We start from the raw sequence: 72,089 nt of genomic DNA, 5'->3' as shown, positions 1-72,089 counted from the left end.
AAATTAATGCTTAAGGATGGCTTAAAGACATTTCAAAAAGGGGCTTTAGCTTAGCACCAAGTGAACTAGATATGAGAGGTGTCCCTTTCCAATGAGAGAAGGTAGGTTCACAATGGTTATTATGAAATGGATGGAAACTACAATAAAAATGTGCATAAAGAAGGTTTCTAATACTAATATCCTAGTTTCTTAACTATGTACCACATAGGAACACTAGCTAGTTGATCCACCTAGAATGTTATGTTCATGTTTGGTTCTACCTTGGCAAGTAGAGCACCTTCTTTTGGTGTAGGGTTTCTATGATACTGAATTTCATGTTTAGCTCACATGGTCTATTGTTGGTTAAGGCTATTTTTCCTGAAAGTAAAAAGAATGAATGAACGTAATAAAGATGGACACTAACTGGGGTGACTTAAGGGATTCTGCTTAGTGTAGGTAAGGGTATGGGACTTTACCTATGCATTGAACAAGTGAACCTTGAGAGGAGTCCTAGAAGGATGTTCTTATGCACTTATGTTATGAATGAAATGCATATGTTGACTTTACATGATGTTGATCTTATATGATGTTGACTTCATTTGATGAACATGATATTGGTGCAAGTTGCTATGTATGATGATGAAATTCATGATATGATGTTATGTGAAGTGTAGTCATTGCTTATAGTTTCTTTACTAGTTGACTTAGTTTATGTGGGGTTATAGGGCTTCACATGAGCATTGCACTAGTTGACTTGGATTGGGATTGTAGGTAAGGTTATTATATGCTTTGATGATATGAACTCTAAGATATGCGATGTTGATATGGCTTTATGATGATGTTGGTCTTGTGTTGGATATGAACATGTGCTAATGTTATTGTGATAATTGGCTTGTATATGCTCTTATATGTGAATAAAGGATTTCCAAGTGACTTAGCATGGTTTTGAATAAAATGTCCCTTTATGCGTGATTTCAATGGTTTTACTTGCATATGTTTCCAAACATAGTACATGTGGTTTTTACTAACCCATATTCTTTATATATCTATAACTATGTTGGTTTGGGCCATTGACGGTTTCAAGGACACTTTGAAGGAAGACTTGATTTTTTCCCAAGTTATTGGTGAGTCCTCAAGTCCGAGGATGATGCCACTTTTCTATTATAGCTATGATATTGATTATGTCTAAGAGAATTGTTCATTCCTTATTTTTTGAGACTTTGTTGTAAGCCTATATGTGGTATATTGTAATAGTGTAAGGACTATGACCAAACCTTATACATTTATGATAGATGGAGACACTATAAGAAAAGTACTGATTACCTGGGGATTTTCCTAGGGATAACATAGTAAAATCCGCATGTAACTTGATGACCTGCAAATTTTCTTGCAAATTGAAAAATGATGGAAAAACCTTCGTAGGTAATTCTCACCTGTGGATTTATACTGGCCCTAGGTAATTTACCTGGGTATTTAAAATCCTCAGGTAACACCTGCGGATTTATATGCAATAAATACAAAAATTCTTACGAATATTTTACCAAAATTTCTTGGGGATTTTCATGGAAATATTTCACAAGCAAATTGCTACGAAGATTCCTAAGTAAATCTGTAGGTGTTTTGAGATAAAATTTTGTGAAACAAATGGAAATTTCCTATAGATATATATGAAAATATTTCTCAAGATAATTCCTATGAAAATAAACCCACAAGAACTAACAAAAAATATAACTCATGTTATATCACTTTCATTCAACAAAAAACTTTATTCATAATTTATAATTTGTATGAAAAGAAACCCGCAGGATCAATAGTTTATGATTCAAATGGACAAAAACAAAAACAACTAAAATTTGAATCCTAAATAGCACTATCAACTATCTCAATCCTCACTTTCATTCACGCTATCAGAGTCATGGGCAGAACCACTATCATTCACGCTATCAGAGTCATCACCACTTTCATCCTCATAAGCTTGATTGTCTTCTTGAGATTATTGCTCATTTGAAGATGATGTGTTGTATATGTGCTTCTTAAATAAGTCCAATTCCCTCCTCATCCTCTTATTTTGTGACTCTCTTTCTGCAATTGAGCATATTAGTCAACAATGGAAGCATTTACCTGAGCTTTAATCATCTCATCAATTTCCCTTGATAAAGATGATGTTGATTGTTTTGGAAGATGCCTTTACAGATCGACCCAGCGAGCCAAGACCTTTAACTCTTCTTTTTTTCCTTCCACCAACAGATTGAACCCAGATTATCATTTGTGTTAATTGAGAAGGTTGACCAGCTATGTTAGTTTCTCCTTCAGCAGCTGATGCACTTTGAGAAGCTAATAATTCTTGTTTCTTTGTTTCAAACGTATTCTGCATCAAAACAAGTTATATGAGACAATTTTATATCTAGATATCACTATTAACTAGAAACCATCAAAAGCAATATACTTCTCAACATTGATATTAATAAATAATATATGACTACATAAGATCTTAGGATGACAACTCGCTATTGATCATGTCATTTGTTTGACTTGGTTTTATCTCTGGATAAGGGGCATGGTTATGTTTAACAACTGCTAATGTGTGCCAGAGAATTGGCAGGAGCTAGTCATTTATTTAGTTGTGTGTCTCTTGACAAAGTTATCAAATATTCCTTTATATACACAAAGTTTATGTAACGAAGGATTACTAGCAAGCAGCACCAAAATGTTGGACCATGATTCCAGCTTGATACACCACACAGATTCAAGGACCACAAAAAAACCTGTAAAGACGTTCAAACCTGGCCAGAATTATGAATGAATAAAGTTGATACAACACACAGATTCCGGGAACAACCTTAGTCACGTCTCACTTTGTGAGGTTTCATTGAATATATCATAAGGGATTCTAAGCTGAATTCAGCATTTTGTAAAATCTTGTAGCACCCAAATTCAGAGACTCTTCTACATTGAGTTCAACTAGATGTTTAAATTCTATACCAGCAGCTCATAAACCATATCTTCATATCTATTTACGTGTTCAACATTGTTTTCTTGAATTTTACATTGACTGCTTGAGGCCATGTCAAAGTCACATCCTTGATTACTACCTGAAGCACCTGAATAGATATGTTTATTCAAATTAACTGAAGAAACCTCCTCTCCATGTGACGTCCAATACTAATATCCTACTGTGAACCCTTTTGAAAAACATGCAAATTAACTTCATCGGGTGTCAGGAACTTCATATTTTTACAACGCTTACAAGAACACCTTATAACTTTTCAAGACAAATACTTCTGTTGACAACAAGAAAATTTAACAAACTCATCCATGCCACTTATAAATTCATCAGTATACCCTGCTCGATCGGGATTAAGTCTACTTACCATCAATTTTATATGCTAGGGAATTTTCATTCTCTAAACCAAAAAATAGATTTATTTTTAAACACATAAATAAGAAAAATTAGAGAATGTATGGGTCAACAATGGTTGGCGAAATTTGCTGATCAGCCACATGAACCTAAAAATATACACATAGCAATACAAGAACAAGGACAAAAGAAAGAAACACAACAATTTCCTGAAAAAAATGAACTACCTGAGAAATAGAACTTAAATATAACGTACATGCTCCCAATTTGAATACTATTATATAGCTGGATTGACTCAATCGGTGAATCTGCATCCAGGATTTTTATTGCTATTATGTGTAAACTATGATCTTGCTTTTCTAGGATGTATATTAATAAAAGTTATATGCGAATTAAAAGTATAAAATTATTCTTTCAGCCTCAACGCTCATGGTATAGATCATCCTAATGGTAACTGGAAAAGAATGAATCCTCCGCAACTGTTTAGAAAGTTCTTTTGACTAAGGATATGAGGTTTTTGTTACTTTCTAAATTTTTAAGTTTGATGAAATATTTCATTCTTATATCATCTATTGTTTCCAAGTTGCTTGGGATTGAGATGTAGTTGTATCTAACATGTTAACAAGCTGGTACTGAATTTTGTAGGAACACAACAATAACAATTATGTCTCACTGTCTAACAAGTTGGGATCAGTTATATGAATCCTTACTGCTTTTTTCAAGCTCAACTCTTGTCAACATTAGTTTTGTGAAAACACAATTCTGCAAAATTGTACTGATAGTCCCTCGTCTAGCACTAACAAATGTTGTTAACTTACTCAGAACTCTACATTTTACTTGAAATTGCTCTGTTGCTTACAAAACTTACATACTCATTATCATTTAGTGAAATCTTACGATTCCCTATAAATGAGATATCGCACTTCATGTGCAATGGCATGTTTTATGCTTAGGTTTATTTGCATCCATAATCGCTCTATTTGGGGGATTTTTTTCTAGTGGTTTCAATAGAACCTTTATGATCAAGGTCTGTACAACTTCTAATGGAAACTGAATATTATCTGTGTACATTTTAGTTACTCATTTCCTTCATTTACGTGGAATCATTCAGGATTTTGGCTATTACATTCCTCGACATCGCGGTTTCACGGATTTGTGAAAACTAGTTTATCTTGAATTTTCCTTTTGTGTTTTCCTCTTAATAGACTTATAATAACTCACTATATACATCTCTAAGAAAACTATAATAACACTTTAATCTACTTATAAAATGGTAAAACTATTTTTGGAATAACTTAATAAAGTAGTTGCTAGAGCAGATTACTACTATAAGACTTGGAATGGCATCAAATATCCTATATCAAATTTTTTTCCTTTCCCCTGCATATCAACTTTTTGTACCTCAGAGATAACCTAAAATGCTTTTAGTTACACCAAGTCACTCATCATAAACAAGTGACTAATTCCTAGATATTCAGTATTGAAGCAACAATAATCCCTTACATGTAAACTGCTACTATGAATTACAGATGAAATTACATGAATTCATACAAGATTTAAAGCAAAAAAACTCACATCAACATATTAAAACAGAAACTCACATCAACTCAGAAAAAATTGGAGAGGAAAACAAATCGAAGAGTCTAGAACATACACCATTTTGTAGGATATTAAACTTCAACAAGCTATAGAGAAGAAACATAATAAGGACATACACTCATCTTCTTCAATATTTGTGGCAAGTTTACCCACCAACCACTACCTGTATGTATGGGCAAGGGTTGTAGCAATCTGTTTGACGATTACTCAAGGTACGCACAGAAGATCAAAACACCGCCATAAACAAAAAATCTAAGAACATCACAAGCACATAATAAGAAATATAGCTAATGAAAAAGAAAAAATGAGTTAAACTTAAGATCGCAACAATTATTGACCTCATAGAGCTTGAGATTTACAAAAAAAAATCACTCAATCTTCATTCGAACTGATTCTATAAATGAAAATTTGCACATTAACCTCACATATCTTGAAATATGCATATTAACCTCAATTTTTTGGTAGATTGGCAAGCAAACCTTCTCGATTATACTCCTTTACTTTGAAAATATCTGCTTGGAGAGAGGCGTGAGGTTCACTTGGAGAGCTTTGAGCTTGGAGCTTTGAATGATCTTCGAGCTTAATCTACACTTAATTCTTCTATTGATTTCATCTCTGCTTCTACATGTGAGTTTTGGAGTGAAGGAAAATGGGTCTGGGTATGAGCTTAAGAGATGAGGAAAACGTGAAAGAAGTCGATGAAATCCCAATTACTTTCCTAAAGTTAAAATGTTTTTAATTGGTCTTACTATCCAAAAAATATATATTTTTTAATAATTTTGTTATGAAACTATAAAAATTTAGACTTCTTATTTCTCTTGAAGTATATTCAGGATTTATCGATCTTCTTTACAATGAAGGAAAACCTTTATTTATAGGGAAAACTTAACTTTGTCCCCAAGTAGGATTGCTAACCCATATCCTAAAAGGACTCACATAATTAGACATTCACTATAATACAAATTGTTTATACCACTCCCCCTTGAATGTCGGTAGATTATGTGCCTCGTTAAAATCTTATAAGATAAAATCCAGTGGAGAAAAGATCTAGAGAAGGAAAAAGAGTACACATATCTAATAATACGCATTATGGATGCCTCATTAAAAACCTTACAAGGAAAACCCAATGGGACAAAACCTTGTGAGGAAAAAAGAGTACTTCACGTATTAACTCCCTCATGAGAACATCAATCAAGAGATTTGGATCTTCGTTTTCCAAGCTTGAACATCATCTTCTTGAAAGTTGTAGTCGGTAGAGACTTGGTGGATAAATCAATTATAGTATTACTTGAAAAAACATGTTGCATGTTGATATCACCATTCTTGGGAGCTCACGAGTGTAGAAAAACCTTGATGAAATATGATTTCTTCTATCTGCTTTTGTGAAATTTCCCTTCAGGATCAAAGATTTCTGCAAGTTCCTTACTACTACTTCTTTAAGCAAATAATCTATTGCCTTTTGAAAACTCTTTAAGAGTTTCAATTATAGTTATCAACTTGCATAACAATACTTGTATATGTTCTATGCATTTTGAATCTATTTAATTCTTATGAGGATGATAAACAAGTTTTCTAAAACCTTGTATATGCTAGATTTCGAACTCATTGGATAGTTTTCATATTAGTTTTGTCAAGTGACAACATTCAATATCAGATGTATGACATCTTCAAGTGTCTAGATTGCGAGTCAAATAAGTTTTACGCTTACCAAGGTGAACCATTCTACTTTTCACTTGATAACTATTTCTACACCACCATGCTTTAATAGACGTAGAATTTATATCCTCATAATCCTTTACAAAATTGCACGTTATTGTATCAAAGATATCGTCAACGATATATCATTCTGCATTGATTCACAATACGATATAACTTATTGAGATCTCATCACTTTATTATATTTAGGTTGCTACCCCTCTGATGAGGTTCCATAAAGTGTTGTCGTAGGCTCTCCAAGAGCACATTGTCTCCTTGGTATGATCATTTTGATTCTTTGATCCTCCTCCCTTTTTCAAGAATTATTTTATTAGAATTGACCGGTCTATCATGCTTCATGCATGTCGTAGACTTTATCCTTAAGGTACATTTAATAGGAGTATTTACTACTCTTCTGTTGCTTCTAGTCTCCCCCTTATGTTATACAAACTTACATATATCTCAATCATTTGGAGAATCTATCTTTGTGCATCGTTGTATATTCATTGATTATATACTACATACCAAAATAAACAGATGAAAAATATTTGGTCCCTAACCATAAATTAATTGAAAGAAAATCTAATCATAATTTATTAGTTTGACACGTACAATTAATTTTGTATGCAATATCGGATTTCATATAAACATAAGAAGCTTTATTTTCATAAACAATGATTTTATTATTTGAGACATTTAGTGTCACATCATCTTGAGTATTTATCAATATTATCAAGATAAATTATCTTGATTATATATTCTGAAATTGTGCTCTTAACTCAATTATTTTTGCACAAACAATTTTGTGAATGTCAAACTACATGTTGACAACAAACGCACATGTGATTATCTCATAGATGCATCTTTTTATCATATCAAATAATAGGTGAACGGGCCCATATTCACCTTTTATACTTTTCAGAATTTAGGGATTTAGTCCCAACTTTAATTGATCCAATCAACTTTATCACGAGAACAAGCAACGTAAAGAATTCTTGAAGAATCTTTTAGTTTTTCAATGTTTGTTCATTACTCAGTATGCACATCTTTGGGATGACCAAATTATTCATGCCAACTAATAAAATTATTAGTACTCGTAAACTCCACGTTTACTACATCATGTACCTTTTGCTTTGGTAAATTTCTGATTACTATTATATGAGTAAATTTCAATATTGTTAATCCAAGAGTAATTTTCAGATTTATTTCTTATCAATTACTTCACCCTTTAGGTGAGTCATGATCCTATCATTTAATGAACTAATCTGAAGAAAATTGTGCATATAACATAATAATTTGTGCCAAAATTTTTTGCAAACATCAAGTTGCAAGATAATAATAAGCACACATGAGCCATATAGAAGAAACATTTATTAGGACCATTAAATATCTAAACAATCTACTAGTTGGATGACTAGGTCCACAAATATTTGTATACGTTCCTAGAACACAGAGAATTCAATCTCAACTTTCGTTTATGATGGTCTCAGAATTAGCTTGTCTTGGTAACATTTATTACAAGAAAATTAACCATTTAAAAGAATTTTTAGGTTCTTCAATGGATTTTTTGTTTTAATTTCCATAATTCGTCTAAACATTATAGACTAATGATGTCTCAGACAATTATGCCAAATTATGAAAGTATTGAAATTAAAAAACTTCTCATTTATCATAGAATGTGCCTCAATTTAACTAATTCATGTCCAATACAAGCCTGATGATAAAGCATGAAACGTTTCTAGTATACATGTCTTATTAGAGACATTCTTGATGATACCACATTGTTAACCAAAGGTCGCAATCGTTCTCATTCCTAGCATGGTGGATTACACCTCATTCCCATTAGAGAATGGATCTATATTTTTAGCATTTATCAAAAGTAATCATTCTTCATGAATGAAACACAAATATGTGAGCGTATCAAATAATATAGCTTTAGTACCTCATTCCATATCTATGTGCATTATTCAATCACTTGTCTTCTTTTAGACATATTATGCACTACAACCACATTCACTTTACGTAATTGAGCAAATTCAGTAAATTTCATACTTCTCATCAAAACATATTAGTTTTTCTTTAGACATTATTATATCATCAATATGGTGGATTGAGACTCACATTCAATGTCTTATCCATATAGAAGTGTCTTAGGTCATAAATCGATGGATCTTGAACCCAATATCTTATCATCATGGTGTATCAGAACTTTAACCCAATGTCTTACCCTATTTTGTGATTGGACATAAATTCATTGTCTTATTCTTTTGGTGAGATTAAACTTAAATCTTTCGTCTTACCCATAATGAGGCTCAACCTCAAGCCTTAAAAATAATTGTAATTTTATTACTTTTGATGATCATTAATATGATCGTACATTATAATTATACACAAAATTGAGATTATTGATTTATTATAATCAACATTAGTAGTTAATAAATATAGCTTAATAGATCATACACCTCAAATAAAGGTTGAAAACATTCCTTTCACTAAATTGTGCTTATTTAATTATTAAAATAAATTAAGGAATTCTCTTCCCAGTTGATTAAAATTAAACGTATAGAAAGTCGACAAGTCTCTTTAAGTACTTAATTTAGATGGTACCCCTAGATATATTACATAAATAATTATAACATAAAGATAAATCATACCTTGAAGATATAAGAACCTTATTGCTTAACTTATGCAAGATCTCTTTTACACTTTTCCCGTCTTCTTCATCATTCATTAAGAATAGAATAATCGTGCTGATAACGTGTCATGAAACTATATAAATTTAGAAGAAGAAGAAAGTAGGGAGAAGAGAAAAGACTTCCTTTTTCTCTTGAAGTATATTCGGGATTCATCAATCTTCATTGCAATGAAGGAAAACCCTTTATTTATAGGAAAAACTTAACTTTGTCCCCAAGTAGGATTCCTAACCATATCCTAAAAGGACTCCACATAATTAGACATTCACTATATACAAATTGTTTATAACAGATTTTTAATTGTTTTAATTAATTGGTCTTATTATCCTAAAAAAATAATAAGTAAATGAAAAAGAAATCAACCATCTAATAGAATAAAATGCATAGATAAATCCCCAATTATTTTCCAATGTAATAAAATATCTTGGTAAATCCCTAAAAATAATTTTCAGACAATATGGAGTTTTTCTATAAATTAAAAAGGAATTTTTTTGGTCCATGTACCTGGGGATTTACCTAGAGATATTATTCCTGCAAATAAATTTCCTAGATAATTTTGTGGGAATGAATTTAGTGCAAAATGACACTAACTTTAGCTACGAAATTTGTTGAAAATATACGGTTCACAAGTATTATATTATAAAATTGAGAAATTTAAGAATTTTCAAAAAAATTCTGCAAGTATTATGTGCGGGAATGAGAAGTTTATGTGAGAAAACTAGGTAAATTTCATAAATGAGAAGTCTATGTAAACTTCATATATATATATATATATATATATACACATATGGATTGGGTGTTGAATCTCTATCCTTTGTCTAACCGGGTTTGTTGATACTTCACTGTCTTGTTGACTATGAGTCCGTCTGTACGCAATGAATTGCTCGAGAAGTCTAAGTATAAGTTTTAAATTTTTCGCATTTTTCTCTACCTATGATATGCAATGATGTATAATAAGGCTAGTCTAAATCCTCTTCAAGGACGAAGACGCCAGTTACGTTTAGGAGGTGCTCTTCAATCATGACAGAATCATTCTTTCATTGACCCGTTGATCGCTTGACACACATGGTATGAAATACGTGCTATAATGCTTACACCTCATATTAGTGTATGTGTCTCATTCTTTTGATTATTCATCATCGTACAGACCTTCGTCTAAACACCTCCAAATGTTTAACCCTAGATTTTCTCATAGATAAATTCTTTTCTGACTCATAAAACAAATCATAATATGGTTGTGAAACTCATCTCTTAACGTTCCTCGACGTAGAAAGCCAATCTCTCGACTTGTTCGATACACTTTATTTCTTACAAAATATCACATGCATATTATGTTTGAATATAAATATAAAGGTATTACCTAAAAGAGAACATATAAAAATCAATTTACTTTACAATACTGAAATATTATCAAATCCTAAATCTTGAGGGTTAACATATTTTTCAGACAAGTCTCTAGAGATAACCTTTGTAAAAGGATTATCTATCATTTCACGTGTATGAATGTATTACAAAGTTATTTATCCACTTGTTACTACGTCTCATACAAATTTATATTTGATATCAATATGTTTGATCTTGCTATTACAATTTGGATCCTTCGTGTATGCGATAGTCTCTTGACTATTACAATATAGAATCATGGGATCCTTAGAATTTTTTGCAATACTCAAAGAATCTCTTTGACCAAACAACTTCTTGAATTGCAGATGCATAAGCCATGAATTCAGATTCCATTGTTGAAAGAGTTGTGCAAGTTCGTTTCTTATTTTTCCATGAAATAGCACCGCCATTTAGTAAAAAAGTATAATCAGATGTTGATCTTCTATCATTCTGGTCATTAGCCTAATCAACATTTGTATGTTCTCTTATGAGTAAATCAGATCCACTATAACACAATGTATAATTAACAGTTTCGTTTAGGTATCAGAATATTCTCTTTATTGTTTCCAATAATATCTTCGAGGATTGGATTGATACCTTCTAACTAGACTCACGACATAATAAATATATGGGCGAGTACACATCATAGCATATATCGAACCCCCGAAAACACTAGAATAAGAGACTCGAGACATGTCTTCCTTTTCTTTTTAAGTCTTAGGACACATTTCAAGGCTTAAAGTTTCACCCTTTGCTATAGGTTTATCCATGAATTTGCAGTTATTCATTCGAAAATGTTTCAATATCTTCTTTATACAAGTTTATTGAGATAAACTCAAAATTTTCTTGGAAAAATCTCTTTGGATCTTAACACCTAATATATAGTCTACTTCACCCATATCTTTCGTACCAAATGATTTTGAAAGTCATGACTTGACAGTTTTCACATAATTCAAATTATTTGTAGCTAATAAGATATCATCTAACTTTTTTACATAGATGCAATCGTATTCATCGATGAAGGTGAATTAAAATGACACCACCTCTTTATGACATCTCATGTGTCGCTGTCTTAAAAATTCCTTGAAACCATAAATTGATCTTTTCACTTTACAAACAAATTTTTTCTTGAACTTTAACTACAAAACGTATTGATTGTTCCATGAAGGATGAGATTCACTTGTCGAGAATGTGTTTGCATTTTGTGTCAAGTTTGATACTTGATACTTAATTTTGAAATATCTTGACGTTTAGTTGCTGAGTATACTATCTCACATCACTATTGTATGAAAATATTTTTTAAGATAATTGATTGATAGCTTCAAGAATTCAATCATTGTTCTAATGAGGTTAGAACAAATTTGCTTAATGGATTTGCTTACTTGAATTTAGTTGACTCATCTCATTCTCTGGTTTGGACATCAAGAACATATTGAGAATGCCTGAATCCTATTCTGATGATTTTGGTGAAAATGTAATGGTTACTCTAGGAATCATTTAGAGACTTATATAATTGATGTATCTGATTGTTAATAAAAAGTTCTCCAATCTAAAATTGGTTATCTTTCTTAAAAGCCAGTTAAGGTAAGAAACATTTAAAATATCCTCTTGTATTTCGCCTTATAAATTTTGTGTTCCTTCTGTCGGTTGCTACTGCTACAATTGAAAGAGTTTTCTCGACAGTGAAGTTGATCATGTGTATATTAAGAGATCGAATGGATAATGATCTCATAAATAATTGTGGTGTACCTCATGTAGAGAAAATAATATTTAATACTATTTATGATGATAGTATTATGAATATGTTTTAATAAATGAAAACTCATAAAATAGAATTCTAATAATGTGTTTAATTAATCAATATTTGTTTTATTTGTTTATAAATTTTTATATCTTAAATTTGTTAAAAACATGGGTGCACCATTGCCTTCTTCTTCTTATCAAAACTACTGTGATAATGAGAAAGAGTAAAGAAAAAACGAAAATAAGGATCGGGGTCTTTCGAATTATTTTTTTTGCAGTTGAAGCTGCGGTGGAGGCTTCGGCTTGGCTCCCAAACCCGGGGTTACTATTATTGATAAAAGATCTACAAATAAAAAAAAAGTGAAAAGGGTCTAAAAAGTACTTCAACTTTAATCGAAATTGTTGATACGATACCAAACTTAATGAAAAACCTTTTACCCCCTGTACTTTTAAAAGTATATTTTGAAGGTATATACGTACCCACGTGAACACATTACTATTTAAAATGATGCAATATATATAATGTTCACGTACATATATACCTTTAAAATACACTATTAAATAATACAGAAGAGTAACAACAATTTCTGTTAAAGTTTGGATATCTTTCAATCTTTTTTCCTAAAAAAGAATTAATTAATTTTTCCCCTCAAAATAGTAGCGCAAGTCTCGATATCTTAGTAAAAAATATGTATGCATCTATATCTGCTATGTTTTAGATAAAATATAATATATTCATGTATTTTAATTTAAAGTCCTAAATACATTATTTATGAAATTTTTTCCTTCTAATTTAACAAGGTATTAAGCTTTGAGATAACAACTTTACAGTTTGAGAAATTTTTAAAATAAATACAAAACTTAAATTCACTACAAAAGGAATTTCAATTACCAACAAAAAAATCATTGGTAAATTGAACAAATCGATTGGAAAATTGAGTTACCAACTAAATATCAACTAAAGTTAATTCGTTGCTAAAAAGCTTGTCACTAAGTATTACCAATCGATTTTAATTTGTTGGTAAACTTACCAATCAAAAATCAGTTAGTAAACACCAAAAATGTTGTTACAAAATTTTGAAACATGGCCTTGAAATTTCCGTCGATAAATTCACCAACTTATTTTTAGTTAGTTTATCATTAGTATCTTTACTAACAAATTGACAAGAAGTTAGTAAATTTTTTTCTTCATTATTCAACACCCACATCGGAACGCGACAATATCTGGCTCTCTAACAAACGTAACTCCGTACCCAAGGGGAATCAAACCCAAGACCTCTTGATTAAGAATGAAGAGTACATACCACTACAACACAACCCTTATTGATAAAAAATTTTAAATACGTTAGTATGATTATTTATTTTTCTAATTTATGGTTAGTTTGTTGGTAATATATCATTCTTGTCCAATTTTAAGTTAGTAATTGATTGACAATATATTCAAAATATTATTAACTAAATAATTATTCAATAGTAAAATATTTATTAATCTATTGAATTAAAAAATCTAAGAGCATAAATATAAATAAAAAAATATTAATATCAATTTTAGAAATCATATTTGAATGAAACAATGCAAAATCTATGATAACAAGTTAAGTTATTCTCAATGTGATACATATAATTATATCAAAAATTTAATTTGAGCACGTTTATCAAAATATTCATCAAAATAAATTGTTGGCCAAAACTTAAAAGTTAAAACGCCTAACAACACAAACTGAAAATGGAAGCCTCAAAACCTGAACCAGCCATCCTATTAGATATAAAAATGACATCTGAAAGCCTATATCGCTGACAAAATTCTCATTAAAGCACGTTCACAAAAATTGTTAAGCGAAGTTAAATTTTGGCCAAAAGTTAAAACACCTAAGGTATAAACTGAATATTAAAATCTCAAAATCCAAACCAACCTTCCTATAAGATGAAAATGATCTTCCGGAGCCACCTGCGTTGATGAAATATAAATTTAAGCATATTACTAAAGAAAATTGATCAAATTCAAATTTTAGCCAAAATTTAAAAGTTAAAACATTTAACGGTACAAACTGAAATAAAAGTCTCAAAACCCGAACCAACCATTCTATGAGATTAAACTGAACTTTTATGGGAAACATGGTGACAAAATTTCGATTCGAGCATGATTACCAAAAATATTGATTAAAGTAAAATTTTGGACAAATCTTAAAAGATAAAATGTCTAACGACACAAACTAAAGACGGAAGCCTCAAAACCCGAACCCCGTGGCTTATTACATCAAAAATGACCTTTCAAATTTAACTACGCTAACAAAATTTTAATCTGAACACGTTTATTAAGTATATTGATCGAAAATAAATTTTGGCCAAAATTTATAAGTTAAAACACCTAATGGAACACAATAAAAATGAAAGTCTCAATATCCGATCCAACCATCCTATTAGATAAAAAATGACCTTTAGACTTAATTACGCTGACGAAATATTCATCAGAGCACGTTCACAAAAACATTGACTAAAGTCATATTTTGGCCAAAAACATAATTAGATTTAGAACACCTAGCGGCACAACCAAAAATGAAAACCTCAAAACTTGAACTAACCTTCCAGTTAGATGAAAAATGATCTTTCGAAACTAATGGCACCGACATAGATTTAATCTTAGCACATTCACAAAATATATTGACCAAAGGCAAGTTTTGACTAAAATTTAAAAGCTAAAACGCCTAACAACTCAAACTAAATATGAAAGCGTCAACATTATACGCTTATTTACCAACTATTCAAATATAAGTTAGTAACTAATAATTTACCAATAAATTTTATCACAATTGCTAACAGTTACTATTCAACTAAACATTCATATGTAATATTACCAACTAATAATAAATATGTTGGTAATTTTACTAATGAATTAATGATCTTTTGGTATATTACCAACTATTTTAATGATTTACTGACAATAATCTTTATTCTTTGGCAAAATTTCCAACTAATTGGATATTAGTTGGCAATTTACCAACAAAGTATATTTCTTTATTAATTTACCAACATATTTATATTTGGTTGGTAAATTTAACAACACAATCTAGTCATTGATAAAGTTTGGTTAGTAATTCATTGATAATATGTTAATAAATTATATAAACAATTTTTTTTATCATATTTACCAACCGATATATACTTCGTTGGGTAAAATTATCAACAAAAGATGTAAGTTAGTAATATTTCAGTTGGTAATCCAGTGATAGAATGTTGCTAAATTTGGCGCAATTTTTTCTGCCGTATTTACCAACTAAAATACTTAGTAAAATTTTGGTTGATATTTATAATATAAGTCAATTAGAAATATGTTGATAATTTATTAGTAGAACACTATGCAACTTAAGTTGCTAATAAAATTTGTTGGCAATTTAGGGTTTTTTTTTAAAAGTTATTAAATGTGTAACCTTTAGCCAACATCATTCATCTGACATTATGCAGATTTAGACTAGACTTATTTGATTCGAATATATTTTGGTATAATTTTAAATATATACCATAAAATAATTAGTTTACAATAAATATACACAAAGTTATAGGAAATATACACTCACTATACAATATGACTTGTCAAAATTCATGGAAAGTATACACCAACTCTATAATATAGTGTACACTGACTATGCATTGTGATACAACAAAAAATTGAATATAGATTAAAGTATACATTGATTATATACATGAAGTATACATTAACTATTCATTATCGATCAACTTAAAATTACCTCTATACAATCCAAAAGTTTCAGCTATGAAATTCTCTCGATGTTTTGAGTATTTCATGTATAATTCGCTCGAATCAATTCACGTTTGCAATATGTTGAACTTTTTAAGAAGATAATTGGCTTGAAACAATTCATGTTTGCAATACATCGAACATGTTGAATAAATTGGCCAATCTTTTTTATACCAAATGAATATTTCAAAAATGTGAATGTTATTACGAATGTTTATTTGAACCAGGTACATAATCTGGTTATAATAGAATATATATTTTGATTAACTTAGGAATAGTCAACATGACGGAAAGGAAAAGGGTATTTATGAATGACTCAAAATAATGAGAAGCCTAATTAACAGAACAAATAAATTAATTATATGGATAATATTATAGATAAAAGAGAGAATCCACAAGTACCCCCTAGACTATGATCAAAATTTCAGACACACCTTAACTAAACTAAGGTCCTATTACCCCCCGAACTAATATTTTTTTTGTAATTATATATACCTTTTGTCTTACGTGGCACACTCCAGGACCCCATGCAATTGAGGCGCGTGAAAAATATTTGGATGCCACATAAGCCAAAAATGTGCACAAAATTACGAAAAAAATTAGTTAGGAGGTAAAAGGTGTTAGGTTTTGGAGCCTGATTAATATCTAATGTACTGTCATATATTAATGTTCTCTGTAACCAAATATACTCTGAATTATTAATGGAGGTAATAAGTGTTAGGCTGTACTATTTATTCTCCATTTATTCTCTGTAACCAAATATACTCTGAATTATTAATATATATAACCCACCGCCACGAAAGTTTACCCACGAGGTGTTACCATGAAATATTGGTTTCTCTCTTTCTCTCTCTAGATCTCTCATATCTCTCTCTCTCTCTCTCAAAAGTTCTTGTGTTCTTCATTCATCAAGTGAGTGTGTGTGAATTCGATCCTAACAACTAGTATCAGATCCAAGGAGATTCAACACGATTACTGAAGATGGATAGTTCAAAGCTTGGAATCAAGAAGTTTGATGGATCCAATTTCACTTTTTGGAAGATGCAGATCAAAGATTATCTGTACCAGAAAGATTTTCACGAACCGTTAACCAGGGTGAAGCCAGAATCCATGACGGAGGAGCAGTGGAAACTCAAGGATCGTCAGGCTCTAGGGTTGACCTAGTTGACTTTGTCAATAAACGCGGCGTTCAACATCGTGAAGGAGAAGACTACGTCCGATCTGTTGAAGGCACTGTCAAACATGTATGAAAAACCATTGGCGATGAACAAGGTATATTTGATGCGTAGATTGTTCAATTTACAGATGTCTGGGAATGGATCCGTTTCTCATCATATAAATGAGTTCAATATGATTGTGAGTCAACTCAATTCTGCGGATATTAATTTCAAAGATGAAATTAAGGCGTTGATTTGATGCCATCTCTGCCCAAGTCTTGAGATATTGTTGTTGCTGCGATTAGCAGTTTCTGTGGATCTGAGAAACTGATGTTTGATGAAATCCGTGATGTTTTTCTTAGAGAAAGTATTCGCAAACGAGAAGAGGAAGATTCATCAGGCAATGCTCTCAGCATTGATCGAAGGGGGAGAAGTAAGACAAAATGTCAAAATCAACATGGTCGATCAAAATCAAAGAATCAAGGAAAATCTCCGAACAGATCAAACGTGACTTGTTGGAACTGTGGATAAAAAGGGCACTTTCGGATGAACTGTACAAATCCAAAGAAGAAAAAGTATCAGAAATCTGGAGATGACAATTATTCTGTAAATTCAGCAGAGGACATTGGGGATGCTCTAATCCTTAGTGTGAATTTCCCGGTTGAATCATGGATTTTGGATTCTGGTGCATCTTTACATTCATCTCCAAGCAATGAGTTGTTCCAAAATTTCAAATCTGGAAATTTTAGAAAGGTGTATCTTAATAAAGCTTTAGAGATTGAAAGAAAGGGGGATGTTTGCATAAAGACCCCCTCGGGAAACCATCGAACATTGGAGGATGTCAGATATATTCCTGGGCTCAAGAAAAATCTTATCTCTGTTGGTCAGTTGGATAGCACGGGATATGCAACAGATTTTGGGAAAGGTTCGTGGAAGATTGTGAAAGGTGCTATGGTAGTAGCTCGTGGCACCGAATTTGGAACCTTGTACACCACTGCGGAATGTATTAACATGGCCGCTGTTTCTGAAGGTGCTTCCGGTTCATGTCTATGGCACAACAGACTTGGACACATGAGTGCTAAAGGAATGAAGATACTGGTTGCAAAAGGAGCATTAGAGGGCCTGAAGTCCGTTGATATGGGTCTTTGTGAGAGTTGTGTTATGGGCAAACAGAAAAAAGTAAGCTTCACAAAGACTCCTAGAGATCCAAAGAAAGTGCGGTTGGAAATGGTCCATACAGATGTTTGGGGACCATCTCCAGCATCATCACTTGGAGGATTCAGATTATATGTTACCTTCATTGATGATTCCAGCAGGAAGGTATGGGTTTACTTCTAGAAGCATAAGTCAGATGTGTTTGAAATTTTCAAGAAGTGGAAAGCTGAAGTTGAGAATCAGACCAGTTTGAAAATCAAATGCGCAAGGTCTGATAATGGATGAGAGTATGAAAAATCAGAGTTCTAGGCCTTTTGTGCAACTGAGGGAATCAGATTGATGAGAACAGTTCCTGGTAAGGCAAGGCATAATGGAATTGTTGAGAGGATGAACAGAACATTAAATGAGCCTGCAAGGAGTATGAGGATACACTGTGGGCTTCCCAAAATATTTTGGGCGGATGCTGTGAGCACAGCCGCATACTTGATCAACAGGGGACCATCAGTTCCTTTAGGGTTCAAGATTCCAGAGGAGGTGTGGACAGGTTAAGAGCTCAAGTACTCACACTTGAGGACTTTTGGTTGCATTGCTTATGTTCATGTTGATACAAAAAAAAGAGACAAGCTTGATGCCAAGGCTGTGAAGTGTTACTTTATAGGATATGATTCTGATTTATTTGGTTACAGGTTTTGGAATGACAAGAGCAGAAAGATCCTGAGACATTGTGATGTCACATTTGATGAGTCTGTCCTGTATAAGGACATAGAGAAGAAGGTTCTAGAAATTACAAAGTAAGTAGGAGTTGAGGTTGAATTGGAGAAGAGTAACCCCAGAGATGTTGAAGCAGATACTCAACCAAATCCTACTGAAGAATCTGAAGTGGAACAAGCTACACCTAAGCAGGTGTTAAGGAGATCATCTAGAACTATCGGGGCACCAGATAGGTATTCACCTTCATTACACTATCTATTTCTGACTGATGAGGGGGAACCAAATTTTTTGATGAGGCCCTACAGGTGGAGGATTCGATCAAGTGGGAGCAAGCCATGGATGATGAGATGAGGTCACTTGAGAAGAACGATACATAGGTGTTAACTGAGTTACTTGCAGGGAAGAGAGATTTGCTGAACAAGTGGGTGTTCAGAATCAAGACTGAATCAGATGGAAAAAGAAGGTTCAAGGATCATTAAGTGGTTAAAGGATATTCACAAAGGAAGGCTATTTATTATGCTGAGATATTTTCTCCTATTGTGTAGTTAACCTCTATTCGAATTATGTTGAGTATTGTTGCATTGGAGAATTTGCATCTAGAGCAAATGGATGTAAAAAACAGTGTTTTTACATGGAGATATGGACAAAGAGAGATATGCAGCAACCAGAAGAATTTGTGTTTCTAGGCAAGGAACACATGGTGTGCAAGCTCACCAGGAGCTTGTATGGACTAAAGCAAGCACCAAGGCAGTGGTACAAGAAGTTTGACTCCTTCATGACCAAGAGTGGATTCTGCAAAGCTGAAAAGGATCCGTGTTGTTACTTAAAGAAATATACTGACTCATATGTCTTTCTACTCTTGTATGTGGATGATATGTTAATTGCAGGATCTCGTATGAGGGAGATTATCAATCTGAAGACAAGGTTTTCTGCAGCGTTTGAGATAAAAGATTTGGGTCCAGCGAAGCAGATTTTGAGGATGAGGATTTCTCGGGATAGATCTGCTTGCACTTGAAATATATCTCAGGAGTTGTAAATTGAGAAGGTGTTGAGCATATTAAGGGTTAATGATGCTAAACCCGGGACTACTCCATTGGCAAATCACTTTAAATTGTCAAAGAAGCAGTCACCCAAGACAGCCGAGGAGCGTGAGCATATGGCACTTGTTCCATATGCTTCAGCTGTTGGGAGTTTGATGTATGTTATGGTCTGCACTAGACCGGATATAGCACATGCAGTGGGAGTTGTTAGCAGGTACATGGAGAACCCGGGGAAAGAGCATTGGGAAACTGTGAAGTGGCTTCTGAGATATGTGAGAGGTACATCCAGTACTTCACTCTGTTTTGGCAAAGGCAGGGTGAATCTACAGGGTTTTGTGGATGCTGATCTTGGTGGGGATGTGGACTTGAGCAAGAGTACATCCGTCTTCATTTACACCATAGGTGGAACAACAGTGAGTTGGATGTCTAGGCTTTAGAAGTGTATTTCTCTTTCATCTACTGAAGTTGAGTATGTAGCAATAGCTGAAGCTAGGAAAGAGATGATATGGCTCAGAGATGATTGGGCAAGAAGCAGAGCGAGAAGATTCTTTACTCAGATAGCCAGAGTGTCATACAGTTGGTGAAAAATCCAGTCTATCATTTGAAGACAAAACACATCAGAATGCGGTACCATTTCACTCGCAAGGTAGTGGAGGATGGTGATAGGTGCTTGGAAAAGATAGAGGGTGCAAAGAACCCGGCAGACATGTTGACGAAATGTGTTGATGTGGGAAAACTGGGTTATGCAAAACCTCAGTTTGTCTTCTGTAGTTTTTGCTACAGATCTTGCGGTGCGGTAAAGATGTTGATGATGAAGAGTTTTTTTTAGAATGTATATTTTTGGATGACTGAATCAGTCTCCAAGTGGGAGAATTGTTAGGTTGTGGAGCCTGATTAATATCGGATGTACTGTCATATATTAATGTTCTCGCGGTTCAACCTCCGCGATGAGGTTGCCAGGGGTTATGGGGGGCGGGGGTTAGGCTGTACTATTTATTCTTCATTTATTCTCTGTAACCAAATATACTCTGAATTATTAATAGATTTACCCCACCGCCATGGAAGTTTACCCACAAGGTGTTACCATGAAATATTGGTTTCTATGTTTCTCTCTCTAGATCTCTCATCTCTCTCTCTCTCTCTCTCTCTCAAGTTCTTGTGTTCTTCATTCATCAAGTGAGTGTGTGTGCATTCGATCCTAACAATAGAACCTTAATTTAGTTAAGGTGTGTCTCTGAAATTTCAGTCACAGTCCGGGGGATACTTGTGCATTTTTCTAGAAAAAAATAAAATATCTAAAACTATATATTTTGAAGCAATTAATCTTGAATAGTTAAAACTATACTTATATGTACAGAATTCGGACCACTAAAAGTGCAAAAGAAAATGAGCAAAAATTTCAAAAGAGCAACATTTAGATGGAAGGATGGATATCGTTAAATTATATGTTGTTTTTAATGGTTATAAATTATATTTGTTTTATCAAGAAATTTTATGTATTTATAATCAGAACCAGTGCACATTAAAATTAACAAAAAGATTACATGTCAATTTTTCGCAAACAAAATTTGCATAACTTTACAACATACGTACAATTTATTTTGAAATTATATATTAACTATTTGGCTAAGATTAATGAGTACGCAAACAAAAGATCAAGTCTGCACAAATATGAAAATTGAAAATGTCAGTAGAATATATTTCAGTATAATAGGCAGATACATAAGAAGATACTAACAAAAAATTATAAAATTTGAAGTATAACATATTTCTTATACAACAAATAAGAATCCTCATTTTCATAGAGTTTCTATAAACACTATATTCATTCGACAATAATTTCTTAAAATATGTATGTGTCAGTAAACAAAAGTGGGCTACAATTTCTTGAGAAAACAATAAGGACAAGTGGGCTACAATTTCTTGATAAAACAAATAAGGACAAATTAGCAATTAGTCATAATACATTACATAGTTAAAACAATAATATTTTAATATATTTACCTAAACTGTCAGTATGTCACTCAAAAAGTGATAAATTGGACCAAAATATAAGCCAATGAACGATTAAAAAAACGTAAAAGAATACCAATTATTATCATTTGCCCACCTTTCACGTTTCCTTCCCCCACATTTAACGTTTTTCAGTTCCCTTTTTTTTTTCATTTTCTCACCAAATCCAGAAACACAAATCACCGTTTGTTCAACAAATATCTGTTTTAATTGAAGGAATATCTTGTTTGGAAAAGGTAATCTCGTGAATTTAGTGATTTTATTTTAATTTTGTTTTAAAGAGCACCAATTATGGTGTGTCGGATTTTCCATCAACTTTTGCGAGTTTTATGCGAATTTGTTTAGATAATCATTAATTATTTATGTATTTTCAGATTTTCTGTTTGTTCAACAAATCTCCATCTTAATTCAAGGAGTATCTTGTGTTTGTAAAAGTAATCTCGTGAATGTACATAAATATTTGACAACGAAACACCTCCACAATATAGCAAGATTAACGTTGATTTTGAGGACATTAACACGATTCAAATAGATTAGTCATTGTCTATTTTTTGTATCTTCAATATTTTGGTTAATAGACATTGATTTTGGTAGCATTTTACTTTGTTAAGGAAGCTTCCAATGTTATGATGTTCTGGTAATTTTACATTTAAAGTTTTGAACCTTTTTTCCATAATTTTAATGTTTTGCGTGAAGTCCTGTATATTGTTTCTGGTAATTATTGCGTGAATTCATGTATATTTGTTATGCGAATGTGGTGTTTATTTTATATAGAGTAGTTTTTGTTATATGTTTTATTTTTTTGTGTATTTGATTGTAAAACTAGTTTGTTTGGAATTTGGATGATTGAATTGATCCTGTTAGATTTTTCAAGCTTAAAGGAGGAATTTGTCGTTCCATGTTAAGCTAATGGATTTGAACTAATACATTAAAATTGAGACCTGTCATCTTATTAAAATAGGTAGCTTCAAGATTGAAGTTTGTGGCTTTTATGTAGTCTTTTAGGCAGATTTCTGAAGCCAGTATTTTCGTAACTTAGTCGCGAGAAAGACTGTCTTTGTACAAATTGTTACTTGCTTGGGAAATGGAAAAATTGGTGTCTCATTTTGTATAAAATAAAATATCCCTTCTTTATGTGTGTGAGAATGGAAGTGCTTAGTCAAATTATATATTCACCTGATGAATAATGACTTCATAAGTTGCATATATAGGTTTTAATCTTATGATATTATGATACTTTTTTTTGTATTGAATATGCTAAATGGAAATACAAGTTATAAATAACCAAATTACATTATATTTGTTTGTATATTATACATGTTTGAATCTTAACTGTACCAATAAGACATACATTGTATTTTATTTTGGCTAGAGCAATACAACAGTGATATTGGAATACAATCTAATTATAGAAACTCAAACTGATCCAGTAAAATATTATCTTCGTGCTTTAAAGTTCAAAAACTCACTACAATTTTAATCGTAATTGCATTACTAATATATATTTTGGCTAAAGATATACAACATTCATATTGAAATACAAACTAATTGACATTCAATTTGCATTTGAAATACAAAATTATATCACAATATATCCTGATGATTGAAATACGAACTGAGCAATAAATTAATAACTACAATTTTAAAGTGAAATGATAATAATTTAATAAAAGTGGATAGTGAAATTTAAATAAATTTATTTTGGATATACTTACTATATGTTTTATGTTTTCACCAAAACTGTATTATCAGTATCATTTTTATTTTACAGATAATTTGTATTTTTATTTTTTATCATATATACTTAATTTTTTAAAACTTTAATAAGGCTGCCAAAATGTTATTATTCATTATAAACATATACCAACGTTTTTTTCTTTTTTGTATTTCAAGTTATACATAACTAGTATTTTATTTTTTTTTAAAAAAAAATTAAAATCTTTGACTTAAAAAAAACTTCAATCACACTTCAATGTAGTTAATCGTTTAATATACAAAAATAAGCTCAATTAATAACAAGAATACAAATACATTTTGGATGAACACATATTCAAAAGATTTGTAATAAGTAATTATCTAAAACAGAGGACATTATAAAATTGGGAACAATTGTTGGGAAAACGCGGACGAGCACAAAAATATATATGGTAAAAGTAATGGAAATAAAATGGAAAAATAACGATACCAAGAATTTTACGTGGAAACCCTTCTAAATAAGGAAAAAAACCATGGGCCAAGAGGAGCAATTGATATTACTATAGTAAGTAATTTTACACTGTGTAGTCACGAATACAATACTCAAAGTGACTACTACACACTCAAAAGGAACAACACTCTTTTGGTTTCCGTCTTACTAAAATATCGCTCACACTCTATTTTTCTTCACATACTATTTTCTTGTATAGTCTATGGAATACCTCACGTTGCTCTCTGAAGGAATATTGATTGTATTGAAGTGTTAACCTAATAAGGGAATACATGGGAAAAATATATAGGAGATATAGGAAGGAGTACTAATCCTAATAGGACTAGGATTAAGGAGTACTAATCCTAATAGGACTTGGATTAGTACACAGTAAATACTAATATTATTTAATACTATCTGTTATTATCCCCCCTCAAGCTGAGCTGAGCGGAAGCGAACGGAAGCTTGGAACTGAGGTAATCGTGCTGTCGGCTCGGGAAAGCCTTGGTGAGAATATCAGCCGGTTGTTCTTCAGTGGGTACATACTGCACAGTCATGGTGCCGGCCTGAACTTCATCGCGAACAAAGAGACAATCGGTATCAACATGCTTCATTCTGGTGTGTAGGACGGAATTCTTGGCCACACAGATGGTTGATTTCTTGTCACAATAGAGAGCAGGAACAGTGTGAGTGGCGCGGAGTTCGCGAAGAATATATGTGACCCACATGGTCTCAGCAGCAAGAAGAGCAAGGGCGCGATATTCAGCTTCAGTCGAGGACCGAGAGACCTTGGGTTGTTTTTTTGTACACCAGGAGATCAGGTTCGGCCCCAAAAAAAATGAGAAACCCCGATGTAGATTTTCTGTCATTTTTATCATTCGCCCAATCTGAATCTGAGAAACCCCGAAGCTCCAAGTCCCCGGGTCGAATGAGTAAACCACGACCAAGAGTGACAAAAATATACCTGAGAATGCGTTTTAGAAAATGGTAATCATGTTCACTTGGTTGATGCATACGCTGAGCAACTCGGTTGACAGCAAACTGGATGTCAGGACGGGTAATGGCCAGATACTGTAGAGCCCCAATGAGGCTGCGGAAGTGGGTGATATCGGCAAAGGGGGTGTCGGCTCCATTTGTAGACGAAGAGACTGCCATCGGTGTTGGTTGACTGGTGCATTTTTCCAGTCCAGCTTTCTGCAACAGATCTCGAGCATTTTTGACTGATGAAGAAAAAAGTCGCTGCCTGTCCGAGAAACCTCCATTCCCAGAAAATAATGTAACGGGCCAAGGTCCTTCATTTTGAAGGTAGTATGCATAGCTCGAGTGACATCCTGAATGAGAGCTGCAGTAGAGCCTGTAATAATGATATCATCTACATAGACAAGAAGAATGACTGTACCGTGTGCTGAATGTCGAGTAAACAGACTCGTGTCGTGTACGCAACACGTGAAGCCGAGTTCCTAGAGGAACATTTTCAGACGTGTGTACCAAGCACGGGGGGCTTGCTTGAGCCCATACAGAGACTTCTGGAGTTTGCAAACATGTTGAGGGAAGCGGAGATCAACATAGCCCGGTGGTTGAATCATGTAGATAGTTTCATCAAGCATGTCATGAAGAAAAGCATTGGAAACATCCAACTGATTGATGAGCCAATCGTAGCGCACGGCGAGTGACAGTACCAGGCGAATGGTTTTCTGCCGAATAACAGGACTGAATGTCTCGGAGTAATCAAACCCATACTCCTGATTGTAGCCTTTAGCAACCAAACGAGCCTTGTACCTGGAAATAATGTCATCTGCATTGTGTTTAATTTTGTACACCCATTTACAGCCCACTGGGTGCCGCCCATGGGGCTTAGGTACAAGAACCCAAGTTTTCTGATCAGTCAAAGTCTTAAACTTGTCATCCATAGCATGACGCCAATAAGCATTTTTTGAGGCAACAGAGTAGATTGTTGGTTCACTATCGGGAAGGGGTGTATTTGGTAGTATGGTAGCCTGAAAGGTTTTGGGTGTAAAGATACCAGTTTTGCCACGGGTTAACATGGGATGAGTATTGGGAGGTGGCACGGGCGGTGGTGATTCGGGAGTGGCCGGGAAGGACTCAAAATGGATCGCGCTGGAGATGTTGTGGGTATGGGGTGGTTCGGGTTGGTTGTGAGTGTGGGTGGTGGTTGCGGGTGTATTGTGGGTGACGGTCGAAGGGGTGATGAAGGGTGGTTGGGTAGTGGGTGGAGGTGTGGGGGATGGTGGTGAGGGACCCTATGAGTATGTTGGAAAAAGAGGAAGGACGCCAATGAATGATGTATTTGTGGAGGAGGAAATAGACTCGTAGGGAAACTCATATTCGACAAATTTGACATGACGAGATATGTAGACTTTATGAGTTTGTGCCAGGAAGAACGTACATACCATGCTCACAGGGGCCCTGAAAAATCACCCTCTTGGTAGTATTGTCTAGGATATGAAAATCATTAGAGGTGAACAAGAGTGAGCAATTATTGTCTTTTGTGAATTGGTGAACTGAAAGGAGATTGGTTTTAATAGAAGGGACGTGGGTAAGGTTACCTAGGTGAAAGATAGCGGTGGGGGTTTTAATGATACCCGTGCCAGTGTGAGAAATATTAAGGGACTCACCGTTGCCAACAGTAATACCATTGGAGCCATGATATGGATTTGGAGCGTTAATCTTGGATAGATAAGAAGTAACGTGCATGTTGGCCCCAGTATCCAACAACCATTTAGAGGAAGGGCCGACTTGAGATGCATAATTGGCACGGTTATCACTATTTCGGCTCTCCTCATACCGAAACCAGCAACGAACATCGGTGTGTCCTGTTTTCTGATAGATTTGACAAGTTGGAAGATTCCGCTCGTAAGTGCCCTGTCCGCCGCTGGAAGATGACTGCCCGCCGCTGCTGAAGGAGTGCAGGCTGTTGTTGCTGCCGTGCTGCTGACTGTCGTACAGCGGATGACTGCCCTGCTGACTGCCGCACCCGCGACCTCCGCTGTTTCTGCCGTAGCTGCCGTGGCTCCCCTGCCGGCTGTCACCACGCCCCCCGCGATAGTTCTGGCTTGCGGTGAGGGCGGTGGCCGGCTCCAAAATAGCGGCTTCTCGGAGAAGAAGTTTGCTCTCCAGATCCACGTTGATTTCTTCACTTTTTAGCCACGAGGAGAGAGTAGCCAGGTCAACGGGCGTTGGACTGATGCGAACCACCTGTTTAATGGAGGAGTAAGCTGATGGGAGCCCCCGAATGACGCACATGACGAGATCTTTTTCGGGAATGATTTCGTTCACGGTGTCGAGGGCTGTGATGATGGTGGAGACCTTGTCTAAATACTCCGCCATAGTTTTCGTGCCTATGGTAATTGTGTGGAGACGATCACGCAATTGAAAAATATGAGAGTGGGAAATTGATGCATAGCGTGTTGCGAGGGCCGTCCACAGGGTTGAAGCAGTTGTGTAGGATCGGACATGTTTCTGAACCGTGGGAGAGATGACCGCAATCAAACATGATCGGATATGGCCATCCACGGCTTTCCAGGCGGCATGGGCCGGATTGGTTTTTTCTGATTTATCTGTGGCGGTGATGACATTCGGCGGTGGTTCTGTGCTTCCATTGACGTATTTGAGAAGGTAATTGGCCTCAAGGGCTGTAAGAATGGTGATTTTCCATGTAGGGTAATTTAGGAGATATAGGAAGGAGTACTAATCCTAATAGGACTAGGATTAAGGAGTACTAATCCTAATAGGACTTGGATTAGTACACAGTAAATACTAATATTATTTAATACTATTTATTTAATACTATCTGTTATTACTCTCAAAATGGTTTTTCTCTCTAACTTGGTGTATTCTACAAATGAGCAAGAATGCTCTATTTATAGAAGGATAAAACCATGCCTATGTCACTAATGACATATGTAAACATATCAAAGCCAAGAATGGTTGCAAATCTTACCAATTTGCCAACTACCAAATCTTTTATTTTCAACTCCAATTACTATTCCTTTTTAACAATTGTTTGTACCAATTGAAAAGTTAAAGTTGACTAAAAAATGGGATGGATTCAACAAATCTCCCCCTCCAGTCCCATTTACTGGAAGAAGGTATCTTCAACATCTTTAGAGAGAGCTCATACCCACAAGTTCTTTGCATAACTCAAACTTGTCTTTTAGTATCATCTTGGTCAGCATATCTGCAGGATTTTCACTTGTGTAAATCTTTTTGACGTGAAATGATTCATTCTCCACTTTCTCACGAATCCAATGATATCTGACATCAATGTGTTTTGTTTTTGCATGGTACATGGAGTTCTTGCTCTAGTCTATTGCACTCTGACTGTCACAATAGATGATATACTCCATTTGATTCAACCCAAGCTCTTGAAGAAATCGCTTTAGCCATATCATCTCCTTGCCGGCTTCAGTAGCCGCAATATACTCAGCTTCAGTTGTAGATAGTGCAACACACTTCTGCAACTTTGATTGCCATGATATAGCTCCCCTGAAAAAGTAAACAAATATCCAGTTGTGAATTTATTGTTATCAAGGTCACCTGCCATATCAGAATATGTATAGCCTTTCAAGATTGGATTTGATGCTCCAAAACACAAGCATTCATCTAAGCTTCCTCTAAGATACCTGAGTATCCACTTCACAGCTTCCCGATACTCTTTTCCCGGATTTTTGAGAAATCTACTGACAACACCAACTGCGTGAGCAATATCAGGTCTAGTGCACACCATTGCATACATTAGACTTCCGACGACGGAGGAGTATGGAACTTTGGTCATGTTCTCTTTTTCCTCCCTAGCTGTAGGACACATCATATTGTTCAACTTCATAAGACCAGCAAGAGTATACTAACAGGCTTAGCATTCTTCATATTGAAGCGCTCCAGTACGCATTCAATGTACTTCTTCTGGGACAAATAAATCTTCCTTTTATCTCTAAGACGAGTAATTCTCATGCCCAAAATTTGCTTGGCATGACCCAAGTCTTTCATAGAAAAAGACTTATACAACTCTTTCTTCAGCTCGTCAATCTTGGGTATTCTTTCCCACAACATATCATCCAAATACAACAAAAGGATGATAAAATCCTTGTCAGAAAATTTTTGTGCAAATACGCTATGATCTGAAGAAGTATTCTTATAGCCTTGCTCCCCCATAACGGATTCAAACTTTTTGTACCACTGTCTGGGAGCTTGTTTTAGGCCATAGAGACTCTTTTTGAGTTTGCATAGAAAATTTTCTTTACCATCTACTTTGAAGCCCTCAAGTTGTTCCATATAAATCTCTTCTTCTAGGTCACCATGAAGGAAAGTCGTCTTCACATCCATCTGCTCAATCTCTAAATTAAGACTAGCAGCCAAACCTAGAACTGTGCGAATCGAGGACATTTTTAAAACAGGAGAAAATATTTTGTCAAAGTCAATACCTTTCCTTTGACCGAATCCCTTAACAACCAATCTAGCTTTGTACCTGGGCTTCAAGTTGTGTTCTTCCACTTTAACTTTGAACACCCACTTGTTCTTTAAATCTCTCATTCCCTTGGGCAATTTTACCAACTCATAAGTGTGGTTCTCATGCAAAGCCTTCATCTTGTCTTGCATGGCTTCAATCCATTGATTCTTGTGCTCATCCTCCATGGCCTCCTCATAACATTCAGGTTCTCCCCCATCAGTGAGTAACACATACTCATTGGGTGAATAAAGGGAGGAAGGAAACCGCTGTCTTGTGGACCTCCGAAGCGAAATATTTGATTCGTCTACAACTTCATGAGCAACAGGATCATCAATAACAATATCATTGTTATTATTAACATCAACTTGTTGATTCGATACATGATTCTGGGCGTCACCATGATTATCAAACCCAACAACATCATGCATACTTGTGTGAGGAACTTCATCATGATGAACTATACCATCAAAACATGAAGATTCTACCTTCTCCGCTTTGTCAATATCTTAAATTGTTTGATTCTCCATGAAAATAATATCACGGCTTCTCACAAGTTTCTTTTCAGTTGGATCATATAGCCTGTAACCAAATTCATCTATGTCATATCCAATGAAGATGCATTGCCTTGTCTTGGCATCTAACTTTGATCTCTCATCTTTCGGCACATGTACAAAAGCTTTGCAACCAAATACTCTCAAATGGTCATAGGAAACATTCTTTCCATGCCAAACACTATTTGGTACATCACTTCGCAAAGCAACAACAGGAGATATATTAATAACATGTGCAGCGGTCAATAAAGCCTCACCCTAAAATGAGTTTGGCAACTTTGCTTCAGAAAGCAAACATTTAACTCTTTCCATCAAGGTCCTGTTCATCCTCTCAGACAAACCATTAAGCTGAGGAGTCTTGGGAGGAGTCTTCTGGTGTCTAATACCTTGATGCTTGCAGTATTCGTCAAATGGTCCACAATATTCACCACCATTATCAGTAAGAATACATTTCACTTTCTTTTCAGTTTCTCTTTCAACTGAAGCATGAAACTGCTTAAAGACACCTAACCCTTGGTCTTTAGTCTTTAAGACATAGACCCAAATTTTCTCGAGCAATCATCAATGAAAGTGAAAAAGTAAAGTGTACCACCCAATGTCTTTGTCTTCATTGGACCACATAAATCAAGTGCACTAACTCAAGCAACTCTGTCTTTCTCGAAGGAGGGTAGGACTTAAAGGAAACTCTATTTTGTTTACCAGCCAAGAAGTGCTCATATTTTTCTAATTTAGCACTTTGGAAATTTGACAATAATTTCTTCTTGGTTAGAATATTAAGTCCTTCCTCGCTAATGTGGCTAAGCCTCTTGTGCCATAATGTTGAAGAGTTATCGCTCTCAAACGCATTCACCATATCAACACAAGAAGAGGTCGTAGTCCAGTATAGACCACGACGTTTGTTACCACGAGCCACAACGAAGGAACCCTTAATGAGCTTCCATTTTCCATCACCGTTGGTACTAACATATCCTTCATAATCTAAAACACCAACAGAAATTGGGTGCAGACGAACATCAGGAGCATATTTTACATTGTTCAAAACAAGTTTAGTTCCAACACTAGTTTTCAAATAAATTGTACCAATACCAACCACCCTAGAAACAGTCTCATTACCCATACTCAAGGTTCCAAAATCACCAGGAGTTTAGGAAGAGAAAAAATCCTTCCTTGATGTCACATGAGATACGGCACCAGTGTCCACAACCCAACTTGACTCATAATAAGAAATATTTATCATGTTTGCATCAAGAAAGATAACAAGATCTTCGGTGGTGACGGTGGCTAGAAAATTTTCATTGCCATCTTCTTTAGTTTCCTCTTTATTTTTGTTCTTTCTCTTCAACTTCCTGCAGAACTTCTTTGTGTGCCCTTTCATGCCACAATGATAGCACTCAATATCCTTAAGTTTGCCTTTGGATTTGCTCCTATTTTGTTCTCTATGCTGAGAATCACGAGTTTTATTTCTCCCCCTGGGGCCAGTTATCGGGACATCCAACGAAGAGGAACCTTGATTTTTTCTTCTCATCTCTTTTTTCAAGACACTACTCTTGGCAGAATCCGTAGAGATCACACCATCCGGAGCAGAATTTAACAATGACGTTCTAAATGTTTCCCAAGAATCTGATAAGGAACCAAGTAGAAGCAAGCCTTGAATTTCTTCATCAAATATGATGCCCATAGCAGATAATTGGTTCATAACCCCCTGAAAATTATTCAGATGGTCTGTCATCGGAGAACCATCATGATACTTCAAACTCAACATCTGCTTTATTAAGAACATTTTGTTGTTGCCATTCTTTCGAGCATACAAACTTTCAAGATGCTTACATAGGGTTCGAGCATGTGTTTCCCCAGAAATATGGTTCAATACATAATCGTCGACCCATTGCCTAATGAATACACAATCCTGTCTATGCAACAAATTCCACTCTTCATCTGTTTTATTATCAGGCTTTATATTGGTAAATACTGGTTTGTAAAAATTCTTAACATAAAGCAATCTTCCATTTTTCCCTTCCAAATGGCATAATTAACACCATTCAAATTAATCATTCTACTTGTGTTGGCTTCCATTGTTTATCCCAAAACATATAGTAGTCGCAAATCAAAGTAAATCTTTTTTGATGTAGAAGTTCAGACTGTGCTGCAACCACAGAGAATACTCAGATAAAACCTTGGCTCTGATACCAGTTTGTTGGGAAAACACGGACGAGCACAAAAATATATATGGTAAAAGTAATGGAAATAAAATGGGAAAATAACGACACCAAGAATTTTACGTGGAAACCCTTCTGAATAAGAAAAAACCACGGGCCAAGAGGAGCAATTGATATTACTATAGTAAGTAATTTTACACTGTGTAGTCACGAATACAATACTCAAAGTGACTACTACACACTCAAAGAGAACAACACTCTTTTGGTTTCCGTCTTACTAAAAGATCGCGCACACTCTATTTTTGGTCACAGACTATTTTCTTGTATAGTCTATGGAATACCTCACTTTGCTCTCAAAATGGTTTTTCTCTCTAACTTGGTGTATTCTACAAATGAGCAAGAATGCTCTATTTATAGAAGGATAAAACCATGCCTATGTCACTAATGACATATGTAAACATATCAAAGCCAAGAATGGTTGCAAATCTTATCAATTTGCCAACTACCAAATCTTTTATTTTCAACACCAATTACTATTCCTTTTTAACAATTGTTTGTACCAATTGAATAGCTAAAGTTGACTAAAAAATGGGATGTATTCAACAACAATTCCACTCCATTAAGATATAAATACAAGCATCAATAACTAAACAATGTGTGGTCTATTCCTACACGAACGCCTATTGTGTCCCTTACACCCACAAGTACTGCAAGAATTCTTGATCTTCTTCCTATATAGTTCGCCGTGTGCCTTGTCAAGATATTTCTTGGACGGCCTTCCAGGTAGCTTTTTGTGCTTTTGAGGCAGCACTACGTCGTCCTTAATATAACCAAGTACATTTCACTCGTTTTGATCAGGTAAGAGAATAATTGAAATGTTATATGTATCCAACAAGTTACTTCGCTTGTATTAGAACAATATGGTCCAACATCAGGTGAACAATATACAAAACGATTCACTACTGGCACAAGACCAATCCAAAATTTTACTCGAGATATAAGAACAACTCATCCAAATTAATAAAATAAACAATCAAAAAAATAAACACACCTTATTAATAATAAATGTCAAAATTTCTTGAATTCGGTGGAAAATTTAAAACTTTCGTTTTGATGATATGTCGAATTTAACTTGAATAACATTTAAAATTATTCACCTAAGTCCGTCGATTTTTTTTTTGGAATTCTTAAGAAAGGAAAAAAAAAGGGAAGGCATAAAGATGACAAATTATGCTCTTTTGAATTTTAAATTTTTATCTTTCCAATTAACAAATGTTGATCGAAAAATTATTATCTCATGCCAAATAATGTCCGTCTTCAAATAGATTTCCCAAATTTGTATCAATGATTCAATTACTTATCTTATAAATTTACTTTATATAATACTATGAATTTGCCTCTTTTTATGTCATCTGTCATCGAACTGACCATATTTCATTATAGTAAGAAAATTAATTATCTAAAAAACATCTCTATAATTAGCCTATTCAAATAAAATTTTGATTTGGTAAAGATCTACTCTAACAGTGATCCATAAATAATAAGTTGACTAAATAGATATGAACCAAATAACTTATGGATAACAATTACATGTTTAATGTATCCCATAACAATACAATACTTATCAATTTTTTAACGAGATAATAAAAATAACAATGTATCAAAAAATAGTAATGTATCATGCATTATTTTTTTTTAGATATGATACGTAATTCGAATTTATACTAAATTTATTAATTACATGATAACTACCACACGGTAATGTATCGATTCAAATCTAATATCTTATGGGCAACAACTACTTATTTAATTTTTCTAGTATAAATACAAAACTTATCAATTTAAACGAAGATATATAAATAGTAATGTATCATGCACTATTTTTTTTAGATAGGGTACATAAATTCAAACTTATACTTAATATATCAGTTACATAGCAATTACCACCCGATAATGTATCGATTCCAAATCTAACATTTTATGGATAACAATTACTCATTTAATATATCTAGTATAAATATAATACTTATCTATTTAAAAGAGTTACATAAATAGTAATTTTTAGCTAGGATACGTAAATTCAAACTTATACTCAATGTATCAATTACATAACAATTATCACCCGATAATGTATCGATTTCAAATGTAACATCTTATGGGCAACAATTACTTATTTAATGTATCTAGTATAAATACAATACTTATTAATTTAAACGAGATAAATAGTAATGTATCATGCATTAACTTTTTAGATAGGATACATAAATTCGAATTTATATTAAATATATCAATTACATAGCAACTACCACACAATAATGTATAGATCTCAAATCAAACATCTTATGGACAACAATTATTTATTTAATGTATCTAATATAAATACAATATTTATCAATTTAAACAAGATAGCAAAGATATTTATGATGAATCTTCTCAAAATTTCGAAAACTGGTCTTCAATAAACTAGGAGAAGAATTTTAAATCTCAGAAACTTCAACAATTTTGGATCAAAATTGAGAGGATCTCGGTGAACTAGAGAAGAAAGAATCTTGAATCTCAAATTTATTGACAATCTTGAATTAAAATTGAAAGTCTCTTCGACGAATATGAATATTCAAAAGAAAATCTTCTGTCCAACAACAATTCCATCACTTTTGTCGCTTACCCAAAATTTCTTCTACTAAAATTTTAAATCAAATCTAAAAGGACTATTCGTTGAACGGGAGAGCAATTTGAAATTTTGAAATATTGAAATTCTTTATTCTATCAAATATTTCCTATGTATGATTGAGAATAAGAAGAAACGTAAGCATAATTTATGGGATTTAATTAATTTTCAATTTTTGTTCTTTTTGTAGCACAACAGAAAGATTCCTCTTATATTAAAGTTAATGTATCCGGATGGTGAGTTAGTATTATCCGAAAGGTACAAATTTTACGAAATTATTGTAATTAAAAAAAGAGTAGAGATAAAATGTAATTTACTCTTTGCACTATAAAATTTGTCTAAGTTTTACTTATTTGTGACCATAGACTGTTGGGCTCACAATAAATTATGCTGGGCTCATAATAAATTATGTTATTGAAAGGTCTAAATTAATTCATTATTGTATGTCCAAACACTACTTTATATATATAGAGAGAGATCATTATTGTATGTCCAAACACTACTTTATATATACAGAGAGAGAGAGAGTAAAAAAAGGTAATACCAAGTTAGGTGTTTCACACTTCATACCTACTATAAACAGTTATCGCAGTAAACTATTAGCATATACATAAGAACTAAGATGACAAGGTACTAGAAGAAGAGAACTTTATTTGCATTTCTCGGAACTCACATATATTAGTTCGGTTCTGATTTCTAGCATAAATCAGAGTTCTGTAGTGTTGTGATGATACTTCCTACGATGTCAGTAAAGATGATTATATGGATTGATATGAATCGTAGAAGACGGGGTGTACTTCTATCTATGGAAGCTACCTCTAGTTTAAATATTATGAAGAACCATATAAGTCACGGCCACACCGGTCACACACATTGGAGGTAGCATGGGAGACTGTTGCTGGCTTCTCTTTCTGCATCTTTGGTAGATCATGTACTAAAACATCATGCAGGGCATTAGAGCCTTCCTGGAGCTCCTCCAAACTGTGAATACAGCATAAACAGAATTGAGTCACACATATATCAGGATATAGTGAGCACAGAAACACACTAAGATTTACATTTAATGAACCGAGCCTACTGCTATCGTCCTATAGGGACATCCCGTTGTCTATTTTATAAAAGATGCCCTGTTTACCCTATACTATTAAAAAAGTCAGCTATTTAAAGAGATTTGGGAATTGGATGAGGGATAAAATAGTGGAATAGACTGAAATGGAAAAGAATTGATGACGTTTAACTTGTGGTTCCTCAACCACAATAAAATATTGCAGTGCCAAGACAAAACAAATGGTTACAAATGCATTGCTTCTGTTTCTTGAATGGCTTACCTTGCTATGCTCTTTGAGGTAATTTATAATTTGAAACCAATTGAAACACAAAATAGCGCTTCAGTGGCATCAAAAACAGCAAGTAAGCTAAGTTAGATAGAGATCCTAAAATTAAGTCATATAAGAAAAGATTCAGAAAGGCACGAACGTAAAACACATACTAGTAAGTGTTGAGAGTTTGGCAATAAAGATGCATTAATCTAGAGAAAAATATTAATAAATGCAAGTGGATGATAGTAATTTTCAAATAATGAACATTTGCCTAGTAATTTCCTGTCCACGAAGTGATGGGGATAGCTAAATTCAACCCAAACTTCATAGATGTCTGAATTTGAATTTCTACAGTAGAAAATCCAATGAACTTTCTGGGTTTGCTACATAGAAAAGGCACAAGAGTAACATTTTGAAACTTGCTGCATAAAATCTTCTTACAACAGTACATATATGATAATCCATTTGCAACAACTACTAACAAGAATAAAAAAAAGGCAACATCATGCAGAAAGTTGTGAGAGGAGCAACGAGTGATTAGTAGTGCTGTTATGTACAGCTGTGACGTTCCATTAAGGGGAGGAACTAAAACAGCATATCTCAACTGAATTGGGAGCAAATACCGTGAACTTGACAACAATACGAGCAACTACTACATGACTCTGCAGTACATCCTAACATATTTTTGTGGCCACATAGTTACATAATTCTCTTTTTACTTCCTGAAAAAGCATAGATAGTGTAGTTTCCCTCCATTATTACAGTGTAATCACATCATCTTGTAACTACCTTAATAAAACAAAATATTCCAAAATATTCCAAGTGAGTGAAAAACCATCATAACTCCTCCATCTTGTTGTACCACCTCCATAAAAAACCTTCACAGAATATAGTACTTCGAAATTTTCCATATGTGGAAATTAAAATAATTAATCACAAAATATAATCATTAAAAGCAAAAAAGCACAAAAAAGTCTGGTTCGTTGGGGATTTAAGCGCAAATAGAGTGGGGGCTTTAACGAGGAAAAAAAAACTCAAAGGGAGAAAAATACATTCATTTTTGTTTAGTCCAAGACTAAACAACTAAAAGCATGAATGATAAATATATGAACAAAGAAATTGATTTTTTTCACGATAAAGTTAAATATCAAATGTTTAGTATCGGTTCTTTAGAAGAGGCTCATTTGGAAGGTAGAGTGTCCCATAGAACCTTGATGGCGATACTGAAGTGCATATTAAGCAAGGTGAAGCGCTCAACACATTTTAATCCTCCCTTTAGAGCTTAATGTGACGTCCCGCCACAATTTCAGCCTGATTCCACGTCCGAAATGGGGCAGATTGTTCTAGAGTTGTGCAGAGAACTCTAGAATACTTTAGAACTCTCAAGAGGGCTAGAGAAGGTCACAAGGCAGTGTAGAATTTCTCTAGAAAAGGGATCAAAGTATAAATAATCTAGGGACTTGTAAAGTAAATATTAATTGCACTTTAGTCCCTAGGAAGTAGTATAAATAGAGGTGCACCTCATTTGCAAAGGCACCAAGCAAAGTTGTAAGCATTGTCCAAGGTAATACAAAAGCCTTTTTCAAAAACTCTCTTTCTTTCTAAGTCTTTCAAAGCATTCTCTTAGCTTTCCGAGTCTTAAGGCTTCCTTGAGAGTTGTGCGGAGAACTCTAGAATACTTTAGAACTCTCAAGAGGGCTAGAGAAGGTCACAAGGCAGTGTAGAATTTCTCTAGAAAAGGGATCAAAGTATAAATAATCTAGGGACTTGTAAAGTAAATATTAATTGCACTTTAGTCCCTAGGAAGTAGTATAAATAGAGGTGCACCTCATTTGCAAAGGCACCAAGCAAAGTTGTAAGCATTGTCCAAAGTAATACAAAAGCCTTTTTCAAAAACTCTCTTTCTTTCTAAGTCTTTCAAAGCATTCTCTTAGCTTTCCGAGTCTTAAGGCTTCCTTGAACTTACAAGATCTTGAAAGATTAGTGAGTAAGTCGTCGAGAGCCGCACGGAGTCTTAGCATATACTCTTAAGTCAGTGAAAAAGTGGTATCAGAGCAGGTTTGATACTAAAGGAATGGCTACAGAAGGAGACGTAAACGCCGCTAGCACCACCAACGTCCGCTTGGATGGTGGTAAGAAGAACCGAAAAGGGAAGAAACATCAAAAGGGTAATGAGAAGGTGCTTCCCGAACTCACAACTAGTGAGGCGCTAACGTCTCATCCACCCTCGACTGCCGAGGCAAGTGACGAAGAAATGAGCGAAGATGCCATAGACGTCCCCGCTGGAGAAGAATGGGTCGCAATAGTGGAAGTAGCAAGGCAAGCCGTCGAGATCTTAGGTCGACGCATGAACGTGGCGGACAGCAAGTTCAAGACCCTTTAGGACTTCACCCTTGAGAAGACCGAGAATTGGAGGGTCACCAGCAGGCGGAGTTCGAGATGAAGGAGGTCATCACTTCCTTGAAGTGTCGGCTTATGGATGTGCTTAACGCAAAGGAGACCATCACTTCCTTGGAGCGTCAGCTTACGGAAGCGCTTGGCACGATCGAGACCCTGAAGGTCGAAGTAAAAGCACTCAAGGAAGGCGTGGGGGCTGGAGGATCTGCACCACCTGACTGTGATAGGGAGACCAGGGTTGAGGCTTCCAAGCCACCTACATTCAAAGGCATCCGTGACGCTCAAGAGGTGGAAAACTTTCTATGGCACTTGGAGAACTACTTCAAGTGTAGTCGGGTGAGAAGTGACGAGAACAAGATCAACACTACCGTGTTGTACTTGTCCGAGATGGCTATATTATGGTGGAGGCGCAAAGAGGCTGAGATCGGGAAGGGGACGTGCACCATAAACACGTGGGAGCAATTCCGCGATGAATTCAAGAAAGCCTTCTTCCCTAACAACGTCGTGTATGAGGTTAAGCGCAAGTTCCGGGAATTGAAGCAAACAGGAAGCATTCGATCGTATGTGAAGGAGTTCACAACTCTAACGCTTCAAATTCCCAACCTCACGGATGAAGACATGTCGTTCCACTTCATGGACGGACTACAGAATTGGGCCAAGACAGAGTTGGAGCGGCGTCAGATCAAGACCATAGACGAAGCCATCACACAAGCCGAGTCCTTGACGGACTTCAAGCATGAACGGCATGACAACGCGAAGGGCAAGGATACAAGAAGTAGTCATGCCAAAGGTGGGGGAGACCGTGGCCGAGGCAAGGAGAAGCAGGCCCACCTCAAGCAACACGACCCCCACAAATCGGACAGCAAGCGGTTCGTGCGCCAAAATTATACGGAGAAGCAGGCGCAGACCAACAAAGGAGATGAATACTACATATGCGGAGGACCACACGGCTATACCAGGTGCCCCGAGATAAAGAACCTTGGTGCCATCCTATGTGAACGAAAGGAGAAGGACGCACAAGAGCAAGGGCAAGACGCGGGCACGATGCAGTTGGGCATGGTTGGACCGTGCGATGCGATAGCTAATCAGACCGAGAAGCCAGGAGACTTCAGCAATATGTAGACATCTCCATTAACGAACGACCAGCTCGTGCCATGGTAGACTCCGGGGCTGAAGCAAACATCATGACCAAGACGGCGGCAGAGAGGTTAGGGCTGAACATTGTTCCAAGCAACACCCGCCTCAAGACAGTTAACGCCCCACCGACTCCCGTGTGCGGGGTCGCCCAATGAGTAAGCATCACGTTGGTAAAGTGGCAAGGTAAAACAAACTTTGTCGTCGCTCTTTTATACATATTTGATATCATTCTCGGGCAAGAGTTCTTTTAGCGCTGCCACACGATGATCGACCCCTACCTCCAATGACTCATGGTCATGGAGCGGAGAACTCTAGAATACTTTAGAACTCTCAAGAAGGCTAGAGAAGGTCCCAAGGCAGTAGAATTCTCTAGAAAAGGGACCAAAGTTATATTTTAGGGACTTCTAAAGTATATATTAATTGCACTTTAGTCCTTAGGAAGTAGTATAAATAGAGGTGCACCTCATTTGCAAAGGCACCAAGCAAAGTTGTAAGCATTATCCAAAGCAATACAAAAGCCTTCTTCAAAAGTTCTCTTTCTTTCTAAGTCTTTCAAAGCATTCTCTTAGCTTTCCGAGTCTTAAGGCTTCTTGAACTTACAAGATCTTGAGAAAATAGTGAGTAAGTCGTCGAGGACTGCACGGAGTCATAGCAAATACTCTAAGTCAGTGACATTAAGCATGCATTAACCGTGCCTGACAACTCTGATTACAACTTCCACGCTAAAGTGAGAAGACCACTAATCATTAAAAAGAATTTAGGTCGTATGAGATGATTTTGTTTGGGGACAATTGCAAAAACTTTCTGATTGAATAATTTGAGTTCTTATGTCAAGTTTTACTACTAATGCAAAATCAACAACAAACTTCCATAACAACTAAAAATGGAAGGTCAATATTCAAAAATAAATATTTCTATCATGGTGGACCACAAAATTGAGAAATCAGTGAATGTTTCATTAAGAATCCCCTTGGATGTCCATAGATAATGTACCTCGTTAAAACCTTACTAGGAAAAATCCTAGTGAACAAAAAAACATACACACATCTTGCAATACGTATTGCTTGGCGCGTTGTTTAAAATTTTGCCAGGAAAATCTATTGGGACAAAATTTTGGCCAGCAAAAAGAGTAAAAATAAGTTGGCATTGAGAAGTATTTGCATTTCATAATTTCAAGTAGAATGTTGAGTTCTATTAGGGGTTGAAAGTTACTTATTTGATTTTATTCAACAAACATTAACGATTTTACAATACTTTCAATTAAAAAGGTAGGATACGATTATCCTGGAAAAGAAAGAAAAACGACAGCTACATTAATATATTCTATGATACAACCGCAGAAACAAAGTCTAATCATATGAATGATAACTCTTATAATTGACATAGATACATGGGTCCAAATAATTTAACATGCTAATTCTAGCTGATTAAAAATTTCCTATATTTAAGTTCTAGAAGGATATGAATTTTTACATTTAGCAAGCCAACAACACAATGTTCTACAAACACCCGCAAGGACATTGGAAAGAGTTAGAGCTACTTCCATATATTGTAGCTGTTAGAATGGGTAAAAGCATTGGTTGGGGAAAGGACTGGTCGTCCCTTTATATAGACTTGGACAATCCTCCCCTGATGATCTAACTTAGCTTTTGGGATTAAGTTAAGCCTAGGTGTCATATCTTTACATGGTATCTGAGTCACGTCTATCCTCGTTTGGGCTTCCGATCCACAGTCCAATTGAGCTTGGGCGTGAAAGGGGGGTGTTAGAGTGGGTTAAAGTCCCAATGGTTGGGGAATGGACTGATGATCTCTTTATATGGACTTGAGCAATCCTCCCCTCATGAGCTAACTTTTGGGGTTGAGTTATGCTAGATGTCATATTAGCTAGTAGCTAGCTCCAACTCAGTAAAATTGAGAGAAATTTCTACCTTCTCCTCCAACAAAAAGGAATGGTGAAAAGAATGAATAACTATGTAGAGACACTATAAAAGATAGTTCAAGTGGATATATTAAAGGTGAAGAAAATTTGTCTACAAGTTATAGCCGGAATCATACTCCTACCACCAAAAAGAAAAAGGAAAGAGAGCATTATTCTACTGATTCTCAGATGATCTCTAGCTAGGTTCATCTTCTCACAAGAAATGATATTGAGATCTCCACTAAAAAGGGGTAAAATTAAGCAATTATAAGATTAAGAAAAAAAGGCATACCTCATTGACAGGGGGGGCGTCAAGCGTATTATAGAATCATGAGTTGGCTTAGCAAGAATGCCTCTCTCTTTCAGTTTCATACATATATCATAAGCTGTCACAGGTAATAAGGAGTTGCTATTAAGCTCCACAGCATTGAATAGGCCTTTCCCTCGAACTTCCTTTATGAAATGAGGAAATTGCCGCTGAATCTTTATCAGCTGATGTCTAAGTTGTTCTCCCATTTGAGCAGATCTATTATCAAAGATACAATTTGTACAGATTATGATATCGGAAGTTGCTCATTATCAAGAAATGTGAATGCAGGATCTAACAGGTGATTAATATAAAAGAGATTTATGACAAAGACCACAAAACTACTATCAATGTATCCCAGAATTAAAAGTGTAGCCCACTTATGAGCAGAGGAATCGTTCCCCATATGGTGAGCATTTCATGCTAAACATCTTAAGTTTGATGTGATTTCTGAAAAATCCCTACCATTCCCCACAACATCCTACCCTTTGGGCAGGGGCAGATTAGTGTACAATATATGCAACAAAACATCTGGTGTGAAGCAAGGAATTTGATACCTCTCGGCAAGTCCTTCGTCTCTAATCACATCTAAAGATGCAATTGCAACTGCACTGGCCAATGGGTTCCCCCCAAAAGTGCTGTTGTGTTTGAATAGAAAAAAGATATGTATCATGAAACAGAGACAAATTAATGTAAAAAAATAGAAAACACACACAGTCGTGGCTGCAGTGAACAGTGGTAGGGGTATATCAAGTTCAAAATCTCTGTTATAAGCCCAAATCAAGTCAACTTAAAATCACAAGGGTAAACCACACACAGAGCAGGAGTTCAAATATAACATACTATTTATTCAAATACATCTACTGAATAGTAGAACCGGGACATAATATGGTTTTAGTTTGCAAAAAATTTTCACCTCGAGGCCATTGGAAGGCCAAAGCTGGTAGTCAACATTGCTAGCTGGTGTTTTGACTAGCTATGATTACTAGTATAACTATTTACGAAAGAAACTGGACATCCATGCTGAAAAGAATTAGAATAAAATCTTTGTAATGTTCTATAATGAAGAAGAATTACAAGCAATTGTTACCCTGATAGCCCTTGACTAAACTATCCTAATCCTACTCATTTGGGTTCGAGTATCTTTTCCATTCTTTTATCACCTTTCCAAGCCATTAAAGCACCATAAAGTGTTGATTTTAAAGAATTTTTATCCATTAACATGCACACCATCATTTTATTATTTTTTGAGCAACAAGCAAGGCATCATTTATAGATATATATAAAAACATTGTGAAAGTCACATAACTTGAGAAGTATGGAATGCATAACTTGATCTTTCCAGAGCAACAAACTCTGTCCAAAATAAACTGCAAGTCAAATAAATTAACAAACAGTTATGAAAACTTCTCAATTAGCAATTTGCAACCTTCCATGCTCTCCAGCCTGAATGCAAAGCATAACATATTTATCTGCAAGCACCGCACTCACAGGCAAGACTCCACCACCTAATGCTTTTCCCAATATCTGCACAGCACATTTTCAAAATTTAGGAACATCACCACAAAAACTCAAGCAAGTAGCATATGTTCAAAAAAATTTAATTGTCTTCTTATAAGAACTAATAACTATCTTACAACAACATCTGGACGAACTTCTTCCCAATCACAAGCCAGCAATCGACCAGAGCGTGCCAAGCCACTTTGTATTTCATCAGCAATCATCAAAATATTGTACTTTGAGCAAAGATCTCTAACAGCCGTCAGGTAACCTTCCGGAGGGATTATAACCTGCAGAGGAAGGCAAATATTGTGTGGTAACATAATAAGCACAGATAATTTTTCCATCCGGACAAGTGACAATAACCACATAGTGACAATATCTTCCTGCATGCACTGCCCTTTCCAGGTGGTATGAGCAAAACATTAAAAAATAAATGGCCATGGAAAAGACTGAAAATACCAGGCTGAGGTTAGGTAGCTCACACTCCAAGCAAATATTTGTAAATTTCTTGTTAAAACATATTAGATATAACCATAAGACACACTATATATTTTTATCATTTCAGTTTGAAGAATACACATACCCCAGCCTCTCCTTGAATTGGTTCAATCAAAAAGCCAGCTATCTGATCTCCTTTTTCTGAAAACCATAAAATAGTGAAAAATAATGAACTTCAACTACTATGTCTGCAATTAGGAAGGATGTATTTGACTACCATTATTTTGCCAAGATCGATCCATCACCTTTACGTACCTTTGAATAATTTTTCAAGGGCAACCGAATCTCCAAAATCAACTTTAAGTTGCCCAGGTAATAGGGGCCAAAATCCATGAGTAGCTTCATTGTCACAACTCATGGAGATTGCAGCCAATGTACGACCATGGAAGCAGCCACAGCACGAGACAATGAGAGCCTGCAAATGCAAAAGTAATGTATCAGAAAAGTCTAGACAGATATCCAGGTCAATTTTAGTAAAGAGGATATGGCCTTTCATGGTGTCGTTAGGAAACTTTCAGGTGGAGTTCAATTATGCATGCCTGGAAACATAGAGTTGACTTGAATTTCAAAGTAGGAATACACACACAAAACAGGATGCAGCAGGTTCAGGATTCAACTTTTCGTAACATTTACATGACAACCAGAAACTTTTGTAAGACTTTGAATAACTTAGTAAAGAAAAGGAAATTGTTTTTCATATATGCATTTTAAGAGATCTATCTCTAACTGAATTTGCTATGCATGTAATCAGGAAAACTGCTAAAGTTTGACTTCCTGACAAAAACCGAATGCATGAAGTAGTAAGGTATATTTTCCTCTCATAAAGAAAGTAGTAAGGTATATTTTTTTAACCTCATTTTTCGGTATACTCTTCTTCATATAACCCCATTTCCTTGCCAGCTTAAGAGCTGTTTCTACCCCTTCTGCACCAGTGTTCATAGGTAGCACCATATCATATCCAAACATGCTGGTTATACGTTCTGCAAATACCGGAAACTTATCATTATAGAAGGCACGAGAACTGAGAGTGAGCATTTGAGCCTGTTCTGCTAATACTTTCATGATCTTCGGATGACAATGTCCCTGGAAATAAAATTGAAATTTCATTCAGTATGAAAATCTTCATAGTACTGCTCTATTTTAATCTCTGTGACCTGAAAATATTTCATACACTTGTAAAAATATTATCCTCCACTTCTGCAATATTTCAAGAATAATAAATCCATTTAGAAATTGGAAACTATACCATCGTGTAATGAATATTTTATCAAAGTAACATTTTGATACTATAACAATCAACAAATATTAGATCAAGTCAAATTGCATTTTCAACCTCTTTGCTTAGATGAAAGGGGTGTGGAAAATGAGCATCACTAAAGGTATCTTTCTTTAGACAATATAAAGAGGATGATCACTTCAATACTTCTGCAAATGTATGCAACATCGTAGGATACAACTGTAAACCTACTTTTCCATTGTGATACGGCTATGGAGATGTAGAGAATGTCCATGGAAGCTTTTGAAATGCAAAGAGTGATGTCTACAGAAGTCCATCAATGCTTACATGTGGAGGGTCTGTAGAAAGAGACATACAGGAGGTGTTTTGAAATACAAACTGGTGCCTTGTGTGTAGGGTAAATTATAGTTCTTTGGGCATTTATTTTTCTGGTGCATACAGAGAAATATGAATGTTAGCATGCTTATGAAATTCTGGAAGCTCTGAAGACTGATTTTTGAAAACCTTACATTTAGTATCCTATTTGTGTGGTTACAACTATTTGAGAAAGGTACTCCCTCCGATCGATTTATGTGGCTTTCCTTTTTGATCAGTCCCATAAAAAATGTCACATTTCCTTATATGGTAAATATTTAAAGATACAATTATTCTTTACCCTTGTTGGTCCCACTTACTTTTAAAGATAGTACTCTAATACATTTATGAGGAGAGAGAAAAGTAAGTTTACGTTTTTGAAGGGTAATTTGGTAGACATATCAAAGTCTTCATTATTTCTTAAACTCCGTGCCCAGTCAAATGTTGCCACATAAAATGGGACGGAGAGAGTACTATTAACAACATATGAACATGATAAAGCGTAAATATTATCAACTACTTTACGTTTCTTTAGTAAGACAAGTTGATTGCTTTATCTCTATGCCAAGACAATAATGTCAAATTTATTAGGTGGAGTAAATCATTGGTAATGTGAACCTAACAAAGTGGATACATGAAACTAAGAGTCTTGAACAGCATTCCTACACTATTGTGAGTACATAAAATGTACATCTTGGTTGGTAATATAAACCTGACAAAGCGGATAAATGAAACCAAGAGCCCTGAACTGCATGTCCTATACTGTCGTGAGTATATAAAATGTACATCTTGGTTGGTAATACGAACCTAACAAAGCAGATAAATGAAACCAAGAGCCCTGAACTGCACATCCTACGCAGCACTGAGTGTATAAAATGTATATCCTGGTGACATAGCATTGGAAGAATGGACACTACACTTCCCTTCAACTTTTCGAATGAATAACAGGATCTATGGGAGCTGTGCAAGTGCATGCTAGAAGACCAATAAAGAATAGTACAAAGTTGACTCTACCTACTTTAGGAAATAGTCAAAAACAATCTCTCTCTTTACCTGATTGATAGCAGAATAAGCTGAGAGGAAATCAAGATATTTTTTTCCTTCTGGATCCCAGACGGATGAACCCTTAGCTTTCGAAAAAACGATAGGAATCGGATGGTAACTGCAATTCAGTCAGAAGAATCAGTATTTCCAACGCTATACCACCCATATAAGTTCTATTTTTTTTCGTAAAATAACAAAAGAATTAACATGCTTGAGCTGTCACATTAGAAAACATTCACAAGAAAGAATATTTATTCAAGTATTAGCTGCAAAACTTGTGCTACTTCCAAGTATACCTTATCGCGAAGTTAAAGTGCAACTCCTAATATTATTTTTTCTTGTTTAAGATGAGTGCTCTGAATTCAATGAAAAGTGAATCTGCAACTTGAATCAAAACTTCAATGATCCGGAGTTGTGGTAGAGTAGAATTAAACAAACCAAGTGGGTAATACTGGATTTGAAGGAAATAAAAGAGGCACAAAATTGAGGAGACTGTTTCAGGCCATAAAGTGCTTATCTTAGTTTACACACCTCCTGAGCAACAAAACTACACAGTTGCTCCATATATGCCTCATCTTTGAGATCCTGATGCAGAAAAACATTTTTAATATCCAATTGGTAGAGAGGCCAATGGCAAACAACAACCATGGATAAGAAGTTATGGACTGAAGCAATCTTAGCCACAGACAAGCCTTTAGACAGTCAAAATTTGTCCGTTGGGGCCAACCTTCATGGTATATACCCAGTGACAATCAACTGGAGTTAAAGGAACGAGCTCTCCAGTACCACTAGAGTGTAAAGCAAACATATCCCCAATCATAGCTTGTTACCAACTTAGATGACAAAGAATTTCACCTTAGGAATAGAACCAGATGATAGAGGAACGAGCTCCCAAGTACCAATGGAGTGTAAGGCAGACACCTCCTCAATCATACCTTGATGAGAAAGAGTTTCAAGTGTAGTCTTAGGGATGAAAACAGATAATAGTGATGAGACAAAGACAACATGGGCTAGTGACAAATGATGGTAGCTCATACAAATATATTCAGATAGAGAGTTATGAATAGAACAAATATTTTTTTCCGGTAGCAATGAAAGAACTTTCTGTAGACAAATCCGCAACCTGTAGGTAATGACTGCTCATCTGGACTGAATAAGGAGCGTGGATGACGATGATAAGTCGATAGTGATGGAGGTGGAGTTGAAAAAGATGGAGGTGTAGAAGGGGAAGGGGAAGGGTGGAAGGATCAACTATGACAGGATCCCCAGAAAATGGAACTAGTAGAATCTCAAAGATGCCCAGATGTTCAGTAAAATAAAATGTGAAGTATGTCTGACCTTCAAAGAAAGTAACATCAACTAATTGTTATGTAGAGGGAATACCTATCTCTTAGTTCCTTAAACTATGTTGCCACCATAGGATACTAGCTAGTGGATCCACCTAGAAAGCTATGTTTATAGGAGGTTTTACCTTGGCCGGTAGACCACCTTCCATCGGCGTAAGGTCTTATCACACCGGATTCCACATTTAGCTCATGTTGTCTATGTCGGTTAAAGCGAGTGTTCCCTAAAATAAAATGAAAGAATGAAGTATAGACTAACTAAAGTGATTTGAGGGGTTTGACTTAGCCTAGGTAGGGGTATGCGACTCTACCTATGCCTTGCACTAGTTTGCCTTGATGAGAGCTTTGGGAAGTTAATATTATGTATATGGATGGTGTTAAATGTAAATGTTTTTATATGATGATTATGATGCTTATGAACATGCAAATGGCCTTAACGGTCTTTATTACTAAAGATATGAATTTATGAATATATGAGATTATATTGTGTGGAGTATGATACTAATTATAGTTCTTGTTGGGTGACTTGATTAAGTAGGGTTACGGAGCTTTACTTGGTCATTGCACTTGTTGACACTATGGAAATTTATGATTTGTTACCTTACTTTGTTGTTTATGTGATTACTCTTATTCATGCCTGTGATAATATTACTTGGTGATAGAGTATACGATATTATGGGTTCAAGCGTGTTGATATACATTTGACTTCCTTAACTATGGGTTGTGCATAAGTTCTTAAAGGAGTAAAATGGCATGATTTAACTAAAAGCTCCCTTTCTGCATAATTTGCTTGTATATGTGCATAAAATCCCATACTTGGTACATGTGGAGTACTAACCCCATTTTCTTCCCTTTTCCCCAAACATTTTAGGTTCTGGTCGTTGAAGAGTTTTGGGAGGCGTCATTGTTGAAGGCTTGGATTCTTCCTTTCATCCAAGTGGGATAGGTCCTCAACTTTCGAGGGCAATGCCATCTTCTAGCTTTGGATTTTGTTATGAGCTTATTGACTATCATTTCTTTCTTTGTTATTTGAATATTGTACTTTCGTATGGCCTATACATGGTCTTGTTGAATTGATGTAAGGGTTATGCCCATATTGTGATATTCCGTGTAGATGGTATGAGATGAGACAATCATTGAGACTATTTCTATATTCTTATATATGTACGTGAGAAGGCTATGTAACCTTCCTATATGAAAGGTCTATGTATACTCGATATGAATATATAGTATGTGTATGTAGAGGTCTATGTAAACCTCAAAGTAGTAATATTAAAAGTTTTAAATTTTCCGCACTTTTCAACCTATGAATGTAACGACATGAAAGTGAGGCTAGTCTTAGTCCTTCAAAAGGACGCCGACGCCGGTATAGGGGGATGTGACAAACTTGGTATCAGAGGATGAGGTTGAATATCGTTGAATTATGTCTCTCTCACTACCACGTCTACATAGGTTTGTATTCATAATTGTGAAGCGTGCCACACTTATGAGTAGAAACCTATATGATGCTTAGGAATCGCTCTCTTTCTTGGAAATCTTATATTGTGCCAATAGAGTATACTTCTGGTGTGCTTTTGCATCTAATCCTATTGTTGTGCTTATAGGAAGCATGAACACTCGAAGGAATGCGGCTCAAAGACTTGAGGAGGAAGTTGCTAATGCGGGAGCTCCTCCCTATGATGAGCAAGTTCCTCCACTTGAGGAGAATGTTAATGTTGATCAAGCCCCGGCTAACCCTCCACCTATGACGGAGGCGGAGATGAGGGCTATTCTTACTCAAATGGCCCAAGCCATGACTACTCAAGCACAAGCCGCGACGGTTCAAGCCCAAGCTATGACAGCCCAAGCAGTGTTGTGAAAAACGCGCTTCAAAGCGAGGCGACCCTTGTGCGCTTTTTTATCTTGAGGCGAGGCGATCTGAAAAAAGCTCTCGCTTCAGATGAAGAAGCGAGAAGCGACCCTAAGGCAAAAGCGCATAAAGCGCGCTTTATATAAAAAAAAGCGACAATTAGGGTTTTTTTTTAAAAAAAATTAGGTTTTTTTTTAAAAAAATCTGAAATATAACCTTCTCTCTCCTCACGACTCTTCTTTCACGACTCTTTCCCTTCTTTCTCCCCTCGCGACTCTTCTTTCACAATACTTCTTTCCCTTCTTTCTCTCCTGACGATCTCGACTGAGGCTGCCTCTCTCTTCAACCTCGACCGCGACTGTAGGTAACTTTTTGATCATCTCTTTTTTAGCTAATGTTTATTAGTTCATCTCTATGAGTTTCTTTTCTCCTGAAATATACAATCTTCGTCTGTGCTTCATCTCTCTGAGTTTCGACTACTCTAATTTTTTCTACTTCTTCTCTTCTTTTTTTCATCTCTGCTGCCTACTCTGTTTTTAATTACTGACCGGTCACTACTGCCTCCTCTGGGTTTTTTTTCAATTCTTTTTTTTTTGTGATCAGTCTAGCAGCCTTGTTGAAGAATAGGAGTTTGAATCATTATGATTTAATTATGTTTTTGATTTTTTGCTTTATATGTTATGTTATGACTTATGAGTATTTTTGCCTATGTAATTTCTTTCAATCTAAGACTATATTACCTCTATTTAGTTATTTAATATTTTTTGATTTTTATACTAAATGTCGCTTTTTTTTTAAAAAAGCGTGCACTTTGCTTCACGCTTCACGCTTCTGTGAAGCAAGCCCTCGTTGCTTTTTTCCGCTTCTCGCTTCCCAAAACACTGAGCCCAAGCCAATCGGGATATTGCTCCCCATCCTCATAAACAAGTCACTACTATGGCTTTCCGTCTAAGGGACTTCTCTCAAATGAATCCTCCTACTTTCTATGGGTCTAACATTGATGAAGACCCCCAAGAATTCATTGATGAGGTCTACAAGATATTATATGCTATAGGGGTGTCTTCAAGTGAGAAGGCCGAGTTGGCCACATATCAACTCAAAGATGTGGCTCAAACTTGATATGTCCAATGAAGGGATAATAGGCCTTTGAGGGGTGGTCCGGTGACTTGGGAGATTTTTAGGGCGGCTTTTCTAGATCGGTTCTTCTTTAGAGAGATGAGGGAGGAAAAAGTGGTGGAATTCAATAACCTCCGCCAAGGGGGTATGAGTGTTCATGATTACTCCTTGAAGTTCATCTAATTGGCTAAATATGCTCCTTCCTTGGTCTCCGATCCTAGAGACGAAATGAGTCGATTTGTGACGGGTGTATCGAATGACTTACAAAAAGAATGTCATTCGGTGATGTTACATGACAATATGAACATTTCCCGTCTTATGGTGCATGCTGGGGGGGTGGAGGAGGCTAGAACTAAGAGGAAGAATAGGGATTCAAAAAGGGTAAGGTCTTTTGAGGGTGGAGCTACAAAGAATAGGCTTGAGATTCAAGACAAGCCTAAATTCAAGAAGAGATTCTCAAATCAAGTTCCATCCAAATTTCCTAAGGCTAGGGATAACAAGGCCCTAGGTCGAAAGTCCAAAAAGGGAAGATTAGGAGTTCGTCCAATGAGAAACCTTCTTGTGCCAAATGTGGAAAGGGTCATTTTGGTGAATGCTTGATAGGAACGGGGATTTGCTTTTGGTTGTGGCAAAAATGGCCACAAGGTGAGAGATTGTCCTAGTGCTAAAGGGCAAGAGAAGATCGGACAACCAAGTGGTTCTAGTGATGCTCCAAAGAAGAACCGCTTCTATGCTCTTCGTTTTAGGGGTGAACAAGAGAACTCTCCCGACGTGGTGACCGATATGTTAAAAATCTTTACTTTTGATGTGTATGCTTTACTTGATTCGGGTGCTACTTTGTCCTTTGTTACAACTCTAGTAGCTAAAAGTTTGATACCTTCCCACATATTTTGCATGAGCCTTTCTAGTGTCCACTCCGGTGGGAGAGTCGGTTGTTGCTAAAAGAGTCTATCGAAATTGTCCTATTTCATTGCCCAATAGAATTCCTTATGTTGATCTAGTAGAACTCGATATGCTTGATCTTGATATTATATTGGGTATAGATTGGTTGCATGCATGTTTTGCATCCATTGATTGTAGGACAAGAGTGGTGAGGTATAACTTCCCAAATGAACCCGTTGTTGAGTGGAAGGGGGGGAATTTTATTCCTAGAAGTCGCATCATATCTTGTCTAAAAGCATATAAAATGATCTCAAAGGGTTGTCTCTATCACATAGTAAGAGTACAAAATTTGGATTCCAAAATTCCTCCTATTGATCGGTCCACGTAATGAGTGAGTTTTCGGAGGTTTTTCCTAATGACCTTCCCGGTATTCCTCATGAACGGGAAATTGATTTTGGTATCTATTTGCTACCGAAAACAAATCCCATTTCAATCCCTCCTTATCGGATGGCTCCGGCCGAATTGAAGGAGTTGAAGGCTCAACTCAAAGATTTGCTTGACAAAGGCTATATAAGACCTAGTATATCTCCATGGGGTGCTCCGGTGTTATTTGTCAAAAAGAAGGATGGGTCTTTGAGAATGTGTATTGCTTACCGCCAACTCAACAGGTCACCATTAAAATTAGTACCCTATCCCTCGGATTGATGACTTATTTAACCAACTCCAAGGGGCGAGTTACTTGTTAAAGATAGACTTGAGGTCGGGGTATCATCAACTTAGGGTGAGAGGGGAGGATATACCAAAGATGGCCTTTCGGACTAGGTATGGACATTATGAGTTCTTGGTCATGTCTTTCGGTCTCACTAATGCTCCGGCAGCATTTATGGACCTAATGAATAGAGTATTTCGAAATTACCTAGATTCATTTGTCATTGCTTCATTGACGATATCTTGGTATATTAGAAGAATGAGGATGATCATATGGGTCATTTGAGGGTAGTATTACAAACCCTTAAAGAACATCAATTGTATGCCAAGTATAGTAAGTGTGAGTTCTGGTTGAGGTCGGTGACTTTTCTTGGGCACCTCATTTCTAGTGAGGGAGTTGAAGTAGACCCAAGGAAAACGAAAGCGGTGAAAAATTGGCCTAAACCATTGACTCCGATTGACATTAGGAGTTTCTTGGGTTTAGCGAGTTACTATCGGAGGTTTGTGGATGGTTTCGCGTCCATTGCGTCTCTTTTGACCCAAAAGAGTAAAAAGTTTGAGTGGTCGGAGGCATGTGAGAAGAGCTTCCAATTGTTGAAAGATACGCTTACTTCCACTCCGGTGTTGACCTTACCGGAGGGTACAAAGGGTTTTGTGGTGTATTGTGACGCATCCCGAGTGGGTTTGGGGTGTGTGATTATGCAAAACAGGAAGGTGATAGCTTATGCCTCTAGGCAACTAAAGGTACATGAGAGAAATTACCCCACTCATGTCCTTGAATTAGCGATCGTGGTGTTTGCTTTGAAAATTTGGAGGCATTACTTGTATGGGGTTCATGTTGATGTTTTTACAGATCATAAGAGTCCAATATGTGTTCCCCCTAAAGGAGTTGAATCTCCGACAAAAAAAGTGGCTTGAGTTGTTGAAAGATTATGATATGAGTGTCCTTTATTACCCCGGCAAGGCTAATGTAGTTGCGGATGCCCCAAGTCGGATGATATGGGTAGTGTATCCCATCTTGATAAAGCCAAAAAGGGCCTAACAAGGGAAGTACATAGGTTGGCTAGGTTGGGGGTGAGGTTCTCCGGACCGGGTGTCATAGTTCATCATAACTCTGAGTCATCTTTAGTGGTTGAGGTGAAGTCCAAACAACACCTTGATTTAGCCTTAATGGAATTGAAAGGGTCGATTCTTGGCAAGTTGAATGAATCATTCTCCTTTTGGGGGGGGGGGGAGGGGATTGTGTGTTAAGATACCGAGGGAGACTATGTGTTCCCGATGTAGATAGGTTGAGGAATCGAATCTTAGAAGAAGCACATGGGTCCGCTACTCAATTCATCCGGGGTCGACAAAAATGTACCATGACCTAAGGAAAATATATTGGTGGGAAGGTCTAATGAGGGACGTAACAGAATTTGTCGCTAAGTGTCCGAATTGCCAACAAGTAAAGGTCGAACACCTAAAGCCGGGTGGCTTACTACAAGAGATCCAAATTCCTACTTGGAAGTGGGAAGACATCAATATGGACTTTGTAGTAGGTTTACCTCGAACCCAAAAGTCATATGATTCCATATGGGTGGTTGTGGATCGATTGATTAAGTTCGCTCGCTTTATTCCCGTTAAGTCTTCATATTCGGCAGAGGATTATGCAAGAATCTTTCTAGATGAGATTGTGTGCCGCCATGGCATTCCGTTATCCATCATATCGGATCGGGCGCACAATTCACATCTAGATTTTGGAGGTCGTTCCAAAAAGGGTCAGGTACTACGTTAAAGTTGAGCACCGCTTTTCATCCCCATATGGATGGTCAAGCGGAGCGTGATACAAACCCTTGAAGATATGTTTACGGCGTGCATCATTGATTTTAAAGGGAGTTGGGATAGACACTTACCTTTGGTGGAGTTTGCCTATAACAATAGTTTTCATTCATCCATTTCTATGGCTCCCTATAAAGCCTTGTATGGTAGGAGGTGTAGGTCTCCCATTGGATGGTTTGAAGTGGGTGAGCCATCGTTTCTTGGTCTCGAGTTGATTTATAAGACTTCAAAAAAGGTTCATATCATAAGGAACCGGTTGCAAACAGCCTATAGTCTGCAAAAGTCTTTCATCGATCATAGGAGAAGGGATTTGGAGTTAGAAGAAGGTGATAAGGTGTGTTTGAAAATTTCACCAATGAAAGGGGTGGTTAGATTTGGCAAGAAAGAGAAATTGAGTCCTCGTTATGTGGGCCCCTATGAAATATGCAAAGGGTTGGTAAGGTTGCTTATGAAATGAAACTTCTTAGTAAATTGGCTTCGGTTCATCCGATTTTCCATGTTTCTATGTTGAAAAAGTGTATCGGTGATCCCGAGTCTATTCTTCCTATTGAGGGTCTTGGTGCCACGGATAACCTCTCTTATGAGGAAGTTCCAGTTCAAATTCTTGATATGCAAGACGAGAAGTTAAGGTAAAGCGGTTGTATCCGTAAAAGTGTTATGGATAAATCAATAAGTTAAGGGTGTTACATGGGAGGCCGAAACAGATATGAAGTCACATTATCCTCATCTTTTTGAGAATTAAGTTTAGCCATTCTTTTTAATTATATAATTATGACAAGGTCATGTGATTTCTTAATTTTTGGGTGAAGTTTTGCACATTATGCATTTTGAAAGAAACTTAAAGTAACTTTATTGTAGTGTTGACTTAAAATTTCATTTTTTGCTTGTTTTGAGTTATGTTGTGCATTTTGATATGGTGAGTCTTCATGAAATGATAGGTAGCATGTTGTTAAGTCGAACTTTGTGCAAATTGACTCATGTAATGTATGTTGAGCTCATAATGGTTGTGAGAAGGAAATGTCTCATGATGAAATGTTTTGAGCCTTATGTGTGGTAATATGAGTTTTGATATTTGTCTTGTTGATATGACACGTTTTATGTTGAATTGATATTGTTGATTGGTTGGGCTGCTAGTCTTGGGTTTATTCCTTCCTTCAAAAAATTTTAGTGTGATTCGAGGACGAACGTTCCTTAGGGGGATAATGCAACATCTTGAAAATCCAACACTCATTGTAAAGCCAAACATAGATGTCATAAAGTCTAAACACCGTTTTTAAGTCCATTGTTAATGGAGATAGGTCTTTTAGGAGGTTTAAGAACCAAAACGTCCGGGAAGTTGGTTTAAAGGGATGTCAATGTGCCTTAGCCTTTTTGACTAACTTCTAGGAGTAAAAAATGTACGAAAATGAGTGGAAAGGTAGCTAATAGGTGTTCCGAGTTGTTCCATGATTGAAACGCCCGGTATGACTCCCCAAGGACCAACCAAGGGCCCCTGAGGGGGACCCCTGCAGTTTGATGCAACACTGCCTGGCAGTGCGCATCAACGGGACAGACGATGACCCGTGTTTGGATCGACGGGGCGTTGATGCCACCTTCATCCCACACTTAGGCTGGTGGAGAAGGTCCCTTCACCTGCACAGTCCCTGCAATCATCAACACAATGCAGAAGTGCAGGCTACGATTCGTGTGTGGATCGATGGGGCGTCGATGCAACCGTCGTCCCACACTAAGAAAATTGGAGAAAAGCCTCGCCTGCACCAGTCTCTGACCGAACATACGGATGTGCAGCACGGACCATCGGTGGATAAACCGGTCCGTCGATCGAGGTCTCATCGATGGGGTCTGCAAATTCCTGCACGGTTTAAATTAAGTTTATGTAATTAATTAAGTAGTTTAGGGGTTAGTTGGGGATTTAAGAGTGACTAATTAAGTTGATTAAGTCCTATAAATACCCTCAACCCTCATTAATCAAAACAGTACTCTCAAATAAACCCTCTTCCTTCTCTCTGCTTTCTCTCTCTAATTGGAAGACTCCATAGAAGCTTAGCTTGGAAGGTGAATTGGGGGCTGGAAAAGGGTGAATTCTTCATCAAATTATTAAGAAACATTAAGGTATGGGACCTATTCACCTTTGAGATCCTTTCCTCAAAGGGTTCCTTCAAAAGATATTTCAAAAAGTTGAGTTTTCTTTTGAGTCTTATTCAATTAGGAAACTGAAGTTATGGATTGAGTTGTTAATGAATTCTTAGGGTTATATTGAGTAGATTAATATGTAATTCAACTTGTTTATGATCTTGACCTATATTTTGTTGTGATCATTCAATTGAGTTGCTTGTTGATTTGATTACTATCCTATGGTGTTATTATGATTTAATTAAGATGAATTATAGGCCTATCATGCTAGATCTTGAGATGTGATTTAGGTTATGAATTATAATGTGAAATTAGCCTATTTACCTTGTCTCAAGTTGTGATCTAAAGATGAATTGTGTTATAGAGATGCAATTGGTCTTGTTATTCTATTGGTTATCATTGTGTGATGATGTTACTCCCCAAGTTGGGTTGAGTTATGGGTTGATGGTAAGACCTTGATGATAGGTTATGAAGAAGACTTGGTAAGTCTTAGAATCTCTATTTTTACTTCCAATTGTGATTAATTGTTATTAAGTCTTGATATTACACCTAGAGTATGCCTTATACTAGGATTATAGGGTGGTATGACGTTGAATTGAAATGTCTTGACTATGTTGTGAGGTTGATTAAGGTATATGTGCTATGAGGATGGTGAAAATTATTAATGTGCCTGAATATGTTATAAAATGCTAAAGCCTTAACCTCACTTATATGAATTGTGATGAAAGGACTTATACTCATACAATTCTTATTGAGCTATTGATGATGATGATTATACAAGGGGTAGACCCTATGGCCTAAATTAACTTATGATTGATAATTAAAGGCTTAAAGACATTTCAATAAAAGGTCTTGGCTTAGAACCGAGTGAACTTGAAAATGGGAGGTGATGGCTTTCCATAGAGGAAGTGTTACCCTATAGGTCTATAAGTGATGTTGACTCCCCTTTGAGGGATTCTCGTCCAATGATTCCCATGAGGTGAGGCCCCAATTACTAAATGGTATGTAGAGCGTATACCTATCTCTTAGTTCCTTAAACTATGTTGTCACCATAGAATACTAGCTAGTGGATCCACCTAGAAAGCTATGTTTATAGGAGTTTTACCTTGGCCGGTAGACCACCTTCCATCGGCATAAGGATCACACCGGATTCCACATTTAGCTCAAGTGATCTATGTCGGTTAAAGCGAGTGTTCCCTAAACTAAAATGAAAGAATGAAGTATAGACTAACTAAAGTGATTTGAGGGGTTTGACTTAGCCTAGGTAGGGGTATGGGACTCTACCTATGCCTTGCACTAGTTTGCCTTGATGAGAGCTTTGGGAAGTTAATATTATGTATATGGATGGTGTTAAATGTAAATGTTTTTATATGATGATTATGATGCTTATGAACATGCAAATGGCCTTAACGGTCTTTATTACTAAAGATATGAATTTATGAATATATGAGATTATATTGTGTGGAGTACGATACTAATTATAGTTCTTGTTGGGTGACTTGATTAAGTAGGGTTATGAGGCTTTACTTGGTCATTGCACTTGTTGACTCTATGGGAATTTATGATTTGTTACCTTACTTTGCTATTTATGTGATTACTCTTATTCATGCCTGTGATGATATTACTTGGTGATAGAGTACACAATATTATGGATTCAAGCGTGTTGATATACATTTGACTTCCTTAACTATGGGTTGTGCATAAGTTCTTAAGGAGTAAAATGGCATGATCTAACTAAAAGCTCCCTTTTTGCATAATTTGCTTGTATATGTGCATAAAATCTCATACTTAGTACATGTGGAGTACTAACCCCATTTTCTTCCCTTTTCCCTAAACATTTTAGGTTCCCATCGTTGAAGAGTTTTGGGAGGCGTCATTGTTGAAGGCTTGGATTCTTCCTTTCATCCAAGTGGGATAGGTCTTCGACTTTTGAGGGCAATGCCATCTTCTAGCTTCGGATTTTGTTGTGAGCTTATTGACTCTACCATTTCTTTCCTTGTTATTTGAATATTGTACTTTCTTATGGCCTATACATGGTCTTGTTGAATTGATATAAGGGTGATGCCCATATTGTGATATTCCGTGTAGATGGTATGAGATGAAACAAACATTGAGACTATCTCTATATTCTTATATATGTATGTGCAATAAAAGTAGAAGACTATGTAACCTTCCTATATGAAGGGTCTATGTATACTCGATATGAATATATAGTATGTGTATGTAGAGGTCTATGTAAACCTCCAAGTAGTAATAATTAAAAGTTCTAAAAATTTTGCACTTTTCCACCTATGAATGTAATGACATGAAACTAAGAGGCTAGTCTTAGTCCTTCAAAAGGACGACGACGCCGGTTACGTCTAGGGAGTAAACCTGGATGTGACATAGACAACAAAGGTGGTGCAATCAGACATGGAAATTGAGCAAACAAGTCATCCACAACACGATTAGTGGGGCTAGCCAAAATTTGATCACATATGGAGTCAAGATTAAATGAAATTCCAGCAAGTGTAACAACTAAAAACACTTGCTCACATTGCTTCTATTGTTTTAAACACTTGATTAGTGGGCATTAGCTCATTAATTTCTTCTATAACTACCTAAACCTATCCAAGATTAGTAGACATATCTGAATCATGTTTCAAGGTTACTCAACAAGAAATTACATTATAAAAGCAAGAGATGTCATTTGTTTATAGCCCACCTGCTTCATCTCAAATTAACAAGAAAATTCGGAACGGTCGAGACAACGACATCAATTTCGAAATCACTAGATTTCTACAATAGGCTACCCAATCAACCTTCCCCCATTCGCCCTTATCTTTTTCATTAATGTCTTTAGCATGTTTAACCAAGTTACCTTGACACATTGTCCCTTGCACCATAACTGAACAGAGGAAGACCAAGATAAGTAGTTTACACTACCTATCAAGGGAATGTGGTGATCGAGTGATATGGGATGCTGGAAATCATATGTTTAGAACCACATATATCTTAATTGAGTGACATTTTTCTTAAAGCAAAAGCCGAAAAATAGACTTCCCTCACCGAAGGTGGTTGGAAAATAGTGTAGCAGGCATATATCCACTCAGAATCACTAGGCGACCCTACTGGATAAAAAATCATTGAAAATTACAAAAACTAGGTTGTCTCCACAAAAAATCGATAGATTTGATTGCCAGAAGTGATTGAAATTAGATGAAAGTTGAATGCATAGTGTCGGAAAAAGCAGGTAATCATATCTAGAAAAAGAATCTAACCAGAAAGTGGCCTAAATTGTGCTCACGCACCAGTGCTCAGACAAATCTCATCGAATTCTACCCTGATCTTTTCAGCCTGTGGGGCGTCAGATGTAGACGAAGCAGTGTTATCAAAAGCAAAAGGGGCAAGAAAAGATCTAAGGTTTTTTATTGACAATGGTAACAAGTTTTTGTATAAATCTTCAACACTAAGGCTAGGGTCCCAAAAATTTACATCACAGAGCTACTTACAACAGAGTAGGCTCAGCAACCCAAAAAACAAATCTATCTCAAGGTCCTATCTCATCTTACAAGGATCCTAAGATGTCTACAGTCACTACAAAATCATCTATATATTCCAAACTACACCAGTAGCAAAAAGTGATAATGCAGTTTGTTTTAATCCTATTCAGAGGGCTGCTAACACTTTCAAAACATCTCGAATTTCTCTCCTTCCAAATGGTCCACCATATCACTGCTGAGACAATTTTCCATTTGTTTTTGTCCATGCTACCACACCCCCTTATAGTTCCAGCTTACTAGAGCCTAACCTGTCCTTTTAGGCATAGTCCACCTTATGCCTCTGAAATTAGTAACGAAGTTCCATAATTGGCTAACCACTTTACAGAGTAAAAACAAATGGTTGTCTCTGTCTTTTGCTCACAAAAAAAACATCTTGGACACATTTGTATGCCCTTCTTCATGAGGTTTTCTTGCGTTAGAGCAGCCTCTTTCACTACCAGCCAAGTGAATACTATCACCTTGTAGGGAATTTTTACTTTCCATATAAGCTTCCAGGGAAAGAAACTGATTTGAGACCCCGTCTGATTCAAACTCTTATAAGCAAATTTGACTGTGAATAAACCTTCATTATGGCACTTCCATCTGAGAGTATCATCTCCTTTCTTTGGTCTTGTATACTGATCTAAGGTGCCATAAAATTCAGCCAATGTTTCGACTTCCCAATCTTGCATCAGTCTTCTATAGGTTAGGTTCCACCATTGAGGAGTCCATACTTCTTGTAGAGTAGACTCCTATTGCTAATTTAGTAGGTAAATATCTGGAAAAGGTTGCTTGAGACTGTCATTTCCTATCCAATCATCATCCCAAAAATTGATCTTCCTTCCACTCTTTACATTGAAGCTTGTTCTTTTAAAGAAAACATACCCCAAGTTTCTGATTGACCTCCACAAACTGATGCCATAAGCAGAGAAAACTTCTTTGGTCTTCCAGAAATCTTCCTTCTCATATTTTTCTTGGATCACCCTCACCCACAATGTCTGCTCTTCTTTAGGGAATCTCCACAGCCATTTCATAAGCAAGCTTTTGTTATGTTTTCCCAAATTTTTGATGCCTAAACCGCCATGCTTTTTTGATAGGATTACAGTCTTCCATTCAACAAAATGAAAACCTTCGTACTCCTTTTCTCCATTCCACAAAAAATTCCTCCTTATGTGCTTTAAGCGCAAATAGAGTGTGGGCTTTAATAAAAGAGGTGCAAAGGGAGAAAAACACAAATGTATAATTTAGTCCAAGGCTAATAATTATAAACATGAATGCCAGACATATGAGAAAGTAATTGAGAAGAAATTATGATAAAGTACATGTCAATAGTTAAAAGTCGCCTCTTGAGAAGAGGCTCATTGGCAAGGAAAAGCATTTCTCAGAACTTAGATGACGACACTAAAGCACACATTAAGGAAGGAAAGACGCTCAATATGTTTTGAGCCTCACTTCAAGGCTTAAGCACTCATTTGACAACACTGCGACAGAAATGGCCGGATTAGCTCACTAGAGTCCGATTCTCATGGTGGGAATTGGCTTGATTGCAACACTTACGAATACAAGATTCTCTTTAAGTAAACGTGAGTTTGCCAGAAAAAATCTTCAATTTTGAAATTTTCTCTTCCTATATGTTGTTGGCCTTTACGGGGCCCTGATACCATGTGAACGGAAGAGAAAATGAGATACTCAATTTGATCATTCCCTCAAGCTATTGAGGTTTAAATAACAATGTTTGCATGTCCTAAAAAGAAAGGAAATCAATACCGAATTACAATAGGAGTAAATTAAGCTACCTCCTATATTTACATATATTCTAGATTTTTCACAAGTATTCTAATCATCTCTAGTTTGCTCCTTTGTATACTTGGTGATATAGTGAATTGGTCCTCTCCACCATGGACATAAGTTTCTTATCGACCAAACCAGATAAATTGTGCACCTCTTTTATTTGCATTAGTTACCGTCATTATCGACTTACTTGTTTAAGTACACGGCTACATCAGAACACATAAATGAGTCAATCCAAAAGATAAGTGGTTCGGAAGTCACATGAATCATATATCCAAATATTGCATGAGACAAAGCAGACATTTCCCATAGTTCAACTTTCTTACGAGGATCCGTTTGACTAAGCTATTCATGGAAGCACTCCTAGATGGAAAAGCCATTTGCAAAAAAAAGGAGCAAGAAATCTGATATATGATCACTCATTAAGTGCACAATTAATATGACATCCTTTTCCCAGTAAAAGCACGAGTAGTTGACCACAAAGTTAATGCATCTTACTTTTTTGCTTTTCACTACAGCAGATAACCTCCTTTTTAAATCTCATTGAAACATCAGCAGCAGTATGACCGCGTAATAACAACAAACCACTTATATATTGTCAACCCCTTGGAGTCCTAATTTCCCTATCCCTGAATGAAGAGGTGATGGACCAGATGGGATCACTCGAAATCTTTCTCATCTCCAGTTACAAGATCCAAGCCATTAAGATTTTGTGAAATCTCACAATTCAACAAGGCCTTAGCTTCAGAGAATTAAGAACTCAGCCCAAGAAGCATTGCTATATTTCATTCATCATCTTTATAATAGCCCACTCCTAATGATACTCACTCCAGCAGCATGTTGGTCAATGTTGAAGTTCACTGAAGCATACTAGGATTAAGATAATTAATTATTTGGGCCTGTGAATTAAATGCCTTAAAGTAGGACAAAAATGACTAGTGATCTACAATTTTGCATTAGTACTTGCAGTTTTGTGAATTCTACTATACCTATCCACAGTAAGTAGCACTTCAAGGACTTGGGAGTACCTGTTGACTGACGACTGTGCCGTACATTAGACTAAGGTCAGAATTACAGGACATACACAATTGATGCATTAGGAATGTGAAGTACCTATAACAATATATGCAAGATGCAGAAGGGAACAACAATGAATTTTCAACACTAAATAACTTCCCTATCCCAACTAAAACACACTCTACAGGATATTTAACAGGAACAAACACCAGAATCAACTCTTGAGATGAGTGGCGGAGCTACAGTTTCGTTAACCTATTCCGGTAGTTTTTGACCCAATCTCATTTATGCTAAGAAACTCAGTAAATATTCATAAACAATTCATGCTCAAAATTTTACAGGAAACAGATTTGGAAGTTTTAAGAAAAAAAATCAATAGTGAGCAAGAAAAGGAAAAGGAAGAAATAATTTACTTGTGGGCACTGCATTGAGACTCGAGGTTGATGAGGTTTTGAGAAGGGGAAGATGGGTTGCCTTCAGGAAGAGCACTAAAACTTGCTCTCGTGCAATTTCTTCTCAACATACACTGTAAAGGTCTCTTCATCGCCATTGTTGACCAGAGTTTAGAAACAAATTACCGCCTCCCCTCTCTTATGAACCCAGACCAAATTAATAAGAATCAATAACTAATATGAAGCCCTCAATATACGTGTATATCTTGAATTGTCTCGATTGCTTCAATTTATCTTTTTCCTTCTTTCTTTTGTTTTCTTGCGTGACGTATATTGCCACCGTCAATTCTATGCTCTCCGTCCCATAATACTTATTTTAATATATTTGTTTGCATTATAAAAAAAATATTTAATTAATTTATTATATTATTAATTATAAGTTATTTTTATTATATTTTTAAATTATTATATTTAAACATTGATATAATCAAAATTAATCTTTTATTTATAATTTCTTAAAAAATATTTTTTTTAATTATTAAGAATATTTAAATTTTATTGTTAAATTTAAGATGATTTGATATGAGAGTAACCTAAGTTTTGTACTTAGTTTCTTAATTATCGATAGTTTTTTAAAAAATATTTTCTATTTGATCAATTAAATTTAAACATATTTTTATAAAAGTATGAAAATCTTAATAAAAAGTAGACACATGTGTTGAAAATAATTTTTATATTTTATGAGAATTTAGATATATATTTTACTCTTATTGTAAGATTGAATTTATTAAAATTTAGTTGATCAAGTAAAAAAATTAAAACTATACTTTAAAAATTAAATTAATAATCAATATATATATATATATATATATATATATATATATATAAATGAGGATCTTCATTCCGCCTATGTGGCATGCCTCAATGATCAGAAAAATATTTTCTATTTTTTAAAAAAATATGACTTTTTAAATTATTTCTTACACAATAATTTTATGTGTGTATATATTTTACTATTAATTAGTTATTTAATGATAATTACACCTTCTTTAAATCAAGGAATTTCAAAAGGCTAAACATAAAAATTTATTTTTTTCCTAATGTCCGTTTTCTACATATTATTTTTAAGTTTATATTATTATAAATTTTTAGTTTTTATTGTTATTATAATTTATACCTTCTATTTTTATTATTTTTTATAAAAAAATTATATATATAATAAATCTAAATAAAAGATTAGGTGATGTGGCAAATCTCAATCTCAATGGTCACCATTCGTATTTATCTCTTTTAAAAAAATTTAAAAAATTATTTTTTATTTATATGACAGGTTAAAAATCACTTTAAAATTGTATTTTTTAATTATACCTTCCTCATTAACTCTTCTTTATTTCTCATTAAAAAAAATAAGTTTATGAAACTCAAAAGACTATCATTAATCCTCTAATAACTCCTCCTAAAGGGATATTCTACAAAATAAAATAATTTTTTTATCTTCCTTGTATTTAATTCTCATTAATTCATCTATCACTATATAAGTATCCAAAAAGCATGTTACATATGACAAAAATTGCTATCATCTCAATGATTTAGGATATTATGGTTAAATATTTTTTTTGAATGTTTTTTTTTTCAAATTTTCATTTTCAATTTTTATATGTACTAATTGGTTCCAACATATGGAGTCGAAATTCTTATTTTGTAGGTATATGTTCAAAGGAGCATGTTAGAGGAGCGCAAGATAATCAAGATTCGAGACTAAAGAAATGTTTTTATCCTCTACATGATGAGTAACAAGTTTAATGTTATTTCCCTAATTTTATATATAGTAGTTGAAGTGCTTAAGATTTTTTATTTTTATTTTTTGTAAGTAGTTTGTTATTACATATGACAAAAATTGCTAATATTTCAATGATTTAGGATATTATGGTTAAATATTTTTGTTTGAATGTTTTTTTTTTCAAATTTTCATTTTCAGTTTTTACATGTACTGATTGGTTCCAACATATGGAGTCGAACTTCTTATTTTGCAGGTATATGTTTAAAGGAGCATGTTAGAGGAACACAAAATAATCAAGATTCGAGACTAAAGAAATGTTTATATCCTCCACATGATGAGTAACAAGTTTAATGTTGTTTCCCTAATTTTATATATATTAGTTGAAGTGCTTAAGATTTTTTGTTATTTTTTGTATGTAGTCTGTTATTTAAAGTTCATCACAAATTTTAAATATAAAGCTTTTTTTCTATTAAATTTTATGTACAAAAAAGTAACCTACAAATGTGTTATTTGATTTTCTGTTTTCAGCTTTCTTCTTATAATGTTATCGTAGGAGAGGTGATGTGGCATGCTTCTAAAGTCAAGATGACATTTATTTATTTTTTAAATTTTTGACATTTTCTTAATTTTTTACATTTATATAATTTAATGTAAAAACCTACAAATTATACATCACTTACATTAATTTAGAAAGATCAAAAGTCATTATTATTTAAACTAAATAATTGATACATTTTAGATTTTACATTTTACATCCGTTTAACTCATTTTTTCATGGGTGAATATTGAAAAATAATTATAATCCAATTAAATTGAACAATCAATATATATATATATATATATATATAAATAAATGAGGATCTTCATTCCGCCTATGTGGCATGCATCAATGATCAGAAAAATATTTTTTATTTTTTTAAAAAAATATGACTTTTTAAATTATTTCTTACACAATAATTTATGTAATACTTACATAAATAGCTATAGTTTGAGGGTTATGAGATTGAGATGACTATATTTATCATATTTTTAAAAAATAGCTACAGTTTGTTTAAAAAATTGGCTAATTGTTTTTTTAAAAAAAAATACAAAAATACATAATAATTTAAATGTAACTGAAAATCCTATTTTGTAGCCCACTAATTTGGCACTTTCAACTTGTAACTTACCTTTCCTTAATAGGATTCTTGTCAACATATAAAAAAAATGAAGATATGCAGAATATGTTCTTATACACTGTACTACTGGAAAAAAATTATGAAAAAAAGGGCAACAATCTGTGTTTTAATTCGCCATTCCGGAAAATGGAGCGATGAGAATTGTTATGTGGAATACAACATTGACGGGATTGTTTTGAAGGAATATGCTTCATATTCTGATTTAGTTGATGTGATTTCCGTACAATTGAACGTTGATCTTACAAAGAAGTGTATGAAGATTAAATACACTATCGAAGGTGACGACACGCCTATGGAAATACGTAACGACATGGGTGTGCGCCTATATGTTCAGTTGAAAAAAATGAATACTCAAATTGGAGTGTATCCCCTGTGTGTTAGTATTTACGATATTGATATTGTATATTATGGTTCTGGAGAAACTTCTATTGAAAGTGATGTGTTGCAACTTGAATACAATAAAGAATTAAATACTGAGGATGATCCATTAGCAATTGTACCAGCATTTGGCGATCAAACAGTAGATGCATTTGATGTTGAAAATGATTTAATAATCACTAACAGATCGCAAAAGGAGATAATGGTGGATCAGATATACATGGATTAGTCGACATTGAAAGATGTGATGGAAAAATATTCAATCGAAAAAAGGTTTAAATTCTTGGTGGAGAGGTCAAACTCTATTAGGTAAATTATGTTTAAATTTATTCATATTACGTTTATTTATATATGTTTGAAGATGCAACTCAAAACTAAAATCAAACTATAAATGGTATTCGCAGTTATACTCTTGTATGCCAATCTAAAGAATGCACGTGGTTAATGAAAGCGTCAAGTATTAACAAGTCAAAAATGTTCAGAATTAGAGTTTTTAACTCTGAACATACATGTCCTTTGAAGGATGGAGTGCATTCAGATTGTCGAGCAACAAGTTCGTTGATTGGAGGAATAATAGCACCTAAATTGAGGAATCATAAGAGGAAGTACAGTCCAAATGATATTAAAGATGACATTAAGTTGGATTTGGGTATTGATATTAATTACATGTTGGCATGGCGATCAAAGGAGAAGGCATTAGAATCTATCATGGGGCAACCAGCTGCGTCTTACGGGAAGCTACTAGGATACTTGTATACATTGGATAAGACGTATCCTGGTTCACATATACGAATGCAGAAAACACCTAATGACGAATTTTTGTATGTTTTTATAGCGCTGGATGCTTTTATAAAGGGATTTGATCATTGCAGGCCAATTGTTGTTGTAGACGCCAGCCACCTCAAATCAGCATTCACTGGTGCATTCGTATCAGCCAGCACTATGGATGGAGCAGGTATTTGGATACATACATACAATTTAATTTATTTTTATTTTTCTTGTTATTCATCTATTTTTGTATATTATAATAGGGAATATATTACCTTTGGCATACGGAGTTATAGATTCGAAAAATGATGCTTCTTGGACATGGTTCTTTGAACAATTCAAAGAAGCCTATGGAGAAAGAGAGAATATGTGTGTAGTATCTGACCGACATAATAGCATAATTAAGGTTGTATCTATTGTATACAACAATGTCCAACATTACACCTGCATATGGCACTTGTGGGCTAATGTATGTAAGAATTTTCGAAAAGCAAATGATCAATTGAGTGAAGTATTCTACGCTATGGCAAAGGCATATACTCAAAGTGATTTTGATAAGCTAATGAAAAGGGTTGAGCAGTTTGATGTAAGGGTTAAGAATTACTTGGAGATGGTTGGATATGAGAAGTGGGCAAGGTTGTATGCACCAGTTCCTCGTGGTTGGGTTATGACATCGAATATTGCAGAGTGCATCAATTCGACGTTAGTAGCAGCAAGAGAATTACCAATATTTGACTTTCTTGAACAAGTGCGATTGATGTTTGCTAGATGGAATTGCACAAATCGGAAAAATGCATCATGCACATTCACACTGCTTGGGAAGAAGTTTCAAGAGATGCTTTTGCTTAATGAATCAAAATCGGGGCGTATGATGGTATGTATTGAAAAAAAATTCTTGTTCAATGGATTGTGTATTCATTTATTTTAGTAATAAAAAATATTTGCTTTAATACTAAAGTGTATAATTGAATTTCTGTATTGATTATAGGTTGCCCCGTCAACTGATTACGTTTATTCCGTAAGTGATGAAGGGAAGAGTTATATTGTATGCTTGGAAAAAAAGACTTGCAGTTGCAACATGTTTCAAGTTGACGGTATACCGTGCTCACATGCGTGGAGTGTGTTGAATAAAAATCGCATGCTTCTGGAAGAATATTGTTCAGAATTTTATAAGCGAGGAACAATATTGAAAACATATGAAGTCCCTATATATCCTCTACCTGACAAAGGTGAATGGAACATACCTGAACACATTGCTACCGAAGTTGTGTTGCCACCAAAATTCAAGCGACCTCCAGGAAGGCCAAAAAAGCAACGTTAAAAGTCATTTAGCAAGCTGAGCAAAAGGAAGGGTACCAATTCTTGTAGTACATGTGGACACCAAGGTCATAATAGGCGTTCATGTCGAACTGCAACACGAAATGCATAGAAATTGTTACATGACACTATTAAATTTCTTGTAGTTAATTTTTGTTATTTTTAATAAAGGAATGATGAGTTATTTGCCTTTTGAATATTTTGAAATATTTATTAAATAAGATATCAATTATGTAAGTATAGCTATTTATGTATATGTAAGTATTACTTTGATACAAATTTTGGAATCAATTTCTTTGGTACAAGTGTATATGTATTTTGACATTGATTCTCAATATGTAGACTGTTAAAAACTGTTTGTGGGATCGCCTCGTTATGTGCATGGATGCCATGTTTATACATGTAAAAATGGGGTCACTTAATTTTTTTGCTGATAATCCATTGACTAATTCACCGATGCCAAAGCCAAATCATGGCAAGTCATGAACATCTAATTAATTATGAAATAACACAGAAATAAATTTAAAACAACTAATGTGATCATATATGAATATAAAAAAAAGTTGATAATGTTTGACAAAAAACCAAAATATTAGTTTTTACCATAAGTTCAAAAAAAATAGAACTAGTACGAAATACTAATCAATCACAACAAGTTGACTATTATCAATCCTTGCGGGTGTCCTCATTCTTCTTGGTGGTGACTCATTATCGCTAACAGCCCCGTCTTTCATCTTTTTCATTGCATATTCCCACAAGAGTGCACCGTATCTGATACGGTGTAACTTAGAATCAAGATACTTAACTGGAATACCTTCACCCTTACTTAGGTACTCGGCAAATGCTAGCAAGTATATCCCGCAATCCCTGAAAATATACATTACTTTTTAAAATCTGATACTTTTTAGGAAAATTGAACGAAGAGATTTGTTTTATACTTACAAAAAATCTGATCCTTGTTGAGGTATATCCTCCACATACGTCACGTCGTATGCGATGTGGTTATCTTCTGCATCATCCGAACCATCTCCAATCTCCATTGAAACATACATTGGCAGAAGCTGAGCAAGCTTTTGAATTTCTTCTCTAACATGATAGTTATGACCTGCTGCTCTAAATGAGTCATATACATAAATGTGTTTGTCAATTAATGACAAAACAGCCAACACCCAGTGATTTTTATGCTCCACGTTCACTGGTATGAACACATTGTCGATTGTATTCCATGGAATGTCAGTCATCAACCTATATCCTTTTATGTAATCATGTATGGCGCTTTCAACATTTGCAACACAAAAGTTACTTCCAACTTGAGCATATGCAGCATAAATTTCAGAAATTTTTGACTTGAATATGCAATCAACAGTAGTGTATCTGTATCGACTATTAATGTTGTATTTACTTTTTTTACGCAAGTAATACATGATCACATCAATATGCTGTAAACAATTAAAAAACAAATGTACAAAATTAGCACATCATAAAAATATGAACAATACTTATACTACTTTTTATGTTTAAATTCATATGGTTACCTCATCATTCAGCAGTTGTTTATCATAAGACAGAGAGTAGAACCAATTCTTGTTTGATATTCGATGAATGCCCAAATCCATATCAACTGCCAGTTTTGCTTTTTTATTCTTATACCGATCTTCACCATGCATCCTTTTGATAACAAATAAGAATTAATTAATATTTAAGTATATTATGTTTACATAATCATCATCATCATCATATATATATATATATATATATATATATATATATATATATATATATATATATATATATATATATATATATATATATATATATATATATATATATATATATTATGTATACTTACTTATTCATATGGCTAGCAAGAAGCCCTTCAGAAAGCCACAAACAGTAATCATCGAAAAGATCATAATTACATGGCCCTTGTATGAAGTCAGAAACAAAAGGATGTTACTTTTCATAAGTTTTAACCACGTTATAAGAGCTACCTGAAATATTTAGTATACAGACACACAAATTATAACAAACATATTTTCGCATATATGTATTAGGCACTACGATTGTTATAGAATCATATATGTAAAAAAAAAACTAGTAGGGGGCAGGTAAGACACTAAGTATGTTAAACATTGTTATTTACCAGATGATGATCCAATATTTGTGGAGTAAGGAGAGCAAATCAATTGATCAGAATGTATGATACTTTGAACTGGCACGGGTGTATTATCGTAAATGCCACCCTCTGAACGGACCACAACCTCGGAATGAACGACAACATTCTTTTTGGGATATATTGTGTCAATATCAGGTAACAGAGCATCAAGCAACTCAAATTGTGACTGTGGTTGTTGGATTCCGTCGTTCTGAATTACATTACCGTCTCCTGTCAATCGATCAGGATGTCTGATCCTTTTAACTGGCACGGGTGTAGTATCATAAACGACACCCTCTGGATGGACCACAACCTCTGAATGAACCACATCATTCTTTTTGGGATTGATTGCATCAAAATCAGGTAACAAAGCATCTATCAACTCAATTTGTGACTGAGGTTGTTGGATGTCATGATTCTGAAATACATTAATGTCGTTAAGCTGTTCATGTACCGTCAAAGGGTCTTGTATGTGTATCTGAACAGGCTGCAAATACTCCTTGACATTAATTTTGACATGTTCTTGAAGAACGAAACGAGGTGTCCGAACCTAACAATATTACAATAAAAACTATTATTTGTATTCTTTTAACATTTTTCACCTTCAACTACTAACTAATCAAAAAATAATTTATTCAAGTAGTACCTCGTTTGCATCACAGTGAGGCTTATCCATAACATTTGATATCTGATTGTTGTTCGACCAATTAGGTACATGACTTGGAGATTTAGTTGCATCTTCCTGTGTATTTTATCCATTAGAAAATGAGATATTATAAGTAAGTAACTTGTATATGTAAATGTATTGTATTAATTTAATATTGTCATAATTAACCTTATTTGGTGCTCCATATTCACGGCAGCTTCTGTTAAGTGCATCCATAACTTGTCTAAAATTCCCCATTATCAACAATTGCAA

At 35.1% G+C, this 72,089-nt stretch overlaps 2 protein-coding genes and 2 long non-coding RNA genes across 7 annotated transcripts; 2 read left to right on the top strand and 2 right to left on the bottom strand.

Moving 5' to 3' along the window:
* Positions 1-1,725: 1,725 nt before the first annotated feature.
* On the bottom strand, positions 1,726-5,748 carry LOC101247642 (uncharacterized). The gene is made up of 2 exons (XR_183009.5): positions 5,386-5,748; positions 1,726-2,347 (listed from the first exon to the last, which is right to left on the bottom strand). It is a non-coding gene; the product is annotated as an uncharacterized lncRNA (long non-coding RNA).
* Positions 5,749-22,349: 16,601 nt separating this feature from the next.
* Positions 22,350-23,066, top strand: LOC104648751 (uncharacterized). The gene is made up of 2 exons (XR_742722.4): positions 22,350-22,519; positions 22,658-23,066. It is a non-coding gene; the product is annotated as an uncharacterized lncRNA (long non-coding RNA).
* Positions 23,067-35,941: 12,875 nt separating this feature from the next.
* Positions 35,942-63,938, bottom strand: OAT (ornithine aminotransferase, mitochondrial). Of its 4 annotated transcripts, none has more exons than XM_004244921.5 (10): positions 63,616-63,938; positions 47,034-47,142; positions 45,242-45,472; positions 44,645-44,804; positions 44,475-44,530; positions 44,026-44,178; positions 43,818-43,915; positions 42,946-43,026; positions 42,374-42,607; positions 35,942-36,291 (listed from the first exon to the last, which is right to left on the bottom strand). In XM_004244921.5, the coding sequence occupies exons 1-10, from the start codon at positions 63,750-63,752 to the stop codon at positions 36,141-36,143; spliced, it is 1,410 nt and encodes a 469-aa protein (XP_004244969.1). In that variant the 5' UTR covers positions 63,753-63,938; the 3' UTR covers positions 35,942-36,140. The 4 variants fall into 4 exon arrangements, with proteins under 4 accessions (XP_004244969.1, XP_069143740.1, XP_010324918.1 ...); XM_069287639.1 differs by having other exon boundaries at positions 47,034-47,609; positions 63,616-63,803; XM_010326616.4 differs by lacking the exon at positions 42,946-43,026 and having other exon boundaries at positions 63,616-63,893.
* A 3,466-nt stretch (positions 63,939-67,404) lies between these two features.
* LOC138337828 (protein FAR1-RELATED SEQUENCE 2-like) lies at positions 67,405-69,019 on the top strand. Its single transcript, XM_069288258.1, has 3 exons — positions 67,405-67,885; positions 67,962-68,572; positions 68,687-69,019. Exons 1-3 carry the CDS (start codon positions 67,405-67,407, stop codon positions 69,017-69,019), a joined length of 1,425 nt encoding a protein of 474 aa, XP_069144359.1.
* Positions 69,020-72,089: the final 3,070 nt, after the last annotated feature.

Source organism: Solanum lycopersicum, chromosome 8, assembly GCF_036512215.1.
Source record: "Solanum lycopersicum chromosome 8, SLM_r2.1".
NCBI lineage: Eukaryota > Viridiplantae > Streptophyta > Magnoliopsida > Solanales > Solanaceae > Solanum > Solanum lycopersicum.
Note: the sequence above shows the minus strand (reverse complement) of the source record. Positions and strands in the feature narration are given on the sequence as shown.

What these genes read in the sequence shown, in the direction of transcription:
- OAT (XM_004244921.5), bottom strand. Translation starts at nt 63,752, where the DNA reads ATGGCGATGAAGAGACCTTTACAGTGTATGTTGAGAAGAAATTGCACG. An exon ending in CAATTCAAGGAGAGGCTGGG is followed by an intron (nt 44,179 to 44,474) that starts GTATGTGTATTC and finishes CTTCCTCTGCAG; the next exon opens with GTTATAATCCCTCCGGAAGG. An exon ending in GACGAAGGACTTGCCGAGAG is followed by an intron (nt 42,608 to 42,945) that starts GTATCAAATTCC and finishes CTTTGATAATAG; the next exon opens with ATCTGCTCAAATGGGAGAAC.
- LOC138337828 (XM_069288258.1), top strand. Translation starts at nt 67,405, where the DNA reads ATGTTCAGAATTAGAGTTTTTAACTCTGAACATACATGTCCTTTGAAG. An exon ending in CAGCACTATGGATGGAGCAG is followed by an intron (nt 67,886 to 67,961) that starts GTATTTGGATAC and finishes ATATTATAATAG; the next exon opens with GGAATATATTACCTTTGGCA. An exon ending in CAAAATCGGGGCGTATGATG is followed by an intron (nt 68,573 to 68,686) that starts GTATGTATTGAA and finishes TATTGATTATAG; the next exon opens with GTTGCCCCGTCAACTGATTA.